The following is a 71868-nucleotide window of genomic DNA, read 5'->3' as shown; positions in this document are numbered from 1 at the left end:
CAGCCAGCCCCTCCAGAAGTTCTCTAACCCAGTCCTCCCTGACTTGGTGGAGTTTCTCCTGAGTCCATCCTGAATCTTGGTAGGGAGTTCTGGAACCTGCACAAAAAAATAGAGGCAAAGAAATTGCTAAAGAGGTCTGCTTTCTTCTCTAGTGCAACCACCAGATTGCCAAGCATATCCTGCAGGGGCCCCACATTACCTGGGGCCTTCTTCTTTCTCCCTATGTATTTAAAAAAGGACTTTTTGTTATCCTTGATGCTAGCTTTAGTTCTGTATCTGCCTTAGCTTTCCTAACAGCCCCTCTACATACCCAAGCAGTGGCAGTATACTTTTCTTTGGTGATAGTCCCTCCCTTCCAATGGATGTATGCCTCCTTTTTGGCAATCAGGCATTCTTGAATGCCCTTGGTGAGCCAGGGGGGCTTTTGGATACTCTTGCCCCCCTTGCTTCTTGTTGGGATTGTCACCCCTTGGGCTCTGAGTATCTTCTCCTTAAGGAACAACCATTCATCCTGAGCACCCAGTTCCCCTACTCTCCAGGACCCCAGTGCCTCTCCCACTAGTCTCCTCAACTCATTGAAGGGGCCCTTTTAATGTTTAAGGCTACTGCCTTGCTGCAGGCCCTTGACACCCTACACTGGATGGTGAATTCCAGCAAGTGATGATAGCTATTGCCCAGGTGGTCGAGGACCTGGAGTCCCCTCACCAGGTCATCACCTGTGGCCAGGACCAGGTCCAGCAGGGCATTCCCCAGGTAGGACTGTGCACCTCCCGGGTTAAGTGAAGGTCCTGTATCTCAGCCAGGAACCTCTGTGAGTGGTCAGACCTGGCTGACTGCTCCTCCCAGCAAATATCTGGGTAATTTAAATCACCCATGACAACTACATTCCTTGCCTTAAGTGCCTCCACAAGCTGACCCAAGAATTCATGGTCCAGCTCTTCCCCTTGGTTGGGAGGTCTGTAATAGACTCCCACTGTTAAGTCCCTTTCCCCATGACCCCCCTGTATTCTGACCCAGAGCACTTCAGCCTGCCCCTGCTCTGACCCCAACCTACTGGTTGAGGATGTGTATTGCTCTTTGATGTAGAGCGCCACACCCCCACCTTTCCTCCCTGTTCTATCCTGCCTGTATAGCCTATAGCCCCTAATGTTGACTGCCCAGTCGTGGGATGAATCCCACCAAGTTTCTGTGAGTCCTACTACTTCAGTGGAAAAAAGATGTTTTTACTTTTCACAAAATCAATGTAGTTCTGATTGAATGGGATTTTTTAGATTTTTTTTCCCCCATTTTTATTAACTTTTTTTACAGAAATGTGTTCAATTGGATGAAACTATAATCAGAATAGAATGGCTTATCATGTCCAGGATAGAATTTATGATCAGAAAAAGAGCCATCCTAGAACAGTCAGTAGCTCTGTGTATACGTCCCTCACTTGAGTTGGGGCTTAGACATTTAAGCCTTGCTTGACCTGTCTTGAAGAATAAGTTCTACCTATGTTCCCCTCATTTCACACACATTTGTGAACCAGTGGGCTACAGAATACATCTTGTCCTGTTCTAATACGTAATTATTAATTTACCCAACAGAGAACAAATACAGAAACTGATTGTGACCTGAGCTTACCTTCATGTTGGTCAGTATCTACTTCTTAGCGTCATAAAAGTAGAAAAGTAGAACCATTAATACAATTATGAACTAAAGACATTTCTTATTTTGACAGGTGAATTTCCACTGTACTACAGAATAGCGACCTAAGCAGAACACATGGAGAATATTAACAATGTCACTGAATTCATTCTCTTGGGCCTCTCTCAAAATCAAAAGGTGCAGAAAATATGTTTTGTGCTGTTTTTATTCTTCTATATAATTATTGTGGTGGGAAATATGTTAATTGTTATCACTATAATTAGCAGCTGCCGCCTGACCTCCCCCATGTATTTTTTCCTGAGCTACCTCTCCTTTGTAGATATCTGCTATTCTTCTGTCACAGCCCCTAAAATGATTGTAGATTTCCTCACTGAGAAGAAAACCATCTCCTTTGTAGGCTGCATAGCACAGCTGTTTGGAGTCCATTTCTTTGGTTGCACAGAGATCTTCATCCTCACAGTGATGGCGTATGATCGATGTATAGCAATATGCAAACCTCTCCACTACACAACCATTATGACCAGGCGCCGGTGTGGCCAGATGGTTGTGGCTTCCTGGCTGGGGGGTTTTGCGCATTCCATTGTACAGACTGTCCTGACCACCCAGCTCCCTTTCTGTGGGCCCAACAAGATCGATCACTATTTCTGTGATGTGCACCCTTTGCTGCAGTTAGCCTGCATTGACACCTATGTTGTTGGCATCATTGTTGTTGCAAATAGTGGGATGATTGCTTTGGGAAGCTTCTTCCTTTTGGTTGTATCTTACATTGTTATCTTGGTTTCTCTAAGATCTCACTCCTCTGAAGGGCGTCTCAAAGCCCTCTCCACTTGCGGGTCTCATATCACTGTAGTGATTTTATTCTTTGGACCATGCACATTCACCTACATACGCCCTTCCAGCAATTTGTCTGAGGATAAGAGTGTTGCTGTGTTCTACACCATTATCACCCCAATGCTGAATCCATTAATCTACACACTGAGAAATGAGGAGGTGAAAAGTGCCATGAGAAAACTGTGGAGCAGAAAAGTTGGGGATACAAAGGGTGATATCTAGACTTATGTTAGGTATACAAGCTAGGGAGGAAGCTGTGGTAATATGCAGCCAGGATTTTAGGGGAATAAGTTCTTTTTGCTTTTAATTATTTAATTACATTTTTAGTGGTTTATTCTCAGTGTAGATCCGAAAAAAAATCCAGTTATTGCTACAATTGTATTTTAATACTAATATTGGTAGGACAGATGAGATGACACTGGAGCATATTTTTTAAGTACCAATTAAACATCTTTCACTATTGACTTGATCGCATAAATAATCTTATACTCACTATTTTAGAATTTATCTGATGGATTTAAATAATAAAAAATGTTTTATGAAACCACAGAAATTAATTACAGCATTGTGCCATGATACACATTATCACTTGTTAACATGATATGGAGATACAATCCCATGCCATTATGATGCTGAAGTTAAAACAACCAAAATAAGGTCAGAATTCCAGATTTATGACGCATTATAACTTGCCTAACATCTGACTCTCCAGGTAACCTCTCTACTACTTACCAGCTATATTTATTCCCCTTCCCTCCCTCCCCGCCACCTGTCTCTCACCTTGTAAATCCGACTACCCTGATTTACATTTTCACTGACTGGCTTTCTTCCATGCATACTGGCCTCTGGTTTCTTTATTATTCCATCCAGGAAGAGCCCAGGCCAACTGCAGATGCTTCCTCAGTCTGCTGAAGGGTATTTCCATATGAAAACTTGCAAAGAATTTTTCCAACTATTTGAGTTGGTCTAAGAAAAGATATTGGATTTACCCAAAGAACCTTTTTCTGCCTTTGTCCTTGGATCAACACAGCTACAACCTATACCCATAAACAGCCCATAGATTTTACATTTCAATTTGGAACACTCTACCATCCTAATGATCTCCACCCCAAGGTGCTGAGGGAACTGGCAGGGGTCATTGTGGGACCCCCGGCATGGCTTTATGAGCATTCACAGTGCTCTGGCCAGGTGCCAGAGGACTGGAAAAGGGCCAATGTAGTCCCCATTTTCAAAAAAGGGAAGAAGGAGGACCCAGATAACTATAGGCCAGTTAGTCTTACCTCGGTCCTGGGAAAGGTCTTTTGAGAAAATTATCCAGGAGCACATCTGCAAGGGACCAGCAGGGGACATTATACTTAAGAGTAACCAGCATAGGTTGATTAGGGGCAGGTGCTGTCAGAGGTCACAAAATCCTTGGATACGGGTGTCTCAGTAGATGTAGCCTTTCTGGACTTTAGGAAGGCCTTTGACACTGTCTCTCACCCCATTCTCATTAAGAAATTAGGTGACTGTGGTGTTGATGCCTACACAGTCAGATGGGTCACAAATTGGCTAGAGGGCCGCATCTAGAGAGTGGTGATCAACGGGTCATTTTCGATATGGAGGGATGTTGGCAGTGGAATCCCCCAGGGCATGGTCTTTGGGCCCCCACTGTTCAACATCTTCATTAGTGACTTGGACGAGGGGGTGAAAAGCACTTTGTTCAAATTTGTGGATGACACTAAAATGTGGGGAGAGATGGGCATGCTAGAAGGGAGGGACAGGCTACAACTAGATCTGGACAGGTTACAGGGATGGGCAGATGAGAATAGGATGGGATTCAATACTAATAAGTGAAAGTACTGCACTTAGGGAGGAAGAACCATCAGCATACCTATAGGCTAGGGAACTCCCTTCTGATAAGCAGAGGCAGAAATGTATCTTGGAGTCATTATTGATTCCAAGATGAACATGGGCCACCAATGTGGGGACAGAGCCAGAAAGGCCAACAGCACCTTGTCATGCATCCACAGATGCATCACAAGCAGGTCCAAGGAGGTGATCCTACCACTCTATGCAACATTGGTCAGGCCACAATTGGAGTGCTGCATCCAGTTCTGGGGATGTGGTCAGCATTGAGGGGGTCCAGAGGAGGGCCACTTGCATGATCAGGGGGCAGCAGGGCAAGCTGTATGAAGAGAGGCTATGGGACCAGAACCTGTTCAGCCTCTACAAAAGAAGGCTGGGAAGGGATCTGGTGGCCATCTATAAACTTACCGGGGGGACCTGCAGGGAATGGGAGAGTCCCTGTTCCCCCAGGCACTACCAGGAGTAACTAGGAATAATGGCCACAAATTTATTGAGAGTAGGTTCAAGCTAGATATTAGGCCTGCATGAACAGGCAGCTATTCGATTCAGCTTTGGATCCGGCCACTTCGGATGCCAGTGACCCAATCTGGAGCTCTGGATCGATTTCCCTCTTCGATTAGCCAAAGCAGCTCTGAAGCTTTGGAGCCACTTCAGAGATCTGGCCATAGGGTATAATGGGGAATCAATGAAATATCTGAAGCTTTGTTGTTTTTTGTCTGATTTGGATGCAGAAGTGGTTTGTATTGTACCAGGCCTGAGAGACAGGAGGCAGAGAATCAGGCCTGACAGACAGAAGGGAGAGTGGTTTTTTTGGTGAGGAATGTGCCCTCACAGTTAATTGGGTTTTGTTGTCTTTGATAGATTCTGGTGTGCAGTTTGTGGGGGTACTGGAGATAGTTGGCAGGTTTTGTGTTTTCAGCTGTAGGAAGTTGGCTTCGGTTCTGGTGATGAAGTTAGGTTAGCAAGGTTCTGTACTTGTTTTAATTTACAAACCACTTTTCAGAGCTGGGCCTATGAATTGCACTGTATCAGCCTCCTGGGCAGTAGGTACAGAAACTCATGGACTCAATATATACAGTGGAGTTCTGGCACACTGGGACCTGCAGGACATCTGACATCCTAGGCACCTGTGCACTTTTCCCTTTGCTACTACATCCCCCTCACCCTCTGATGCCTCCATTTCCATTTTCACAGACTGGATTTCTTGCCTGCATTGTGGGCCAGGCCAGCCTCTGGCTTCTTTACTATTACTTCCATCCAGGACCAACTGCAGGTACTTCCTCAGCCTGACAAAGGGGTTTTCAACCCTAAAGATTCCTAAGATATATATTTTTTAAGTACTCCTTTTTTTCATAATGCATCTATAGACATAAAAACACAAGATAAGCCATAATACGCCATGAGTAACATCATATGTCCAACACAACACAACATCTTTAAGTCTTTCTGTCAATTCCTTTATAAAAAGAAAGGCTCTGTGACAGGGCCGTTTGGGTACCTTTGCTGCTGATGCTGATGCTACTGTTGTTGAGCCAGCTAAGTTATTTTACCTGTTGTCATGTAAAGTGGTGGACTATGGGGGGGGAGGAGGCCTCAGTGGGGCACACTGCCATGTTGTGCAGAGGCCCCAGCGCCAGCAAGGGCGCACCTTACACATGCACACAGTTTCACCCACCCACATGATGAGTTTGGCCTGTTAGCAGCCAGAGGTGCAGGGTCCCTGAAGCCAGACTCCCCCAGCAAAATACACACAGCTGGCAGGCTTCATGGCCTGTCAGAGCCCAGCACCCAGGCCTACAAGAGATTTTACCCCCCTGTGCCCCAAGACAGATGCAGTCACACAAGCACCCACCGACATCGCAAGTTTTGCCTGCATGTGTGTTCATACAGAGTGTATTTGTCTGTGTGTCCAAGTGCAGAGAGTGAGCGAGTAGAGTGTGCACCCATCTGCATGTGTGTCCGTGTATGTTTGTGTGCATGTGTGCATGTATCTGTGTTCATGGCAGGGAGAGTATGTTTGTGTCTGTGTGTCCCTGTGCAGAGAGTGAGTGAGAGTAGAGTGCGCGCCCATCTGTGTGCACACCTATATGTGTGTGTATGTTTGGCCATAGGGGGACGGGGGTGAGCAGGAAGCAGGGAGAAGAGTTGGGCATGTGTCCTTTCACCCCCAACCCAGCATGCTCCCGACAGCCTCCTTTACCCACACCAAGAGTGTGCCCCCCAACACACACAGCCCAGCTCCCATAGGGGTAGGGGGCCTCCAATTTTGTTTTTCCCCAGGGCCCCAGTATACATTAATCTGGCTCTGGGCACAGCTCTGGATGCATAGTCAGGGGGAGGGGTTGGTGCAGAGCTGGACATGGAGCAGTGGGTGTGTGGGGTGGTGCATGGGGCCAGATGCAGAGTGGGGGGTGGAGTTGTGCATAGCCGGATGCAGAGTGGCAGCAGCACCAGGCAGTGGGTGGTGGCAGTGGCTGCCACATGCAAGTTCCCTGCCCCCCACCCCTCATGTTCCTGGGAGGCAGTGGTGGCCTGGGGTGATGGGCAGCGATGCTCCATCTCTGCCTGACCATCATTGTTGCTGGGTAATTCACTAGTATCTTAATATATGGCTGACATCTACATATTGTCAAAATGGAAATCATGCACTTTCTATTGTGCATCTGAGCTTTGAAAATGTCACCCATGTTTTGTGAGTCATTGTAATTCACTTTTGGAAGATGCTGTCTAGCCTGAAGAGCACTCAACCATATAAAAATATAACTGTAAGCAGTTGGTGATGTGTCTCCTGGAACCAGACTTTGTTCCCACTGGAATTGTAGTATTCTGTTCTTCCAAAAAAATCACCTGCCACATCTTGGTGTTAATGAGAGAGGTACCAAACTCTTCTGGGGAGACAGAAGGAACAATTAGGGCTCAGGAGGTCTGCTTATCTTCACAGGGCTCCACCATCCCTTTACCCTGTCCTAACCACACCAGATGTTCCAGGTTTGATGTTACCTGCCTATTGGACTAAAGGTCTGGTCCTAATCTTATGGACTCCTTGTTTGAAGAGTCCTCCTATAGGCTGGCTGCTTGCCCCATTCTTCCCTGCATTAGTCCTAAAACAGCCACCTCTTAATTTCACCCTGCCCTTACCTTCAGGGTCGGGACAGACTTATCCTTTCTTGGGGTGTAATCTTCTCTGTGTCTCTCTCTTCCCCTAGGATCCCAGATGAGTTATCTCTGTCCCTCAAGACTGGTCTCACTGGCAGAGTGGTCCCCTCTGTCTCTTTGCCAGTTCTTCCCAGGTAAGTCTGGAAACCAGGACTTCCCTCTGAGCCCCCGGGTTGGTTCCTCCTCATGTCATCTCTGGGTGTCTTCTCTAGTATCATCCTACTCTCCCTCTTCTTGAACCAACCCCAGATGCTTCCTTGGCATCCATTTAAATTCTCCCTCTTCTCAGCTGTGTTCCCTGTGGCAGCGTGTGATTTGCTGCCTCCCTGACTCAGCTGTTCTGTTTTTTCTTTTTCAGTGTGGCTTTTCCCTTTTTCTCCTGCCATGCCGCTTTCCCTGTCCTGGTCTCAAACTCTGGCAGCTGGGCTTGCTGTGGCAGCCTTTGAACTGCTATGGCCCCAGCTGTTTTCCTTAATCAGTTGGGGTGTAGCATTTTCCCCGCCTTGGCTTGGCATGGTTTCTTCATTGTATCCCAGTAAGTCTTTTCTCCTAATCTTCTTCATATTCTTGTGGCAGGGCATTTCAACCACCCTGTCACAATAACACTGTCATTTTTGCTATGCAATCGACTCAGAATAATTTGCTTTTTCCCTTATAAACATATATTCTAATCTTTTTTGGGAAAGTAATTTTCCAAAGAAGGTAGAAAGCCATCGTTATTTGAAACCAGTGGAAGAAAAGGATATTCAAGCTATAGAAGAAACAGGACATTACGGGTGGAATTCTGTTTCCATGAGTGTGCCTAAGTGGCAATTTTTAATTGTGTATGTGGGGGGGTTTGCCCTACCTCTATGCTGTGTATATAGACTGAGCATACCTAGTAAGCTATGCACAGTCTGGATATGTACATGCACGCATGTGCGTATACCTGAGAGTAAGCGCCAAAAAAATAAGGTGTCAGTTCTGAGCTTTCCTTGCCTACAAAGCTTTTGAACCTGTATTTTTCTTACTTGCTGGTATAGTTTTCTAAACACCATAACACCTGCCAGGCTTCATTTTCCAGACCCTGGTATTAGCCAGACCCTTCTCCAGTGTTTCTTTTGAAGCGGAAACACTGTTCTTTGCATTTATCAGTCACTGGGTAAAAAGGATGTAGAGTAACCCAGAATTATCTGTTCTACTAGGAAAAAGGCTTTTGGTTATAGTTCAGAATAGCAGGTAACTCACTAACCAGCCACCCTCCATCTAGTCCTTGTCTTTCTGGTCCTCTTTTGGTAGACCAGGGAGCCATATTAAAGAATGAGTAGCAGCAAGGGGCCTGGATAATACCTAGGTTTCTCTGGGAGCACTGTATTTCAAACCTCTTCTTCATGAAATGCGGCCTACAACCTGGGTCAGTACCCAAGCCACTCATCTGTTGGGGATGAAACATGGGAGGGCATCCCCATCTCTCAAATACCTTCTAATTGTTGGTATATGGACAGTTCTGGTTTTGTGACTTAGGTGCGCATATGTAGCTGTGTATACAGATAGCTAATACTCAGCCTACAATGCCTAGTCATTAACCCTGGGTGAGTCTACACATGACATTAATGCAACACAGTAAAATTGTCCAACTTGCACCACACTGTTACTTTGACCCAATTCTGCAGCATCTGTATAGATTGGGTGCTTCAGCTGCATTTTTTGGCAGTTTTGTTGCCCTGAGGTGTCAGGACAATGCTCAGGATCTCAATATTGTGCTGTTAGACAGGAGGGTGTGGTGTACAATTGCACATGCACACATAAAAATCAGCTAAGCACACATACACTCACTAGGTACATATACCCTTACTAGGCATACACATTCACACTATCAGCTCAGGCACATACACATCCAAATTTATACAGAATCAGTTACCAACACCTGCACATCCACTACACATATGTGGATTACTAATTCATATACCACACACACAATGATATCTATATATGTATATACATATGTGTATATATACATATATGGGTGTGTGCATATATATATATGGGTGTGCGTATATATATATGTATATGTATGTGTGTGTGTGTGTGTGTGTGTATATATATACACACACACACACACACACGTATGTATTCACCAATTTACACACATACCATCCACCTACACATACACACATGTGAGTTCCTAAGTTGTGTATTGTAATATGTATGTATGTGCTTGGTGTACTTGGGATACCTGAGGAAAGGTTAAGGTGAGAAAGTAGAAGTGTAGGGGGTTAAAGTTACCAAGACTGGGATTAGAACTGGTAGACTACAGGGGCCTGGGCTCAAGAACTGAGGCTCGGGGGTAACTTATGGTTAATTGATCTTAATTGATTAAAAGACAGTGCCCAAAGCCTGCAGAACAGGGAAGCAATGCCAGCACAGCTACGGGGGAGCTGAAAAGCTAAGTAGGGATAGGGAAAAATGGGACTAAGGAAAAGTGTGGGTGTTAAAGAGGGGCTCTGGGTGTGGGGAGCCAGAGGATGGCTCCGGGGCAGCTAGTGAAGTTGCAGAGAGTGGCAGTAGATGCTGGAAGCTGGAGAGAACTGCAGGACAGCTAATAGGAGCTGGGAAGCTGTGGGGGGGGAGCCTGAAAACAGGCAGACAGGCAGCAGAAAATCACAGGAAAAGCAGCAGGGACAGCAGGAAAGCAAGAAGAGGATGAGATGTGGCAGAAAAGAGGAGGTGGAATTGGGAGGAGATTGAGAAACTAGCAGAGAGGGTGGGAACTAGAGCTGAGAGAGAGAGAGAATGAGGCTGAAATTTAAGATAGGGAAGGGACTGGGATTCAGTAAACCATGACCCAACTTGGGGTTGCAAATGACAGTGGTTTTATTGAACAGGGGAAATGGTGACACGATGTCTTATTGATTCCCTTGCGTGCGCGCGTGCACACACACACACACACACACAATGGCAGCAGGGGTTAGAGAGGCTTGGTGCAAAGGCTGAAGTCCAGGAGGAGAGAGAGAGACAGAGGGAGAGAGAGTCCAAATTGTAGGAGGAGGTGTGCAGGTAATATCTACCTATCCAGGCTGGAAAGGGGTCCTTGTCCAGTAGGTGTTGTCCAGAAGGGGGTTGCTGGCAGGGCCTCTGGGTGGATAGGTAGTGTTGCATGGTGCTGGTCCAGATGGAGAGGGCGTCCCACTGGGTCTGTCTTCATTGCCCCTTTTTATAGGGGCAGACCTTGTGTGACCCTAGTGACAAGAGGCATGTCCAGGCAAGGGTCAGCCCCTGGCACACTGAGCATGTGTGGCTCCATGAAGGGATGTGTAGTTTTGGATGTCTGTAATGGTGAGGGTTGCTGGTTCTTTAGGGTCTTTTGTTTTTTCAAATGCTGGTCTTGTCTCTGTTCCTGGGTGAGGTCCCTGGTTCCTGGATGAATCAATGTGAGGTGATGTCCCAGCCATTCAGTAAAGGCCTGCTGCCATTGTATTTAAATCATTCCCAATCATTCTCATTCATCAGGGAACCAGTTTACATGGGAGGGGTACAACAAATCATATTGTTGCAACATGGGATGCCCAAGCAGAGGACAGAAGATGGAGGCTTGACATATAAAATGGAAACTTGATATGACTTTGGTTCATTTACAAACACAGGCCTAAACCATACAATATCCGTATGAAACAATACAAATCAATACAAAAATTGATTGCACGGAGGCAGAAAGGGATCTTGGAGTCATTATTGACTCCAAGATGAACATGGGCCGACAATGCGAGGTCACGGTTGGCAGGGCTAACCGGACAGACCTCGTCGTGCATCCACAGGTGCATCTCTAGCAGGGCCAAGGAGGTGATCCTCCCCCTCTATGCGATGCTGGTCAGGCCACAGCTGGAGTACTGTGTCCAGTTCTGTGTGCCCCACTTCAGGAGAGATGTGGACAACATTGAGAGGGTCCAGAGGAGGGCCACCCTACAATGAGAGACTGCAGGACCTGAACCTGTTCAGACTTCACAAGAGAAGGCTGAGGGGGAACCTGGTGACAGTCTATAAACTCACTAGGGGGGACCAGAAGGGTTTGGGAGAGACCTTGTTGCCCCTAGCGCCCTCTGGCATAACAAGGAATAATGGCCACAAGTTGTTGGACAGTAGGTTTAGATTAGACATCCATAAGAACTACTTCACAGTTAGAGCGGCTAGGATCTGGAACCAACTTCCAAGGGAAGTGGTGCTGGCTCCTACCCTGGGGGTCTTTAAGAGGAGGCTTGATGCCTACCTAGCTGGGATCATTTGAGCCCAGTTTTTTCTCCTGCCCTGGCAGGGGGTTGGATTTGAAGATCTATAAGGTCCCTTCCGACCCTACTTCTATGATTCTATGAAAAATGATAATAATACAATATACAACAGTAAACATTAATACAAACCTAATAATTATACAATATAAAATAGTGGATATCCAAAACCAAAAGCTTGCTACCAAAATAAAAATGTTTAAAGCTTATCCTAAGTTTGAGCTCACTTATACTTATCTATAGGGAATAGAGAGGGAGAGAAAAAGTCAGAAATGGTTGAGGAAGGGGAGGGAATGCAATAAATTTAAAAAAAAGAAGAAACTGGGGGTTTTGCTACACTTTTATCTAAAGCGGAGTCAATCAATTATTAAATAAAAGTGTCAAAAATGTCCCATTAAAGTGCCTAATCTATACAGATATCTGGTGAACTGGGTCCATCTAACTGCCTCTTCTGGGCTTGTGCTGGTCTCAGCACAGGAACATGCCAAGTTTAAAATAAAGCACCATTTATTTAAGTGGGAGGGAGGCTGGGGGGGTGGGCTATGTCTGCAAGCAGCCATTGTGTCAGTGGGTGCATCAACATAAGAAACTCACTGTGGAGTTGCCTGATTAGCTCTACAGTAAAGAGTCACTGGTCTACACATGCAGAGCTATTAAGCTGGAGTAAACTTATTAACTCTACTGTATGTTAGTACTGCTAGATACAAGTATTATCTTATGACAGAGTTATTTAGTCCACTGCAATGCATGTGTAGACACTGACAGAGTTCACTGGGGCATATGGGTGCTTCAGTGCAGGGAATGCCTGCCAGCTACTCCCCTCATTGAAACACATTCATGCCACAGCCAGCCCCTTCACAACACACTGAGTGCAGTTGGAGCAGCCCTGGGCTGGCAAGCTGACACCCAGAGCTGATGCCAGCTTTGGTTGCACTGCCCTGGTTCAATGTCCCTCAGTCCCAGAAGCATGTATAAGCACTGCTCCTGGGAGAAATACTTTCTGGCACAAACTGCACTAGAGTTTATCACATCAAATTAATAAGCACATGTATATGTGCCTAGTATGAATAGTTAATACCAGATGAGAGTTAGGAAGTTAGCTGCTTAGGTCAGGATTGTTCTGCACAGAAGCCTACATTAAAGTATCTGGGGATCTTCACAACCCAAATGTGGATATCAGATTAATTTGGATGCCTAATGGTTTGTTCAACCATTTGAGCAGGATTAATCTCAATCAATGTTTTTGAGGTAGGCACTTAACTTCCACCTAAAAGCTGGGTAGATATGTTAGCTTTTTCTTCAGAAAACTTTGTTTTCCTTATTTCTTCATAATCATTCTTCAGGCCATACTATAGCTAAGAATCAAGAAACAGTGAAAAGTTTAATATGTATGTATAATTTTTACTTAAATCATTTAATGAAACTTTATGTTATACCACATCCTTCTTGTACAGAATTTAATCCCTCAGGATATGGTAATGCACAGGACACAAAATCAAAGAATATTATTGAGGAGATCAGCACAGGAGTCCTGTAACCTCTTTTTCTGTAGGAAATTATAGAGTGTGATCTGGTCACTTTTGTTAGCAATGAAAGGTTCAAGCCATATTATTCCATGGAAACCTTACATCTCATTTACAGGGGGCATGCATATGAATTAATGAACATTTGTTACTAGGGTGGTGGTTGTAGCTGTGTTGGTCTAAGGACATAGGCAGACAAGGTTCTTTGGGTAAATGTAATACCTTTTATTAGACCAACTAAATTGTTGGAAAAATTGTTCTTTTGAACATTTTTTCCAACTGTTTAGTTGGTCTAATAAAATATATAACATTTACCCAAAAGACCTTGTCTGCCTTTGTTACTGCACATTAAATTTAATGCCTCTAATATGAGGTACTAGCTAACTGTGCAGTAACTGGTGCTACTGTGCAGTAGCACTGATGCACAGTCTTTTTGCGATGCTTAATATGCCATACAGGCAGTCCTCGACTTATGACATTTTGAGTTCTGATGACTGGCACTTATGACCTTTATAAATAGACACCTGTTTCATGGTTCTGATGCAGGTTTCAACTTTATGTTGCTCAATACAGCTGCATCCAGCTGGAAAGTCTGTTGTGGTGGAAGTGGATGGGGCAGATCAGTGCCCCGAGAGTAAAGGAGGGATTGGGGCTGGGGCAAGTGCTACCCAAATGGGGTGAAGGGGTGCAGGACAAAGGTGCAGCTTGTCTAGGAGAGGTAGGGATGTGGGGCAGCTCCCGCTGCTGTGTGCCACTGGTCTAGGAGGGCACAGGGAGGTGTATGCCCCAGGATCTGCGCCTGGTGAGCAAGGGCAGGGGATGCACCATGCTGAGCTCTGGGCTGGAACAGCAATGCTGGGAGTGGGGGCTATGCCCTGCTGCCACTAGCCCAGTCAGGGCGGGGGTGGGGGTGGGGGAGGGGGCAAAGACATGGCTCATTCCAGGTGGGTGCAGTGGTACTGGGAGCAGGGCCTATGTCCTGCCACCGTTTGCCCATCCAGGGTGGGGCGGGCATGGGATGGAGCCTCTCTGCTGCCTCTGGATGAGCGATGCACAGTGGCAGGAGAGCACAGCCCCCACTCCCAGCACCACCACAACTGCCCAAAGTGAGCCACGCTTTTGCGTTCCCCACCCCCCTCCCTCGCTGGACCAGCAGTGGCAGGCATAGCCCCCACTCCCAGCACTGCTATGCCCACCTGGAGCGCAACACAATGCAGACTCAGCCCCATCCACCCTGCGCAAATCTGGGGGCACATCCCCCCCATGCTCTCCCGGACCAGTGGCAGGAGCCACCCCTCCCTCCCTCCCCATGCCCCCTGGATGAGCCACACCTTTGTCTTGCCCACCCCCCCAACTCCACCCCAACTGGGCAGTGCTTACCCCAACACCAATCCCTCCACAGCTGGGGCGTTGATCTGCCCCCTCTCCTTCCAGCACAACAGACTTGCCCGCTGGATACAGCTGTATCAAGCATCATAAAGGAACTGATCCCCCATTTGTAACGTTGTTCTTATGGGAAAATTGGTTCTGAGTGATGATGTTTTGACTTATGGTGCAGTTTTCAGAAGCCAATTGTATTGTAAATCTGAGGACTGCCTGTAGACTAATTCTACAGTGCATTAGCACAGCTTTTGCCATGATGCACTAATGCACAGTAGAATCTGTCTTGTATAGACACACTCAGGGAATAGCAGGGAAGAGCTAAAGAGACTCATTCTTCAAAGAAGTGAATGTTTTCCTCAGACACATGCCCAAATTGTTTTTTGTTCATTGTATTACATATAGAAGCTTTGAAACGCTTGGGGGGGTCATTAAATGAGGCAATGACATGCTATTGCTATGGGATGTACTTTAAATATGTCTTCAGTAACTACTAGCAGGCAGAGAAGTAATGATCCCTAAGGATTCTGTTGGAGCTTGGATTGTTTGAATTTAGGGGGCGGAGACACAATCTTTAATCATTTTCTGACAATAAAGGTAGAAATTCACTCCCAAACTTTGAGTGAGAAATTAAGTAGTTAGGAAAGTATTAGCCCCTAGTTTCAGGTAAACATCTCTAGTTTCTTAAAACCTCTTAAGAAAGAACAAGGGACACTGAAGATAAGGGCTTGCAAGAACTGGACTATGGGTAATATTTGCAAACCATGCTGAAATTTGTATGCAATGCTGTAAGTAACACTGGAAGAAACTGGCCATTGTGCTTCATACCAAATACACTTGATCTTTGGAGTAGATTACAACTAAGAAGAGTTAACCAAACAGCATCCAGGTAACTACTGAGATCAATGGCTATGGTCAGGATATATATTTTTTCAGTCTCGTTGAAACGAAAATTAAGAAAAAAAAAAAAATATACCAATGAATTTGAACCACAAATTGGTTTGTTAATACAGACTTCAAGAACCCATTTCAGGTTCTGATTTGTGTCTGTAAATCATTATTTATTTATTTAATATGTATACAATACTTGAAAAAAAAAACTATTTAAATGATAGTAAGGCTGTCAACAGTTAGCACATAAGCAAAAGGTTAATTAAGGCTCCCAATCCTCTATTCATGCTTCCTAGAATTGTATCTATTATAGGATATTTTTAGAAACAATAGTATTTTTTTTCTTACAGAAATTTTCAGGGCACAGGGCAGGATATGTCCAATGAATTAATCTGGTTAGGAAAGATACGATGATACAGAACAGGAGAAATGGAGTGGGAGAATAGGAAGACTGGTTTTGTAAGTTACAGCAGCAGAAATCTGAGTTCTGTCCTTGGAGTTTTTCAAAACTGCTATGTGATGTTGGGCAAGTCACTTGAACAAGGGCATTTCAAAGATGGTCGGTGCTCCTAGCATCCCCAGGGCTTGATTTTCAGAATTGTTGCAAACTCACAGTTCCCACCTAATATCCAGACTGTTTCAGTCTGTCCATCTTCTCAAAAAAAAGAAAGTCAAAAGATAACCTTATTATGGTGTCTAAATATCTTCTAGAAAATATATCGTTAAAGTTGGCATTAGTTTAGCAGAGACAGACAGAACAAAATCAATTGCTAGAGATTAAAGCAGACAAATTCAAAGTAGAGACAGTGCCCTATTTTTAGCAATACATAACCCAAGGAATAATCTATCAAGAGAAGGGGAAGTCTTCAAATCTGGACTGGATATCTTTTAGAAAGACATGTATTAGTAAGCCACAAGTTATTGGGCTCCCTACCGAGATACTCATGTGAACTTCTAAGGGATCTGTGTTCTAAGGAGATCAGACTAGATCAGTGATTCCCCAGTCATTGCTGATCTATTGGCCATACCACTGAGTAAATGTGCTGCACAGATGAGATATTGCTCTCCCTGTCAAACTCAGTCTTCACTTCTTAGTTGACTATGGTAGTGAGAAGTGTGGAGAGTCTTTTAGTGCCGCTGAGAAATGAGTTGGCTAACACTAAACTAGAATACCTAATAGCCCCTTAAATCTCTGCATGCCTGTATGTCTGATAGGGATGCAACTTTCTACTAAAAAAGTCACAGTTAAAACCCCCCCAGTATGGACATGGCTATACTGGTATAAAAATTGTCTTAAGCTGTAATATTATCATTTCGCCTTCACCTAGAGGTATAAGCTATTTTTTATTATTATTATATTATGTCACTATACCAGCATTCTCACCTTGGGTTGGATAGCTTTACAATAGACTTGGATAGTTAAAACAGCACAAACTTTGTGTGTGGAGAAGGTTTGGAATGTCTACCCAGAAGGGAGGGTGCCCTCAATTTATGTATGTCTGTAAGTACTTTGCCAGGTTGATGAAGCCTTATTCTGTTTCTCTAATTTCTCTTGCACAGGTTTTAAAAGAGCAAAGGAAAAGGAGAAACATACAAAAAAGAAGAAAGTTGTAAAAATACCAAATATGGCAGGGCACTTGGGAAATCAGTAGAATCAGAACTTACTTGATTTTAGGGGGTTCAATTCAATTTCAAGGTGTCCTGTTGTTTTTTTCATTGAGCTATAAGTTTTCACATATACAACAGAAGGGGTTCATATTAAATAACTAGTGCAGTTATACATATTCTAGGTGCATCTACATAATGTGCATTTACTGCGTAGTAATTGAAATTACCTCCCAGTATAGGTGTGTGTCTACACATGCATGCCCATACAGTGCAGTAAATATGGCAACTTATGCTGGCTTTAGCCTAAATTTAATGCCTGTATCATGTAAGTATCAAATTTACACCTGATTACTTTACTGCACAATTAGTTACTGCACTGACTTTAGTCCCAAGTCAGTCCACACATTTAATGCTTGCTGTGTAGATGCTGGCCTATTGCACTTACTGCCTGGTAACTTACTGCTCAGTAAATTCTCTGGTGTATGCATGTGTAGACATGCCAACTGAGTAGTTTGTCACCTGTGGAAAATGTTGACATTTTCTTGACAGGCAAGGAAGCTCTCCTCCATATCCTCCTCTTCAGTTTTTGCTTAAACTCATAATTCTTTCATTCTAGCCAAAAAACTCAATATTTTCCCTGGAAAGAAGCAGTGTTCAAGTGTGGGGGGGGGATTTCCTTCCAGGGAGGCTGGGGGGAGAGAAAAAAAATCCATGTTAAACCTCAGTTTTCTGTTGAACAACTGTTTAAGCAGAATATTTATTAACTGGCATATTAGGAATATATTATTGTTAACTTTAAAATTATCAACATTACCTCTGATTTCTATTAGTTTTGCAATAGAAAGGTATAATATATGTAAGCAAATAGAAAGAGAAAGGAAATAGAAAAGTTCTGTGAACTTAATATCAACTATAATTTCAGCTTCATCATTATCTACCTTTTGGCTTAATAAATCTTGAAAAATCACCCTTTTGTTAGCCAGTAACCTATTAATTAAATTTCCTTTTTTGACAGGTGAATTACATCCATACTGCATAACTGCCACCTAACCAGAGCATATAAATATAATGGAGAATATTAACAACATAACTGAATTCATCTTTTTGGGCCTCTCCCAGAATCCAGAAGTGCAGAAAATATGTTTTGTGCTGTTTTTAATCTTTTATATAGCTATTGTACTGGGAAATTCTCTTATTGTTGTTACTGTACTTAGCAGCCACCATCTCAACTCCCCCATGTATTTTTTCCTCAGTTACTTATCCTTCATAGATGTCTGCTACTCCTCTGCCACAGCCCCCAAATTGATTGCAGACTTCCTCGTTGAGAAGAAAACCATCTCCTTTGTTGGGTGCATGACTCAGATGTTTTGGGTCCATTTCTTTGGTTGCACAGAGATTTTTGTCCTTGTGGTGATGGCCTTTGATCGTTATGTAGCAATCTGCAAACCCCTCTACTACACAACCATCATGACCAGGCATATGTGTGGTTGGTTGGTGGTGGCTTCATGGCTGGGGGGCTTCCTGCATTCCTTGTTACAGACCCTCCTGACTGTTGGATTGCCCTTCTGTGGGCCAAACAAAATTGACCACTATTTCTGTGATGTGCACCCTGTGCTGAAATTGGCCTGTACTGACACCTATGTTCTTGGCCTCATATTTGTTGTGAATAATGGGATGATTGCTTTGATCTCTTTTCTCTTCTTGATTGTTTCCTACATCATTATCTTAGTCTCTTTGAAAAGTCACTCTTCTGAAGGGCGCATCAAAGCTCTTTCCACTTGTGGTTCCCACATCACAGTAGTGATTTTATTTTTTGGGCCATGCACTTTTACTTACATACGTCCTTCCAGCAACATGGCAGAAGATAAGAGGATTGCTGTGTTTTATACCCTTGTCACCCCCATGTTGAATCCATTGATCTACACACTTCGAAATGAGGAGGTGAAGAGTGCCATGAGAAAATTATGGACCAAAAAGGTGAATTCAGATGGGAAATAAAGTGTGGCCTATAAAATTATGTTAGATATACAATCCAGGTCTAACTTTATGATAAGAATATTTTTTATTGGAGGAAACAACATTCTTCTGGGTACTGTTGTGGTTTTATTTTAACAATGGTGGGTGGCATTTTTAACATTTTGATAGCACTGGTGAGAAGATATAGACTGCTTAAATAATAAAGACTAAACCCTCAAGAAATCATAAAGATCATAGAAATGTATATCTAAAGAAATCAAAATATCATCTACTCCTTGTACTGAAGTAAAATCAATTATGCCTTAACCATTTTTGATTAAAGCTTCTCTAATCACTTCTTAAAATCTCTAGTGACAGGGTTTGGGTAGTCTGCCTAAACATCCTTTTCCATGTTTACTTACGCTTATAATTTGAAGGGGTTTTTTCCCCCTTAATTTCTTACCTAATTCTCTCTTGCTGCATATAATTCTGTGAAGAACATAATGTAGGCATCCAAACATTAAATAAATCGTACTTAAATTATAAATTCATTTGGATAGTTGTTTCATTCTGTGTTTATGTTATATATAGCACAATGGACATTATTTCCATGTTTCTAAGAGCTTCTGGAGCTCTGAGGTACTGCTAAATTAAATCAAATAGATAAATGAAATGGAATCAGAAGAGTGCAGTCCAAATTAAGCATCTAATCAGTAAGAATTTTACCTTGTTTACCGCAATACTTTCTACTGTTTCTAAATATAGTGTATTTATTATATGTTAGAAATATATATTTATTATATGTTATTTATGTATTTCTTTGGGCCACAAACATTCTAAAACACAGTAATTATACCATCAAGTGAAGAATAGAAGTTGAAATGCTCTTTCCTGCTAAGCAAAACATCTACAGCAGTTTTTTTCAACTGACAAATAGAAATGTTTAGTATATTCCAGTTTAGTTTGGAAAACCTGAAACCCTGGAAACAATATGAAGAACATTTTTTTTTTTATTCCTTTAACACCAGCTCAGCACCTGAATTGTAGCAAAGAATATCTGTCAATCCTGACATGAACTCCAGGGGGTGGAAAAAGTGATGGTAATGTCATCCCTGTCTTGATAGATACATCCATTTCAATTTTCTGCAGCACCCAGCAGTCCTCCTCCAAGGCCTCCACTGCCCTGGCGCCCAGGCAGCATGCCACTCCAGGGCCTCCAGGTGCTTCTCTGTGAATGCCAGGAGCCTGTCCCTGAACTCCTGCTCCACCTGGTCCCTCCACCAGGCCCTCTCCTCCTCACAGGTTCCCTCTCCCACTTGTAGGCAATGTTCTACCTGCCAGAACTGTGAGTCCTCCAGGCACTTAATGGCCACTGTAACCAGCCAGTCCAGCAGCCAGATCCAGTCCTGGGTCCTGCACTGCCAGAGCCAGTGCCTACAGAGGGCCCTGGCTGAGATTGGCGGTGACCCTGAAGGTGCATCCAGCTGCCAACTGGTGCCTCTTTCTCCATGCACAGCTGCAGGTCCTACAGAGCCAGAAAAAAAACACTGTTTGTGAGAGTTTGCAATGTTTCTGAAATAACATGTTTTATACCAGAGGGCTGTGCACTGTCTGGCCTCAGATTGGGAGTTATGCATTCATGGGTGCCCAGGGACCTTGGTAAGTTGGCCAGGCTGACCATACCAGAGGCAGCTACTGGCTAAGCCCCCCGTCCCTGCTCACTCTGCAGGAACAGGTGGGCCACTGGGTGCTGGTTGCAGGCAGCCTGCCTCCCCCTCCCCCTCCCCCTTCCCAGGCTGGAACAGCCCTGGCTTCTGGCAGCACCCGCTGCTGTGGCTCCAGAGCCATTCCTCCCCTCCTCCTCCTACAGGTCAGGAAGTCTCCTGTGTTTCTGCCAAGCCCACAGTGCCTAGGCTTGTGGGGCAAGGGGCTACAGGTTGAATAGGATGTGGAGCTGGTAGCATCCCTGCCCCCCACAGTGGGCCTCTCCAGAGTGGCACCTTGGGGCCAGCCCTGCACAATGCCAGCTCTATGCCCTGAGCATGCCCTTGCTGAGAGTTTCCTGGGTGCACTGCAAGAAGTTGTTTGAATGGACTGAGGGGTGCCCATGCTGCTGCTGATAGCTAGGGTACCCCAGGTGTACCTGCTAACCTTGTGTGCAACCCTGAGTTTCAACAGTGCAGAGGGAAAGCCTGTGCTGCCCCATAATGTCTGCCACTACCTGGAGGGCTACCTGTGGCTGTGCTACATGTTCTTGCCCCCCAGCAGCTGGGGAAGACACTGCTCCCAGCATCAGTATGCTCCTCTGCATGTGGGAGGCCCTTGCCTGCCTCGATGAGAATGGCTGGGTGGGGTGGGAAGGGGGGACAAGGCCAAGTAATGGGTGTAGGCAGGGGCAGGAAAGGCCCTCCCTCCAGTTCAGGGCTCATGAACTGTGTGTGGAAGGCATGCCTAGTGGCCCAAGTTTTTGCCCACTGGTGGCAAGGATATGGAGCTCCCAGCAGTGTTCCGGGGCACAGGGGCATGGCGCCTGGTAGCCTAAGTAGAGGCCCCTTCTGGGAAGAAGCTAGAGCAACTGAAGGCTGGTGGTGCTATGACCAGCCTCAGTGGGGGTGCACAACCAGAGCTGATGGGGCAGGTGCTGGCCCAGGCTCCCAGAGCTGCTTGAAAAGGCCAGATGGGGGGAGCATGGCAGGAGGCATCCTGAAGGGCCCTCCCCCAGTGACACATGACTGCAATTGCCAGGCCACAGTGGAGGCTTCAGCAGTCTGCTCGTCCTCAAGTAAATGACACGGCAGCAGCCAGAGTCCGAGGGTGCAAAAATGTCATCCATCTGCCGCATAAAGGACATGGACTTTCAGGCAGCCCCCAACTGGTGGGTCAGTGAAAGCGGCTCACTGTGCCCACAAGGCCTGAACCATTATGTGGCACTGGCACACCGACCAGTCATGCCCATGCTCCTACATGTGGCCTGACAGGCCCTCATCGATGTGCCTGTTAGAGCACCCACTCTCAGCAAACTGGCTGACGACCTTGGCCTCACCCCACAGCACCACTAGATCTGTGGTCTCCTCCTGGGACCAGTTGCGTCCCTAGCAGGTGGCATATGGCATCAGGAAGGATGCCAGCATGACTTCCTTGATGGCTCGCTGGGCCTCCATGTGGCAGTTCTGGTGCTGCTGAGCCTGGGCAGGTAAGTGGAGTGTCCAGCCCAGGGGCTCAGTGTAGAACAAAGAGCCATGTGGCAATTATGTGCCAGGCATTAGTGGCAGCGTCTTGGTAGGCTGCTGCAGCTGGCCTGGGGCCTCTGCTGTGACATGCAGTGGCCAAAGACTGGTTACAGGTGGCCCAGTGTCCTGGCATCCCCACAGGCTTTTAAAGGCCTGGGGCTGGAGCAGGCAAAGCGCCCAGAGAAGCTCCCAGTCCCATGGCCCTGGGGCTAGACTGAGGGCATCCCCATGGTGTTGGGGCTTACCAGGAGCAAATTTGCTCCTGGTCAGCATCTACATGTGCATTACTACACAGTAACTACTTGGGAATTAATTTTCTATTTGAATCTGAAGGTAGCAAATTAACTCCCAAGTAGAGCAAAGTACTGACTAGTGTCTGCAACTGTAGACTGACATTTACTGTGCAGTAATATGCTCTACTGTACAGTAAAGCATCTTGTGTAGACACAGCCACTGAGAACACTCTACCTCCATCCTCTTTGGAGCCACCCTTTAAGTAGTTGAAGGCTGTTATTAAATCCCCTCAGTCTTCTATTAATCATCCATTCAATCTAATGGCAGCACTCCTACTAATGCAGCCCAGTAGCCTCCAGCTTTTAGCCTTCTTCACAACATGGGAACACTTTTGGCTTATATTCCACTGTAACCCCCAGGTCCCTTGCTACAAAGCTGCTGCTTAGCCAGTTAGACCCCAGTCTTTATCTGTGCATGGAATCATTCTGTACTAAGTGCAGGACTTTGCACTTCTCCTTATTGACCTTCATGAGATTTCTTCTTACTGTCCTTTCACATTTTTCAGATTGTTGATGAAAATACTTAACAAAATTGGCCCCAGGACTGGCCCCTGGGGTACTCCACTAGTTGCCGACTAGACATCAAGCCATTGATTACTACCCCTTGAGCCCAATAAACCAGCCAGCTTTCTATCCACCTTACAGTCCATTCACCCAACTTGTACTTCCTTAGCTTGCCTGCAAGAATGTTCTGGGACAGTGTATCAAAAGCCTTGCTAAAGTGAAGTATATCATATCCACTGCTCTCCCCACATTCACAAAGCCAATTATCTCATCATAGAAGGCAATCAGTTGAATACTTCAGCCTTTTCTACATCATCTGTAATTACTCTCCCCCAGTCGGTAAGAGAACCACACTTTCCTTGATTTCATCTTGTTGCTAACATACTTGTAGAAATGCTCCTTGTTACCTTTCATGTTCCTTACTAGCTGCAAGTCCAGTTGTGCTTTGGTCCTACCAATTTCAACCCTGAATGCCCAAAGTTATACTTTTATACTCATCCTTAGTTGTTTCTCCAAGCTTCCAGTTCTTGTAAGCTTCCTTTTTATATTTTAGCACATTGAAGAGTTCCCTGCTATGCCAAGGTGGTCTTCTGCAATTCTTGCTAGTCATCCTGCATGTTGGGATAGTTCATTCCTGTGCTCTTCATAAGGTTTCTTTCAAGCACAATCATCTCTCCTGGACTCCTTTCCCCTCCAAGTGGGCCTTCCAGGGGATCCTGCCCGTCAGTTCCCTGAGGAATCAGTCAGCTTTTCTGAAGTCCAAGGTCTTTAATGCTCTACTTCTTTCCTTTCTTCAAGATCCCAAACTCAATCATCTCATGGTTGCCATTGCCCAAGTTGCCATCCACTTCTACATTACCCACAAATTCTTCCCTGTTTCTAAGCAGCAGATGAAAAAGAGAAGGGCCCTTAGTTGGCCTCTCCAACCCATGCACCAGGAAGTTGTCCCTAACACTATACAAAAACTTATTGGATTTCCTGCGTACTGCTGTATTGCCTTCTCAGTAGTTGTCAGATGCCAGGGTATTTGAAGATCACAGCCGTGAGAACTGGAGTTTTCCACCAGCTGTTTCAAGAAAGCCTCATGCACCTCACCCTCCTGGTCTGGTAAGCTACAGCTGGCACCCACCACAACATAACTGTTTTTGCTCTCCTTGCTGACCCTTACCCAAAAACTTTCAACAGGCCTTTTTCTAGTTTGATACTGGAGCTCTGAGCAGCCATACAGCTCTTTTACATGAAATCCAGGTCTTCAGGCAAGGGTTGAGGCAATGTTGCAGTCAGGGTGGAAGGTAGATCAGAGCAAAGGGGCCCAAGAAGAGTCAAGGCAGGAACTGTGGTGAGGCTGGCATCAGGCAGGAGCAAAGAGAACAAGACAGAAGCAAAGCCAGAGCAAGGCTGAGGTCCAAGTAGCACACATATAAGCAATGTTGCTGGGAGTTGCAGGGGCCTGAAGTTCCTATAGGTTCCCTCTGGTCACCTGACTCCTCATTAATATTCTTATGGGAGGAACCAAACTGGACCGGGGGTAGTGTTTGACAAGCTGCCTGCTGGATCCAGTGCCAATTGCTGACCCACTGACCCTGGGTTTGAATCTCTGTGGTCCTAATAAGGTCTCCCTGAAGTTGACAGCATGTCCTAGAGTCCCACTGTCTTATAACTTTTGGATTTTCACTCTTATAGGCCAATAAACAGTGTTAGATCAGCTGTGTAGCAACCACCAAACATTTTGAGCAAGGATGAAATCCCTTTGCTTTCCTCTGCAAACAGCACATACACATACAATTTGCATGCAGTACCAGGCCTCATCCCTTCCTACAAAAAATATATTCTTATTCTTTCTTCTCTGTCTTTCCTATCATTCTTTTTCATTGGTACCCAGAATCTCCCAGCCCCTTTCTTCAATAGCCTGTCCCATTTCACTTTCCCTGATCCTAACCCTTCCCCTCCAAACTTTTGACTCTCCTTACCCTCAGACTTCTGTGCCTTCCCTCTCATCTATCTACCACCCCATATTGTCCTTCCCTTGTGTCCTTATATGCACTGATGTACTGCCCACTCCTTATTATGAATCCTACCTCACAGGACATTTTTTTGAGATTCAGTTCCTGTCCTCACCTCCGCTGTTTTCTACTTAGCATTTCAAGCTCATATCTCTATTTCCCACTGATAGATAAAGGCAATTCAAGGGACTAGGCTTAACTTCACATGGGGCCTTATCTGATACAGTAATCCCTCTACCATGAGCCTTGTTTGGATGTCAGGGGTCATCCACAGAACAGGCATTTGATATCCTGGAAGTCTTCTCTCTGCAGGCTATAGCTACCTCATTACCAGGTCCAGGGTTGTTACGTCAGCCTCACAAACTGCTTCCACCAACTCAAATTCATCAAAGCCATGTCTTCACATGGCACAGAATCTCATGGGAAAATCCAAGGGGGTACAGTCTGTGCAAGGCTTGGAAATAAATCCATGTCTCCCAAGCCCTATTCCAGTACTTGATCTGAAAAATAAAACTATCTTCTAAATGTGCATTAAAAAAAACCCAAACATTCTGTACAAATGGTGGAGAATTGTGGTATGTTAATAGGGCTTGATAAGCTTTATGGTGGATTTCATCTCTCTGAAACCAGCCACATTATTACATTAAAGGATGGAAGTGTTTCCATAGCTATCTTCATTGGCTAACTGAAACCTGCATCATGTTTAATCTCTTGCGTCTGTCTTCTTTTTAATAATGGACATTAAATTCTCAAGTGCCTACCATGTTATGTTACTGGAGAAGATGTTCCCATCTTGTGCTAGTGAACATCATAGCATGTACTGCTAATATATACAGATGAATAGAAAGTATCTGAGAGAGATCCAGCCACTTCATACTAATGGCTGACATTGCCCTCCAGCTTTTTGTTCAGTTATTTCTCACTGGGTAGGTCTACACATGATTTTTAATGTGCAGTAGTTTATTTTACTGCACCTTAAAACATCATGTAAAAACTTGCAATTATGCTAGCATACAGTAAAATAGCCTGCTGAGCATTAAATATTGCTTAAATCTGTGCACATTCATTAATGAACATTATGGCATCCCAATGCACATTTTTTTTAATACCTTACATTAGAAAAAGTTCCTTAATGCACATGTAGATGCACGTAGTGAGTTCCTGCTGATTAATACTAATCCTTCAGAGAGTTGTTCTCTTATCAGGACTGCTACACAAACAAGAGTTGAGGCCCATGACCTTTTTTAGCTAATCACAGATTAACCTTGTATTTAACATTTGATATTTTTCTACTTCCAGGGACTGTAAAGATGACCATGCTTGCTTCAGAAAACTCAGCTTAGGGAGACAGTGGGAAGTTGCTGCTCACTTACTTTCCTTTCTTTCTTTGCCTTCGCTGAGACATACCTACGTCATATCTTTTCCCCTTCACATAGGAAACATAATATGAAGGAAACACATGGGAAAATTTTGGTCCCAATAACTGTGTTTCATAGATTTCATAGACATTAGAGCTGGAAGTGACCTCAGAAGAACACTGAGTCCAGCCGCATGCCCAAAGGGCAGGATCCCAGCTTGGGTCCCATGATCCCAGGTCAACTGGGGTCATAGGATCCCAGAAAGATAAGCGTCCAATTTTCTCTTGAAGGTGTTCAATGAAGGTGCTTGAACCACCTCCGATGGCAGGCTATTCCAGACCTTGGGTGCTTGGATAGTAAAGAAATTCTTCTTTATGTTCAGCCTGAAACAGTCTTGCAGTAGTTTATGACCGTTCAACCTCGTCATCCCTTGGGGCACTCTGATGAACAAACGTTCCCCCAGATACTGGTGGTCACCCCTGATAAACTTATAGGTGACCATCAGATCACCCCTGAGCCTGCACTTTTCCAGGCTGAAGAGCCCCATGGCCGTCGTAAGGTCTGTTTTCCTGACATCTGATCATGCGCGTGGCTCTTCTCTGGACTCTCTCAAGCTTCTCCACATCCTTTTTGAATTGTGGAGCCCAAAACTGGACTCAGTACTCCAGCTGTGGCCTCACCAAGTCTTTGTACAAAGGGAGAATGACGTCCCAGGATTTGCTTGAGAAGCACCTATGGATGCAAGCCAGCATTTTGGTCATTTTACTAGCCACAGCATCACACTGCAGGCTCATGTTCATCTTGTGGTCAATGATGACCCCCAAGTCTCTGTGGCAGAGCACTGTGTGTGCCTTCCACTTTAAGGCCCTGGAGCTGGCAGCCGCTGGGTGCCTAATGAGGACAGCCATTTTAGGTTCAGGGCTGCCTATATAAACAAGGCAGTTTGGCTGCTGGAGGTCAGACAACAGCACTGCCTGGCCATAGGGCTGCTTAGTTTCATCTGGTGGTAAGGGAGGAGCTGTAGAGGATGGTAGGAGGCTCCTGGTCCTGGGCAGAACCTAAAACTGCACCCTGCTGGGAATGGGTGGCCTGGTGCGGTCATGCGGGAGCCCCCAGGAAATGCCAAGTCAGTTACCACCCCGGTGAAAGGTGGGTCGGGGCACCTTAAGCCCTAGCCCCCACCACTGGGTGGGTTACCCCTTTATGTGTAGGGCCCAGGGGGCGGACCCCTAGAAAGAGTGAGGGGCTAGAGACTCAATACTGATCAAAAGAGTACCCTCAACTGGCCAATGCTGGGGCCAGGACCAGACTGGTCAAAAGAACCAGGGGCCCACCGTGAGGGACACCCAAGAGCCAAGGGCCAGGGGTTCTGACTTGCCTGGAGGTGGGCAAGGGCTGGTAGCCAAAGGTCCTGGGGGGACCACACCTGAGAGGGGAAAATGGCTTCAGGGAGCTACATAGCCTCTATGAAGGTGGATGAGGCTGCCTGAGGAGGGGGATCTAGTTTTGGGTTCAATCAGAAGGATTCTGGGACCCAGTGTGGGGCCGGTATAATAAGAACACCTAGATGCCATCAGTGAGGCTTGGGGTGTTGTGTAGGGGAGGAATGGAGCTGCAGATAGCTCCCCCTGGCATCGGGGCAGAAAAATGGGCAGCCTCCTGATTAATTACATCTATCAATTAATTATTAAGATCAAGTTGTGGTGGGCAAGAAAGCGGGTGGTTGGCCCAAGAACAGGTGAGCGGGCCATGTGGAGATTGGCCCCAATCAGGCCCCCTTGTTACAGCCTTTTTCTTCCGTAGTGCTAGCCAGCATAGCACTGCCGAACCTATAAGGATGCTGCAGGTTTTTCCTCCCAAGGTGGAGAACCTTGCATTTTTCAGTGTTATATACCATCAGGTTCTCGTTCGCCCACTTGCTGAGCCTTTCCAGGTCAGCCTGGATCACCCGCCTGTCTTTTGGTGTGGATGCTTTGCCCCAAAGTTTGGTGTCACCGGTGAACTTGGCCAGTCCGCTTCTGACTCCAATGTCCACATCATTAATGAAGATGTTGAATAATATGGGTCCAAGGACAGAGCCTTGGGGGACCCCACTGCTCACAGGGCACCATGATGATTGACTTCCATCAATTACCACCCTCTGGGTCCGACCCTGGAGCCAATTTCCCAGCCAGCGGATTGTGGTGGACCCAAGGCCACAATTGGCCAGTTTTGCTAAGAGGTGATCATGGGATACCAGATCGAAGGCTTTTTTGAAGTCAAGATATATGACATCAATCTCTTCTCCCTTGTCCAGGTGATAGGTGACCTAGTCATAGAAGGTAATGAGATTGGTCAAGCAAGACCTACCTGCAACAAACCCATGCTAGCTATCCCTCAGGATGTTGACATTGGCCAGTCCATTAAGGATGGCCTCTTTAATAAACTTTTCTAAGACCTTCCTGGGTTTTCTAAGATCTTCCCAGGGTTAATAAGCTATATGTAACATCAAAGGCCTATCCAGATTCCCAATACTGTTTAAAATTTACATATGCTTAAGGAAGGCCTCAGCTCTACCCACCTGCTCATATGGTGAGTTTAGTTTACACAGTCCCTGACATGTAGCTGTTCCACTGTTTTGTTTTGTTTTTCCTTAAACTTCTACTCTGTCTACTAGGTTCCCTATCCCTCTATTTCAACACACTATCTTTCCTTTTCAGCTCTTTCTTTCAAGTTGTTTTGTAACCAGTTATGCATCCCACTTGATGTTGGCATGGAAAGCGGTCAGCATGATTATTATGGTTGATGGCTATTAGTCATTATGGTTGACAGTTATGCAGAGATTATGGGAATAAGGCCACCTGAAAACTCAAGGAAGTTCAGGAAGGTGCACATGTTTCTCTGCCTTTGGTGCTACAAGAACCCTTTGATGGGATTATGGACAAGTGAGATACCCAAGAAGGGCCAGATGTCTCAAGTCCAACCTTTTTATGCCTGGGTATGTCTGCAAAAAATACTGTCTATATACATTATTTCTTTATTGGCTGTTTTGGATATTCATAAGCTCATTTGTGCTTTGTACAGCCTTGCAGAAGTATAACAATATCGTATGGAGCACTTCTGGAAACTATAGATCAAATAAATTGACCCAGTCAAGAGCAGCTGGATTCAGGAATTCCCAGAATATAGCATTACAAAGGATAGGTTCTCCATGCTTTATTTGTTCATGTTACAATACCTTCAAAGCCCTTGGGGCTGCATGTACGATTAATGAGCTCCTCTGATTATAGTTAACTGCGTAATGGTTAAAGTAGAACTTTGAATCTAACAATGTCATTTCCTTTGTTATTGTTCTTATTCCTAATAAATATCAAAATAAATACTAGTGTTCAGAAATATTTAAAATGATTTCCAGTGGGCATAATTAAAACTTACTTGAGAGAGAATTTCAGTAAGGGATGCAAGCTGTAAATTACGTTTTGGCTTTGCATACAGTTAATTACTCAGCTACAAATGGAGAATATGACACTTATAATAATAAGAGAAGGAGCTACCCAAAAAAAACTTGGAAAAGCAACATTACAAAATATTATTTTATACACATAGGTTCTTAATCTTCAGAAAGCATATACTAAGTCATTAACTGTGATTTTACTAAGTCATTAACTGTGATTTTACTAAGTTGGTTTTTCTCTTATTTGGGATATTTGCTTTCTCCTTTCATCTTAGCTCAGCTCAGAGGCCTGGTATAATTCTTTGGGGAAAAAATACAAATATAAGAAATACCATATGGGCCAGACCAGTGGCCCATCTAGACCAGTATCCTGTCCCCAACAGTGGCAGTTGTGGATGATTTACAGAGACAGCATATGAGCATGGTATAGCTAAAGTTATCTATCTTCTGTCATACACTCCCTTGCTTTCAACATCTTTGGTTTAGAGGTGCTAAATGATCTATCTCTGAATGTTCTGTTTATTAGCAACTAGTGGATGTTGCCTATGGATTTAGGAACCAGATTCCTTGTTTAAGCCACCCTCAGACTCACCAAGGACCTTTCCATTTGATAGTAGGCAAATTTATTGATACACAGTGATAACAGAATGGAAGTAATACAAACAATCAAGCAATTCAATATGTCTACCAATCCTAGGGATGCTATCAGAGTCAAAGTACATCTGGCCAGGACACAGTCTTCAATCTGAGGCTCCCTCTTAGGTGTCAGATGTCAGCATGTCAACAGCCTGGAGGTAGGATGATGAGGCCCACCCCTCCCCACAGTGGGGTGGATAAGATGAGCTGGTGGTGTGCCCTGGTGTCCTTGGGGTCCCTCCCAGGGGATGGGGACCCCTCTCAGGGAGGAGGAGAAGGACCTGGGTGGGAAAAGGAGGGATGAGGAGGGGGAGAGGGAGGGATAGGGAGGAGGGACCCTTTGTTATTCTCAAGTCTCTGTTTTTGTATTCTCCTTCCCTCCTGATGACTCACTCTTGATATATGACTGTTGCTGGTTGGTCTCTCTCTGTGTTCATCAAACTGGCAACGTAGCTGATCACATGCACCCATACTAATTTGATCTTTTTGGACCTTCTCCTAATTTGGTCTGTTCCCCCAAAACCAGGACTCAGCCCCCACTACTCTGGGGCCTTGTTAGCTGGTGCCACCCTTATCTCATGTTATGGAACAGTATGCTACATACTCCCAGTTTCTCAGGCTGTGTGCATATCTGTTGGCCTTCTTGTGCTATATATGCCAATTCCTAAAAAGCAAATCTTTAAATGCTGTTCTTAGCCAACAGTGGATCTATCATTCATGAATATGTCTAGTCCCTTTTTAAACTTGTTTATACTATTTAACCTACAATCTCCTGTGATACTGAGTTCCACAAGTCAACTACACACTGCATAAAAAAGTATTTTTTCTTGTTAGTTCTAAACCTATCTCCTTATAATTGTAGTGGATGGCACCTAGTTCTAGTATTCTAGGATTTGGTAAAAAACAGTTCCCTATTCATTTTGTGCACACCCTTTATAAATTTATAGAAGACGGGAAAAAACATTGGAGAACATTTTTTGCACGTGAAAGCACCAAGTTTAGTTCACTATGATACACAGATTTACAGTTATAGTATACATTTTTGTGCAGTATCACTGTGGTATTTGTGGAAAATGTTTGCCAATCCCAAACTTTTTACAAATTGTACCCCCAGGTCTTCTAAAGTTGGGCATTCTAACTTTTCATTGTTATTCTATTTAAAAAGTCAGATAATGGGAGCTAGGGCAGTGCAAAGTTTTGTGTGCTAATTCAATTCAGTGGCGATACCGGCCCAATTTTGTAGCTGAATCTCCAAATCTAATTTGAATCAGGAGATCCTTTAAATTCTCTGAATCGAATCAGAACCCTCCAAATCAATTTAATGTTTTTTCTACATACCGCAAGGTACCAGGCAGCTCATGAATCCTGTGATGCTGGGGCAGATGGAGTGTCCCACAGGAGTGCAGAGCGCTCCCCAGCGTGCTTCACAGCAGACCCGGAAGTGGACCAGAAGCACTTCCAGTCCACTTCTGGGTTCAGCAGGGAGTGTTCAGGCCCCCTCCACACCCCTTCAGCTGGGCAACTTGTGCCTCCTGGGTCGGGGGGGCACCCAGGGTCTCTTCCCGTGGCTGATTGTCAAGCTGGAGGGGGTATGGGGGGAGTGGGGGGGCAGCGTGCTCCCTGGTAGACCCAGAAATAGACCGGAAGTACTTCCAGTCCACTTCTGGTTTCAATGCCGAACATGCAGGAGGGGAGTGTGCTCCTTTGTGTACTTCATCAACCCCCAGCATTGCAGTAGTCACAAGCCATGACTGGTACCTCGAGGTACGTAAAAAATTCATTTAAAGCTGTGTCTATGGCCAAATTGCTGATTCTCTGAATCAGCAGCAAATCTTCAGATCTGGATTTGGCTGAAACGAATCATGGACAGTGATTCGAATCAATGAATCAAATCACTATCCCCAATTCTGGCCAAATCCAAATCGAATAGGGACCATTTTGTACACCCCTAATGAGAACTATACTGCATGATTTTGTGTCCTGTCCCACAAAAAATTAAGAGCAAAATGTGACTCTGTTTATATATCAGAAGCCAATACAGAACATACTTTCACAGAGCTCTAGCTGATATAATGTTTCTAAGATCTGAAATGATAGAGAAGCCCCACAACTCTCCTCTTTCCCTGGTCTTTAGCATGCTACTGTTGAGGCCTGTAACTTCATTCTATGAGCATCTACCACAGGAAAACAGAGGTGTGTACAGAAGTTCAGGCATCCTACTGGGGAGTTAGAACTCAAGGTGCTTTACACAAGGCCTCTTGGATGGGGAGGCTTGGACCATGCCTGTGCTGGCCCAAGCCAGCAAGTGGGGGTGCTTCAGCAGCCTCCCATGGGGCTGCCAGGCTCATCCCCCTCTCTCTAGCCCCAACCTCTGCATCAGTTAGTGACTGTCAGCAGTGGCTGGGAAGGAAACAAGAGCACAGAGACTCCCCCCAGTGGGTACCCCACCAAATACTACTGTTGTTTTGGGGGGAGCCAGGCTGGGCCCACACAGTGGGGGGCTCCCTTCCCCCTGCCCTTCATTTGACCATCTTGACAGCAGCAAAGGCTGCCACAACCTCCCCTGCCCCCAACTCATGGTCCTAACCCAGCTGCCTCAGCAGGGGTAGCCAGACCAGGCCCATTAGGTGGAGGAAAGTTTCATTTCTCACCCCACCCCAGCTTTAAGTGCTGCAGGTACAAGGTTGCTGTGGTCAAGACAGTTGCATGGTGGCAGGGGGAAGGAAGCACCCCCTGTTATGTGCTCCTGGCCCAGCTCCCCTCAAGACCCCAGCAGGGGTAGCTGGTGGGGAGCATGCAAGGCAAGAGAGGTGGAAATCCCTTTCCCCCTGCCCAGCTGCTCAGGGTGGAAATAGAGCTTTTCTGTCTCCTGTCTGTGACAGCTCTGAGGGCTGGGCTGGTATTCACCAGTGCAAGCACCAGCCTGACCCCACAGAGCTGCATGGAATGTAGGTAGAATCATTTGAGATTAATCCTTGCTGGTGGTGGCCCTGTTGACAACTTTTCACATAATAATCTAAGAGTCAGAACATACACCAAGAAACCATCCTTAGCCTAAGTGAATTAAAAACCTCATGGGTAGAAATGGGCTAAACGCCAGACTATAAAATAATCAGCGCCTATTGCCCATCCAACTCCAGCTGTGAAGCCAAGAATCCAAAATTCTTGGGTGGTTGGACTAAATGACTCTTGAAGTACCTCCCATTCTGATAAATCTATTCTCCCATCTGTAAACATCTAAATAATTCAGGGAGAGACAACACTCAAAGAGAACTTAATTCTGTAGACCAAGGAGTAGAGCATTCCTTTGGGAGAGGGAGTCCAAGCCATCATGGACTAACAACAGTCTAACGCATAAATCCAGAGAGCAGGGGTCAGAACCCAGAACAGCACTTGGAATAGAGTCAGGATCTTTCTCACTGGGTCCCTTTCTAGCCCCATTAATCTTGTACAGGCAGTCCTCAACTTATGACTTTTTGAGTTATGACAAATGGCATTTATGACATTTGTAAATTGACACCCTATTTCAAGGTTCCCATGCTGGTTTTGCCTTTACAATGGTTGACGCAGATGCATCCAGCTGGTAAGTCTGTTGTGGTGAGGGAGAGGGAAGGGGTGTTAAGGGGCAGATCAATGCCCCCACAGCAAAAGAGGGATTGGGGCTAGGGTTGGGACCTGGGTTGGGGCAAGCATTGCCCAGGGAGGGGGTGGGTTGGCTTGTGGTGCTGCATGCTGCCAGTCTGGGAGCTGCTCATGTGGCACCTTGTCCGGCGGCTCTCGCTGCTGCTCCCACCACTGATCCAGGAAGGCATGGGGCAGGGACACATGCTGTAGGATCTGAGTGGGGCAGATGGGGCCAAAGCTGCACTGGGCTGAGCTCTGGGCAGAATTTGGAGGGCAGAAGGCACTGGGAGTGGGGACTATGACCCCACTCCACCACCACCACTCACCCAGCCAGAATGGGGCCGGTGTGAGACTGAGCCACTGTACTGCCTCTGAACAAGCAGCGTGCAGTGGCAGGAGCCAACCCAGCCTCCCTGCGCATCCCAGATTAGCAGCAGCTTCGCCCCGGCTAGACAAGCAGCAACAAGGCACGGGAGGTCACGTGCCACCCAAAAAATTGCTGCAAACCCCCTATAGGCCCCGCTTCACCACCCACCCAACCTCAATTCAGAGGCATGTACCCCACCCCTCCATACCTTGCCACTGCTCACCCAGCCAGGGAGGTGCAGGGATGCTGGGCCAGCTCCTGTCACTGCACACCTTTTGTCCAGAGGCAGCACAGTGGCTCAGTCTTGTGCCGGCTGGGCAAGCAGTGTGGGGCATAGCCCCTGCTCCCAGAATGTTCCACCTTCTGCCCAGTGCAGCCCCAGCCCTGCCCAGCCTGCTCAGATCCTGGGACACATACCCCTGGCCCATTCCCTCCTGGACTGGTTGTGGGAGCAGCAGTGAGAGCAGCCAAATGAGTCTCCACACAAGCAGCTTGTGGACCAGTGGCGCACAGTGGTGCGAGCCACCCCACATCCTCCCTGGGCAGTGCTTGCCCCAGTCTGGGTCCCAGCCCCAACCCCAGCCCCAATCCTTCCCTCACTGCAGAGGCATTGATCTTCCCCTCCCCACCGCAATATTCTTCCCTTCCCCCACCTTTACAGCTGTGTTGACCGTGGTGAAGAAACCAATCCTCCACTTATAACAGTGTGGGGAGGCAGTCAAGAAGGCCAACCGTACCCTGTCATGCATCCACAGATGCATCTCGAGCAGGTCCAGGGAGGTGATCCTCCCCCACTATGTGGCACTGGTCAGGCCGCAGCTGGAGTACTGCATCCAGTTCTGGGCGCCACATTTCAAGAGGGACGTGGACGATATGGAAAGAGTTCAGAGGAGGGCCACTCATATGATCAGGGGTCAGCAGGGCAGGCCTTATGAGGAGAGGCTATGGGACCTGAACCTGTTTAGCCTCCACAAGAGAAGGTTAAGGGGGGACCTTGTAGCCTGCTACAAACTGGTCAGGGGGGATCAGCAGGTATTGGGGGAGTCCCTGTTCCCCCGTGCGCTCCCAGGAGTGACCAGGAATAACGGTCACAAGCTGGCGGAGGGTAGGTTTAGATTAGATATTAGGAGGCGCTACTTCACAGTCAGGGCGGCTAGGGCCTGGAACCGGCTTCAAGGGGAAGTGGTGCAGGCTCCTAGCCTGGGGATTTTTAAAAGGAAGTTAGATGAGCACCTTGCCGGGGTCATCTGACCCCGGTGCTCTTTCCTGCCAAGGTAGGGGGTCGGACTAGATGATCTACCTAGGTCCCTTCCGACTCTAGCTACTATGAAACTATGAAACATTGTTCCTATGGGAAAATTGCTTCTGAGTTATGGCATTTCAACTTAAGACACAGTTTTCAGGAACCAGTTGTGTTGTAAGACTTAGGACTGCCTGTATTCTTAATGGCCCAGGGGCTTACCTTCAACAGCAGGTTTGGATGGTGCCCTCTGATCCAGCCAGGCTGCCTTATAGCATGGAGGTTAGGGTACTCTAGCAAAAGGGCAAAGATGTAAATTTTAATTCTCTCAATCTAAGGAGTATCTTAGCTCAGAAAAGGTCATTGAAGAGGTGATCCTAATTGCTTTTGAAAAAAGATACTTAGGTTCCCAAGGCAGTTAGGTGTTGTGATGCTCAACAGAATCACACTAAGCTACTCTAAAAAGTCTGGGTAATCCTGAGTCCAAGAACAGGTAAAAAATTATTTGGACAGCCTGGACCTGGAAACACTATATTCAAGGATTGCCTCATATATGTATACAAAATGATACGGTTCAGCTGTGTTTTCACCCATGTCTCATGCCAATGACCCATTAAATGCCTCTGGGGACTCATTAGCCAGAGCAGTGATGGCTTTAAATATGTTTGCTATAACTTTGCTGTCAGAAGGAAGGCATTTTTTTGCCAAGGATCCTGTTGCAACCTGCATTTTCTCTGAATGAAGGGTCCAGTTTTGTATCAGTTCCTGCCCATTAAGGCAGAAGGTGACTTTCTGAACTGGAAGAAACGTGGATAAGAATCATTCTGAAGTCAGAGCAAAAAATTATCTTCCTGTTTGTCTGAACTGTCCATCACTTATCTTTATAGACAGCATATGACAGAAGGCAAAATCATCTTCATCATTAGTAAAAGCTGGGGAATGAAACACCAACCAAGAACACCATCCAGGAAACAACTGTAATCTGTATATACAATCAATGTAAGTTTTCCAGTGCTACTCAATATTTTATAGTGACCCATTAAAAAACGTGTATCCATGTAGTATATAAGAAAGGAAGCATTTCTTGGGATTAAAATGTCCAATCCAAACCATTAATTTTTCAGAGATGATTATGAAATTATGCAACCTAACTTCCTCCTTTGCAAATGTGAACTAATTATTGCACTGCTTTGGAAGACTTGGGGCCACAATAATTTGTTTGTTTGTTTACTTATTTATATAAATGGATTAAGCATCTTGGTGTGATTCTATTTTTTGAGCTCCTTGTGTTCTTAGTAATTACTTTCTCATTACACTTATTGGTACTACATGAAATCAAGTCTTGCATTTACTGCACTGATATGGCCTCTCTGGGTGCGTCCAGATGAGCATGGTTGTGTGGTATGTGGTATCATAAACACGTTTGTAGCGCCACATACCACGCAGGCTGGTGTTCTCTGTACTGAAAGGGCATGCTACCCAAGCATGCACTGCTCTGTTTTTTTCCTGTGGTGGTTTTTTTTTTTTTTTGGCCCCTGGATATCCAGGGGTCAAGAAAAACTGTGGGGAAAAATAAAAGCAGAACTGGGCCACCTGGAGCCATGCTGCAGCTGCTAGCCAGGCTGTCCAGCAGGATTGTCACAGCTGCAGCCCCAAGAGACCCCCAGGACCCCAGGTAAAGCTGCTGGGACGAGTCCAGAGCTCACCCCAGCCTCCCCTACCGCTCCCACAGTAACTTGCCACAGATGAAAGTGCTCATGGCACAGGCATTCCCCAGGAAAAAGTAGCTGTGGCACAAGGTGCACTACTGCTGCTTGTCTCCAGGGAACCAAAAATCCATGCATATCTGGACACACCCTCTGCATCAGTGCAGAATCCAGGTGAAAAAAACTGGAGCAAGGATGCAGAACTAGGAACTCAGAAATAGATCCTGAATGTGGAATCTTCAGTAGGGCTGCTTCCATATGTGAGTGGATGGTGCTATCTGTTTGCAGGGGGGCAGAAAGGGAGCCGTTATGGCATATATATTTTAAATTTACATCACAAATATTGCTACTGGAAAGTAATAAAATTAATAAGATTTTGCCTGAATCCTAAAATCCTTCCTTATTTTTGCACCTATTATTAGTCAATTCTTATTTGTCATAGATGTGTAAAACAGAATACTATCATACAGTTCTTTTCTAAAACCGTAGAAGAAAATTACAGCATGTCATAGTAAAGAGTATTGCTGCATCCAGGTGAAATATGACCATACACTGTTTTTTGTTTGCTCCCCCGCCCTGAATTATACAGTAAAATACCATGGACAAAATGTTTATGCTAATTGTCTAGAATATCCAGAACATTATGGTGAGAAACATGTTACATATATCAGCATTGTAAAAAATATTGACTATGGTTCAGTTAGCATGTGGGTTGATAATCTCCATCAAGAGTATATATTGTCTAAGATGAAGTCTCTGTTGTGAATAGTTTATGTTCTTTTTAGACAATAGATATGGTATACATTTTAGGAAAAAATAGTATTGGTAATGTTTGTTCATGAGGAAACTCCTGGATCATGACTGCTGGAAAAAAAATCACTTGACAAATTTCCATCAGGTACCTCTTCAGCATTTGTGAACATTGAGTTCTGGAAGAATGGTACCTGTATAAAATCATGGAAGTTAGTCTCTGGACCCAACCCACACACACCACCACCACGGATTTAAAGTGAACTTCTGTTAAAGTTATTAGAGGTTAATTTTAAAAGGCAGTTCTCTCTTATATTCCTAAAAAAAATATTAATATAATCGTTTTCATGACCACAGTGGATAGATTCATGGATAGATTCATGATATTTTCGCTAGAAATATGTAGATCCCCATTTGCAAATAGGAATGAAATCTCCTATTTATCTATGTTTAAAAAAAATCTTAATAGTTATATGCCTAAAATAGACACTTAAGAACCCAAGGGACAATGCAAGGAGTCCCCTACTCCCAGGCAGCCATCAAAGGGAGGTATGAGTGGCAGAAGAAGGGCTAAACCTATGGAGTTCAATCTTAGTTTGTTGGACACTGGTTTGGCTCAAAAAGCCTGTAAGTTCTAATCTGTACTCATTCTCTCAATTAGGTAGAAACCTCCACCAACAGACTGCTCTCCATCCATTTTAGTCAACAAATCTTAAAAGTAAGGTGTAGAGGCTCAAGATCAACATAGAATATTGATTTAGTCTCTTGTTCTTTTTTCACTGATGGTCTCCTTTTTTATGTCATGGCAGGTGACTTTGCTGTGAAGCTCGAGGTCATTACCTATCCTGAATACATGGAGCATATACGTAATGTTTCTGAATTCATTCTTTTGGGACTCACCCAGAACCAGGAATTGGAAAAAGTGTGTTTTGGCTTGTTTTTATTATTTTATATTGCTACTGTATTAGGAAATCTCACCATCATTGTCACAATTCAAAGAAGCCAAAGTCTGAACTCCCCCATGTATTTCTTCTTAAGTTACCTCTCCTTTGTAGATATCGTCTACGCTTCTGTTACAGCCCCCAAACTAATGGCAGACTTACTCACTGAGAGGAAAACTATCTCCTTCCCTGGCTGCATTGCACAGCTGTTCCTTGTCCATCTTCTTGGTTGCACTGAGATCTTCCTCCTCACAATGATGGCCTATGATCGTTACATAGCAATCTGCAAACCTCTCCATTATACTACCATTATGAACAAACATGTGTGTAGCTGGATGGTAGTGGCCTCATGGACAGGGGGCTTTCTGCATTCCATAGTACAGACTCTTCTGACCACCACGCTCCCCTTCTGTGGACCAAATGTAATAGATCACTTTTTCTGTGATGTGCACCCTTTGCTGCAACTAGCTTGCACTGATACTTACATCATTGGTATCATAGTGGTTGCCAATAGTGGAATGCTCTCCCTGCTCTGTTTTGTTGTTCTGATGATATCTTATATTGTAATATTAGTCTCCTTGAGAACTCATACCTCTGAAGGGCGCCTCAAAGCTCTGTCCACCTGTGCCTCCCACATTACAGTAGTGCTTATATTTTTTGGACCTTGTATCTTCTTCTATTTAAGACCTTCCACTACCTTCTCAGAAGATAAGACAGTTGCTGTTTTCTATACCATCTTCACCCCTATGCTAAACCCATTGATATATACACTGAGAAATGAGGATGTGAAGAATGCCATGAGAAAATTATGGAGCAGTAAAGTAAATTATAGAGAGAAATGAAAAAAATGTGTAGATCTATGTTAGTTGATCATGACAATGAATGAGAGGAATAGTGTTCAGCAGAGATTTTAGGAAAATCTTCATTACCTTATGTCAATTCTTCAGTGCAAATTCTGAGTATCTTTGTCTAAATTCAGGGTTGTCTAGTTCCATCTTACGGTTACTTATGAAAATGGAACCATTTCAGATTATATTTTAGAAACATTGAAAATTGATTATGCACTTTTTAAGTACATTCTTTTTTGGGAATAGTCATGATTGCACATGAAACAGCCAGTCACAAAGTGCTAAGGGGATTTTGCTTCCTACTGTAATTTATTTCATAATTATCCAACAGATTACTCATTTCATCTTTCTCGAAAGCCGAGATTAATGGCGACTGCAAGATATGGCTTCTGTGGTAGACAGGACACATAAGACATATGTTAGTTGCATTGCCTTATATTGATAAAGGTGCTTAGATGTCAGCCATGTAAAAGAATCTGAATATAATAGAATCTTCATCTGTTAAAAGAATTTATATTTATTAAGTACATTTAACAATCGCTTTTAAATAAAGTTCCACAGTACTGTAACAGGGCAAAATTGGATTCCAAAATAGAAAATGTGTTTATGTTAAAAAAAAAAAAAATTACTGGAAGGATCACAATTAGGCATAAGAAGGCATTTTTCCATCCCAAGGAAATGTGGGAGCTGGAATTCCTCTGGATTTTAGAAAACTGATGAGTTATGATTAAAAAATATAAATTTGAGGTCTTACTTTAAGTATTCAGGGTTCTTTTTATTTATTTATTTCAGAGACTGAGATTTTTTTAAGGAAGTAACTGTGAAAAACTTGCAATCCCCTTTGACATTTGAACTCTTATTACCATGCCAAGAATACTATCCATTACAGCGTTATTCAACTGTCCATGTTCCTACCTGCACAACTTCATTACATAATTACCACCAAAAACTCTTCACTCTAGACTAAACCTAAGATTAGTGGTTATGGTTATGCAAATATATTCTTCAGGCCCCCACACCCCTTTAGATCCACATTGTTACAAATCTTTGTTTATTAAATTAATGGGGGTGGGGTTCTTCACCTTCTTAATTATTTCAACTGTGGATTGGTTCAACAGTAAAGCCATGCTTACTTGTACAGGAGAAACCCTAGTGTCATAAAGTAGCAAAATAACCTACACTTTTGGGGGTATTTTGGGTTTGGTGGTCTATGTTGATCACATCATCACAAGCATTAGGGCTTACTGCCACACCTTCCAGATTTCCTCCTAAACATTAGAGGTTTATTGAGAGAGGCATCCAGATCTCGCCATGCTCATTCAAAAAACTAACATAATTAACCAGATACTAAAAGACATTTCCTTGCTTTGTAGTCTTCTAAACTTACAGCACCATGATTTGAAAGATTCGTTACTCAAGAGGATTTATCTAAGTCTTGGGCCATTGATCAAGAACCCAAGTCTTCATTCTGCATTTTTTTTTATATTGGCCTGGGGAGATTAGTCATATTTCCACATAGCAACCTCATTAGGTTATCGCAAGGCTGCTATTTTCCTATTGCCTATCTCAAAAGGCTTAGCTCTGTTGAGAAGAAAGGAATGCGTTATACATTTTTTTCAGGGTGAGTTTTTGCCTTTTATTTGCAACTTAAGAACATAGAAAACATAACTCCCTGGTCCTTCTTTACATTTCACTCCTATTCTCCATTCCATGACCTTTGGTCTGGCTATTCTCTAACAGCACTTTTATACATGACTATATTGCCATGTAAACATAATAAAAATCCCCCTTCGTGTAGCTTAATAGAATCACACTTTATACATACGTGAGGTTTGGGTGTCTTAAATTAGCTCTTATCATAACAAACTAAACAGCATCCTGATGTAATTCAGTTTGACACGCAACAAATTGCAATGATGCCGCCATAAATCTGTCACGTGTACATGGTAATTCACTGAATTGCGTGTACTGAGCCCCTTTGTCCACTGTGTTGCTACAATTTTTGTGTAGTGAGCCCTCTTGTCCACCAGTTGTTGCTACCATTTGCAGGTATTTGAAGGTAATTTACTGGTATTTGTATGTAATGAATGTTTTAACACACCGGGTGTAACTGCAGGACCCAACATGGATCAATCTTTGGCTGACCTCTTTTTTTCTTAGTTCATTAAATAAATAGTGCAAAGAAACCATTTTGCATTAGTAATCTCCAGTTTCACTGTACTGACAGCTAGGGTGTGTTGTGGGTGTTGATGCTTGAGGTGGTTGAACTATGCCAGGCATCCAGAAGCACAGTAGCATCCAGTTAAATTGCATTACCAATTTCCCTAAGTCTATAACCACCCCGTTTTACATGAGACTCATTCATTGGCAAAAAACAGGACTCTCAGCAGAACACTAAAATGGCCAAACCCTGAATTCAGGGTCAGTTGCCTAATGTGGGTGTCAGGTCCCCATTACAATTTTCTCAGTAGGTCCCATTATCACATCCACTAGGTCCCATTTCTCAATAGGTCTCATTACCACATCTAGGTGCTAGAAGTAACCAGTAAAATTGCACTCCCAATTTCCCCAAGTCTACAAGAACCCCCTTTTTACATGAGATGCATTCATCGGCAAAAAATGGGGCACTCAACAGAACACTGAAGTAACCAAACCCTGAATTCAGGCTCAGTTGCCTAATGTGGATGTCAGGTTCCCACACCCTTTTTTTCAATAGGTCCGGTTAGCACATCCAAAGCTATGCCAGGCATTGAGGAATCTTTGCAACAACAGAGGAGGACATCTCTGGCCCCATTGGAGGTTTGAACATTTAACACCTCATAGGGCTTTAATTGCCTCCTAACCCCCAAAGTTTGCTAACTGCTATCCTTTGAGAAACTCAGAACCACAGGTTTGAGTCAAACAGCCTAGAAGCACTGACCCAGAGGACATCCAGCTACCCTCCCCAGCCATGGAGTCCAGGCAACCAAGGAGGTCAGGTCCAGCAAAGAGGCCTGAATACCACCACCCCTCCCTTCTCCACCACCATCTCTCTCCCCCCACCCCATTCTTTTCCTCCTTTCCCCTACACCCTTCACCACTTCTGTACTCATTATCATGGTGGTAGATGCTACCACCACCTACTATGTTTCAGCTTCTGCCACCCACTGTGGTCATACTCTCCCCCCTACCCCTCCCTGCTTCCCTCCATCACACCCTCCCCAGCCCCTCCATCCTCAGCCACAATGTTGGAAAGAGGAGCCAGAGGCAGAGGTGCTGCCAGTGGTAAGTCTGCCAATGTGGGGATGGGGTTGGGCATATGGTAAGAGGGGAAAGCATGAAACTATAGGTTAGGGTAAATTGTAACATTTCAGGCTATCTGCTGTCTCTCTCTTCCAACTGCCTTCAAACTGTGCCGCTCTTGCAGATGGCCAACACATTGGGCCAGACTCCTGTATGAGGATATTTAGCCATATGAGTGCATAGGTGAAGAGGGTCACCTCTGCTGTATGGAAGAGGGTTGCCCCTACTCTGCTGGGACTCTAGTTTTTGAAAAAAAGAAGACTTGGGCAGAGTTATTTTAAATCATTCATTGTATTTATTGCTTTCCAGTTGTGGGGTAAGGGAGTGGGTATTCAGCAGTGTTTCAGTTTCACCATTTGTTGGTTTTATTATTTATTTATATTTAAATTAAAGTTTTATTTTTGTAAGTTTGTTTTTTAATCAATCTATGCAGTGCTTTAGCGATCTGTGGGGCATCATTTTTGTGGGCGGCAACTGCTGTTGGTGGTGGGAGGTCTCCCTCAAGTGGGGCCCTGATGTGATTTTAGTGTGGGGGATGTTTTCAGCCATGGGGGGTGTCCCATGGCATCCATAACCAGCATGCCAGAAGATGCACAGAGTGGCTGCAGGTTCAGACAGAGTCTCCCACCCTGGCTTGACTCAGCCTGGCCCCAAAATGACCCAGGTGAACCGCTCGGTCTGGCACCAAAAGTTGTATGACTGGTGGAACAAGTCTATGTCAACTGTCAGCACTTTTCCCAGGCACTATGGGGTCAGGGGAGCTGGTGAGCTTACCTTGGCCAGGTCACCCCAAAACCTTTTTGGCTGTTTGCAGCTTGACTGCTCCCCCTTAATGCCATAAAATCTCTGTCCAACTTTATGTAAAATAGCAAGTGGGGTTCTGTGAAGCTGATCACAAACCTAAAAGGAGAACCACTTTACAAATAGTGGGTACCCACTGTCCTATGTGGCCCCTTCACTAGCTTGACTTATCTGGCCCCAAAATGACCCAGGGGTACCCCTTGGTCTGGTGTCAAAAGTTACAACAGTTGTAGAACCTGTCTGCTGTTCAAACTTTTCCCATACATTACAGGGTTGGGGAAGGGGGGTGAACTTTTCTTATCCAGGTCACCTCAAGACCTATAAATTGAGTGCACATCTCCCTAGGGTACCCCTTCTTGATCTGAGATGTCTGACATTCATGGCAGAACTGAGCAACCAGCAGCACTTAGGTCTAGGTCCACTTGGACCTTCACCAAAAATAAGAGCCTGGTAGGGGTGGTAGCCCCTGTTGGGGTAGGGCTGTAGCCCCTGTGGGGGGTCTGTGTCCCCTGTGGGGGGGGCAGCAAAACATATAGATATTTAGAATTCACTTTATTATGATGCTAGAGATGCTGGTAGGTTTCCAAATTGCTTTAACACTGTACATGTATCAATAAACCATTGCCCAACTGATCACTGTCTCTCTCTCACTCTCTCTCTATATATAGTGGTCTTTTATTTTAATTGCGAAGGAACATGTATTTTGGGGTATTTTACAGAGTGACCTTGGGATTTTTTTATCAGACATTTTTCAGTGTTCAAATAGGGAACACCAGAATTCCTGCTAGGGAGGCCAGTGGCAGGCCCCTGCCTGCTCAGAGCTGGCACCTTGGACCCAGCTGGAGATGGCTGACCTCCTGGCCAATTGGGGCCAGGAGGACATGCTTTGACAGTTTAATGCAGGCCACCACACCTGGAACATCTTCCGGGTGATAGCTGCTAAGATGGCCAGCCAGGGGGCACACAAGGCAGTAGCGCTGCACAAAAGCCAGCTCTGCAGCCACAGTTCACTGGCAGCTGGCCCAGAGGGACAGATACCTCATCTGGGTCTGGCAGGTGTGCAGCAGGTCACAGCCAAGCAGAAGCCCCCACTGCCAGACTGCTGCAGTGGGTAAACGGTGCAGGGAACTCTCAGGGCTGCTTCAGGCTAGTATCCATAGGTACCAATTGGCTAGGCCCCAGAAGCTCCTGAGAGTGAGTAGCCCTAAGCTACTTGCCAGGGCAGCTTTTTATACTGCACAGGTGCTGGCCGCAGGCTCTAGCTCCTCCTGGCTGCAAATCCAAGTGGCACAATTTGCTCTACAACAAAGTGTATGTCCAAGCACATGCACTGAGGCAAAAAGCCCTAGCTCAAATTTGCACTGCTTCTATTTGAGCTGCTGCAAGTGCATGTGCTTGCGTGTGTGGACGCAACCCATAAAGTGAAGCAGGACGTGGTTGCCCTGTGCTTCATCAGTGTATATATTTTTTTTTGAAGCATCCCAGGACTTGTAATAATAAAACCTAGTTCTAGCCATGAGCGGGAGATAATTAGCAGCTTGACTGCTCCCCCTTAATTGGGATATCCAATTGGATCCTTAATTGGGGATGTCCAGAGTATAGAAACATACTGATCAGTCCTAAATGGTGGGGTCACCATGGTTTGAAATGCAATTGACTCTGCTTGGGCCCGGTCCAATGAACAATATGGTAAACCATGAGCTATTTGGCTTTGGACTAATGTCATGCATAATTTTTATTATATACAAATAGTTACACAAGTGTTACTTAAAATCATGTTCATGGAGTACTGTGCTAAAACTTGCAGCAGTTTCAAGAGAGGTAAAAAAGAAAAAAAATGTCTATTCTAAATGAACAATGTCTATGGGTACCTGTAGTAACTTACCCATGTGGTAAAATGTGCGTGCTTATTTCACATTCAGAGTTTTCAAATTTGCCCCTCATTTCCATGTGCTCAGAGACAGCAGGGTTTGACAATAAGGTTGGGAGGTGAGGGCTGCAGGGGGAAAGAAGTTATGGAGCAGGGTGAAAGGGCAAGAGGGCTCTCTGAACTTCCAGATTTATTTTCCTTACCTGAGCAGTGAAAGGGAGACAAATTTAAAGTGAACCTCAAATAATTGGATTTTAAGTTGGAAAATTATGACAAATTGATAAATTTTCCATATGTATTGGGGGGGTCATCATATATTCAAGCAAACATGATAAAAAGTATTTTATTCACATGTTTCATAGTTTCATAGTTTCATAGTAGCTAGAGTCGGAAGGGACCTAGGTAGATCATCTAGTCCGACCCCCTGCCTTGGCAGGAAAGAGCACCGGGGTCAGATGACCCCGGCAAGGTGCTCATCTAACTTCCTTTTAAAAATCCCCAGGCTAGGAGCCTGCACCACTTCCCCTGGAAGCCGGTTCCAGGCCCTAGCCGCCCTGACTGTGAAGTAGCGCCTCCTAATATCTAATCTAAACCTACCCTCCGCCAGCTTGTGACCGTTATTCCTGGTCACTCCTGGCAGCGCACGGGAGAACAGGGACTCCCCCAATACCTGCTGATCCCCCCTGACCAGTTTGTAGCAGGCCACAAGGTCCCCCCTTAACCTTCTCTTGTGGAGGCTAAACAGGTTCAGGTCCCGTAGCCTCTTCTCATAAGGCCTGCCCTGCTGACCCCTGATCATACGAGTGGCCCTCCTCTGAACTCTTTCCATATCATCCACGTCCCTCTTGAAGTGTGGCGCCCAGAACTGGACGCAGTACTCCAGCTGCGGCCTGACCAGTGCCGCATAGAGGGGGAGGATCACCTCCCTGGACCTGCTCGAGATGCATCTGTGGATGCATGACAGGGTACGGTTGGCCTTCTTGACTGCCTCCCCACACTGCCGGCCCATGTTCATCATGGAGTCAATGACGACTCCAAGATCCTTTTCCGTCTCTGTGCTGGCAAGAGGGGAGTTTCCCAACCTGTAAGTGTGGTGCCAGTTCTTCCACACCATGTGCAACACCTTGCACTTATCAGTGTTAAACCCCATCCTATTCTCATCCGCCCACCGTTGCAACCTGTCAAGGTCAGCTTGTAGCCTATTGCACCCTTCTAGTGCACCCACATCCCCCCACATCTTAGTGTCATCAGCAAACTTGAACAGGGTGCTTTCTACCCCCTCATCCAAGTCACTGATGAAGATGTTGAACAGTGCGGGCCCGAGGACCGAGCCCTGCGGAACCCCACTGCCCACGTCCTTCCAGGTCGAGAAGAACCCATCCACTACCACCCTCTGGGTGCGGCCCTCCAACCAGTTGGCGACCCATTTGACTGTGTGGGCATCGACACCACAGTCTCCCAGCTTTTTGATGAGGACAGGGTGAGAGACAGTGTCGAAAGCCTTCCGGAAGTCCAGAAAGACTACATCCACAGCAACCCCTGCGTCTAATGATTTGGTGACCTAATCGTAAAAGGCCACCAGGTTGGTCTGACAAGACCTGCCACTGATGAACCCATGTTGGTTGCCCCTGAGCATGCATTCCCCCGCAAGGCCCTCCTGGATGTGTGCCAGGATAATTTTTTCAAAGAGCTTACCCGGGATTGAGGTAAGACTAACTGGCCTGTAATTTCCCGGGTCCTCTTTTTTTCCCTTTTTGAAGATAGGGACCACATTGGCCCTCTTCCAGTCCTCCGGCACCTCACCAGAGCACCACGAGTGCTCATAGAGCAGCGCCAGGGGTCCCGCAATGACCTCGGCCAGTTCCTGTAGAACCCTAGGGTGAAGATCGTCCGGACCAGCAGACTTGAACACGTCCAGCCTCTCCAGAAGTACCCTAACTAACTCCTCGCTAACCCCTGGCTCAGGCGTGTCTCTCCCGGGGCCCGAGGGGGGCCCAGCAGGGAGGTGGCTGAACTGGTCCCTACTTGTCTAAGTAGCATGTTTTAATTCTCTAAGGCCCCTGCTGCATGTTCACTTAAAGAAACCAGGGGATCTAATCTCTGGTCCCAAAAATTGTTCCTCCTACTATGACACATGATCACTGCAGGAGGCACAATATTGGCATAAGAGATCAGATTTCAATTGTACCCTTTCTACTTGCTGATACAAGGGGAGCCTGGGATCATGATCATGATCATGATCCTAAGCTTGCCCTGCATCAGCATTTTGAAAGCTTCATGTCCACAACACAGCATAACCTATGGCTGCCCGAGGGTTCAGACTGACAATTGTCTCCCACCCTGGAAAAGCTCGTGAGCTGTCCTGAGGCTGGGGCTGAAAATCAGCTAATTTTAAGACCTTGAGCTGTCTCAGAGCCAGGGCCATGGCTGTTTAAAGGCTTTCCACCAGGGATTTAAACCCCATCTTTGACAGCTTTGACAGGAATGGCAAGCACAGGGGATTAGGGAGCTGAAGGGACTTCCTCACTGGGAACTTTAAACTGCATATGTGGGTTTTAAAGTTGAAAAGTTGGGAAGCCCTTTGGCTCCCCACAGCAGGAGCCTCTGATCCTTCACAACTGTCAGCCAAGTAGCTGCAAGCACTGGACTTAAAGTTACCAGTGAGGGAAGCTTTTTGACTCCCACATCTGGGACATCATCCCCTAGGTGTGGTATTTTGGGTGCAGGTATTAAACACGTTGGCAGGGGAAACTCTTAGTTTTGCAAGCCAAAAAGACCTTGGGGCAGCCCCAGGCCTAGTTGCAGAAACAGGGCTCCCATGTGGGCTAGTACTAACAATCAGCTGATTGTTGGCACTGACCCTGGAGTGGTTCTAGAGGGCATATGTTCATTTTAAGACACTGTACAAACCAGCCATAATAATGCTGTACATTATATGTGAACCATTTTTATGGCTGGTTTGCCGGGCCAACTCAATTAAAAAACTTGTTAGAGGCCTTCCTAAGTGCTAGGAATAAACTGAAGAACCTGTCACAGGATTTCCTGTAAACTCTTGTAAGGCTAAAAGGCATCTGTAGAATGAGCCACATACAAACATTGCACTGTATAGACTGTATAAACCTTTAGCACCATTACTTCAGCAAAGCTGTGGGAAGCTGAGGGCATTAACAACTAATGGAAAGTGTGGAGATGAAAGAAGATTAAAAAAATAACAAAACAAACAAACAAGGAAAAACCAATTTCTGATCTTAGCTTTGAAAGTTTTCCACAAAGGGGTGGAGACAGCAAGATAGTTTTATGAACTTTTTCCAATAGGGAAACCGTTAATACTTCTGGGAACTCATTACCTAGCAGTGAAGTGGTACAATTACTAAAAATTCTTTGAATATTTCTGCTGTCATTTGAGAGCTAGGAGAGGAATGACTTCTCCTAATGATCCTATTAAAGTTTAGATTTTGTACAAAGATGAGTGGATTGAAGAGTTTTAGATCTGTCAGTTTTGGAGGAAGAATGGCCTAGGATTCTTTCTGGCCTTGAAAAGGAATCTATTTGGAAAGATCTTTGAGTGCTAACTGGAAAAAAAAAATCACATTTGTAGTTTACTAAAATGGTAGTTGCCCATCTTGACAGGACACGAAGGTCATCTAGAACCTCAGCCTGCAAAGACTGGCGTTTGAAGTAAATGTAACAACTACAGCACCTGTATTGGCCTGAATACTGAAACCTTAGGTAAGCTGCCCTGGAAGTGCTTAATTCAGTACAGGCCTGGACACCTTCATCTATGGAGCAGACTGCAACAGAGTGGCCATAGAGAGGCTTCATCTGTGGAGCAGGTGGATAAAGCCCATCACATTCAGGTGAGTAATGAGGCTGTGGCTGTAGCTCATGTACATGTTCCGCTATGACTATGTACTTTACATTATAATTATGTTCACGTGTAAAAACAAAAAAACAAAAAAAGAAACTGTTTAAACAGTTCATTTCAGCTTGTTTCTATACTTCAACCCATTAATTTTAAGTTAATGTATGCTTGGATGCTAATCTTGCTGGGGTGATCTGACCCCTGCTGACTTCCTGCCTCTTGGGCAAGGGGCTGTACCTGATGATCTCGCAAGGTCCCTTCCAGCCCTAACGTCTATGAATTGAACAAGAGCCTGGTGGATGACTATGAAATTCTAGTAATTAGTTTGTTGATCTAATTCATATAACAAAATATTTTTTTTTATTGGTCACTGTTACCTTAAGTTTAGTCTTAAAAAAATAAAGTATGAGTGCTTAATTATTACCTTTTGGTCACTAGACTGTTTGAATAATCTCTATACATTTACTAAATGCAACTGCAATTTTCAGCATAGTGTTTCAGCCATAGCCCAAGTGCAATAAGTAATAGACTAACAAATTTAAACATCAATATAGCTTGACAAAATTTATACCAGTTTGTAAAATGTGAAAGAAATAATAACAAATGATCGGTCCTACTTAGGAACCTTTGTGGATTTTAAATTTTTTTTACCAAAAATCCTTTCCAAGAGCCAAGGATGTATATGTATTTGGGTTGCTTTTGAAATCAACTGGGAAAGGTAGTAATAATCTGTGTAAAAAATAATTTTGCTTCATTGTGGGCATTCTAGATTTTGTGTTGATAGGTCAAATGCATCTTAAGCACAAATAGGAACAACTATGTATGCTTTTGATGAAAACGCAGGTTACAAGAGATTTGACAACTATTGAGAAGCTCAGTGGAATAGAATTGTAAATGCGCATACTGCTCAGATCCTGTCCTAAGTAAAACAGCTGAAATACAGTGAGGAGGACCAAGTCTTCTATTTGTTAAATCATTTGGCATATGCACTAGTGCATTAAAAACCTTCAAATCCCACATTTCCAAATGCTGTGATACTGGGTACAGGTCTTAGTCCTTTGAGCAATTAAGTTGCCCTTGGACACCAGAGAAAGGAAGAACTATTTGCCTTAAACTTATGGTTTTCTTCATATCTTCTTCTATATGTTTATGCCATATGTCAGTACAAATTACTGAAATAGGACCAAACTACAAGATGTTCTGTATCATGCTCAACAATTACTTATTTATGCAGCCTGAATCTGCAAGTGAAAGACATTTACTTTATAGTTTTATTATTTGTTAAAAGGCATTCCTACTGGTACAAAGAGCTGAAATCCTTTAACATGTGCTTCAAGCCCCTAAGACTTTGGGACAATAAAATTGTAACACCTCCGTAAAGTCTGTCATACCCTTTTAAACAAGGAATATAAATAGAAGGGGGCCAGGTGTAATGGACACTCACTGTGGTGCATATAACCTCATCTTTCTATCCTATCCTAACACTGGACTTAGCAGTGTAGTGTAGGAAACTCAAATAATCAAATAATATAGAACTGAGACCTGCCCTTACAAGTTTCTATTAGAGTGGCCTCTCCCAGTTTCAAATCAATGAAGACCACAGAGTATAATTCCCTTTTCCTCCATTGTAGAAACAGTATTTAGAAATCTTATGAGAGAAGACAAAAGAGTCATCATTAGATGAGGAGAAATCCCTAAAAACTGTGCTGTTCCTCTGCAGAAAAATTAAATCTCTCCCTCAGTTGTATTTGTATCAGTTTAAAAAGCAAATCGGAGGATAAGCTGATAATTGTACCAGGGTCATTGTTATCTTCTTTTCAAAAAATGGAACTACATTTCTTCAAAATTAGTATTAGCTCATGATTCGTATTTTTAAAGGAAAAGAAATATAATTAAATCATTTCAAGTTTACAAGTTAATACCTGTGGAGTAAAATGTACCAATAGGTTTCCATGCTTTCCATTGCTCTGGTAGTAATTTAACAGGTCATGCAGAAAGAATGATGGCTGCTTGTGCAAATGGAGTAGCACAAAATACCCAAAGTGTATTAATGAATCTGGTTCAAACTATTGAGTCAGTCAAGTGGTCAGTAAAGTATGTCAAAACTTTTAAACAAATCTTTTTTATCAAATGAATGGCTTCAGGTGTAATAGTTTTAAATAATATATGTAAGAAATTATAAGGGGGAGCAGAGCAGGAAAAAAAAACAAATATTGTAGTGTGCTTTTTTTCTGAATTTGAATGAAAATTTAAAACAAAATAGACATTTGGGCTGGAAGAGACCCCGGAATCATCGAGTCCAGCCCCCTGCCCCAGGGGCAGGAAGTCATCAGGGATCATAGAATCCCAGCAAGATAAGCATCCAGATGTGTTTTGAAGGTGTTCAAAGTGGGTGCTTGAACCACTTCAAGGGCAGTCTGTTCCAGACCTTGGGGGCTTGGACAGTGATGAAGTTCTTTCTTATGTCCAGCCTGAACTGACTGGAGAACATTTGACTTACTTTATACTTACATTGAAGCTAGCCAATGGAGTGACCCTGAATCTGAGAGATAAGAAACCATTCCTAAGGTGTGTTCAGAAGGGAATCACAAAGCTAACATAGAATGGCACATGAAAATAAATCTAAAATTCCTGTTAATTTTCAAAATGACACTGTTCTAGCTATGTAAATAGCATTTAGGCACATAAAGTTGAAATATTTAGATTTGGTGCCAGTTTTCCATGCTCATGATAGACTATCACAAAGAGGACTACCACAAAGGACAGGGAACAAAGTAGGGGACTGGATCAGGATCCCATGAGCTGGAGCTTCCTTCCTGGGGCTGGGCAGTAGTTCTCCCAAAAGTTCCTTCTTTCACTACTCCCACCTCCCAGGCACCCCAAGAAGCACATCCAGCACCCCCACACTTCAATCCCAAATCCCAAGTTATGAAACCAGCTTCATGTTACCACCTGCCCTTCCACCACAACTCACCACTCACACAGTTCCACCTAGACCAAAGACAGAAGACTGTCCTGGCTCACCAGCCCTATAGTGGCACCTCACAGCGATGCAGGTAGGTGATAGTCAGAGAAAGTCTTTAGTCTTCAGATGTGATTGCTTCAAATTTGAGCTAGCACTAACACTGATCAATACTGGAGCTATTCAAAGTGCAGTGTGCAAAAAGGCCCTTAGACCAGGACATATCACATACTCGCATTACCCTGATAGGCTGCTCAGTGGTTTGTTTATTGATTTAACACTTTCTCCCCCTTTTTTATAATTCTAATCTCATTTTCTTCACAGAAAACTAATTTTAAAGCTGGTCTTGATTTATTACATTCATGACATCACAGAAAGAGTTCTGAAGTATCCTATGTGCACACTTAGAAAATTTGTGGATGACACTAAGTTGGATGGAATTATAGACTCTCTGAAGGGTACAACTAATATTAAACATGATAGTGATATGGGAAATTATTAGAGGTCTAATAAATATGAATTATGAAGAGAGGCTGAAAGAAGTAAGATTATTTAGATTATGAAGAGATTATGATTTAGATTATGAAGAGAAAACTGAGGGGGGCAGGATTTGATAACAGTCTTGAAATACGAGAAGGATGGTTATAAAGAGGAGGGAAATAGACTATTTTTTGTTGTTTTAGGGTACTGGACTAAGAGCATCCATCTCAAATTGCAGCAGATAAAATTACAGTTGGATATTAAGAAGAAGTGTCTCACTATGAGGGCTGGAGAGATTAATACCTTTCAAAGATTCTGACAAAGTTGTGTGGAGTTCATGAATGACGCATGCGCCCAGCAGCTGGATGGGGAGGGCACGGTGGCGGTGGGAGTGCAGTGATGGTGGGAGCATGGTGGCGATAAGTGGGAGCTCCCACAGGTGTCACCAGCACTGTCAGCAGCAGAAGGTGGCGAGCACTGACCAGTAGTCAGCAATCACCAGCAGATGTTGCCAGCAGCGGCAACAGTTGCCAGCAGGATCACGAACCACCCACAGATGCCACCAGCGGCCTTTTTGTATGGGGTGATCCACGATGCTCAGGGGGTATAGTGCACCCCCTACACGTTGCCCCCGGGTGGAGTTGCACATAGTTTGGAGGGAGGGTTAGGATCCAGAATGACCTAGATAGACTGGAGAAATAGTCTGTTATCAACCAGATGAGAGTCACAAGAATACAAGGGCAAGTGCAAAGTCCTTCACTTGGGGCAGAACAATTACATGTACAAATACAGATATGCTAGGCTGCACTACCTGAGAGAAGGACTTGGGTGTTACAGTACATCATAGGCTGAATATGAGCCAACAGTGTGCTCTTACTGCAAAAAAGCCAACAGCATCCTGGGTTGTTTTAACAGGTGTGTCACTTGCAAATCATAGGAAGATTTTTTTTCTGCCCTATTCAGCACTGGTAAGACCTCACCTGGAGCACTATGTCTAGTTTTGCTTCACAAAAGATGTGGGCAGATTACAGAATCTAGCTAAGAGCAACAAAAATTATTAGAGGCCTGAGAAGCAAGATTGGTGAGAAAAGGCTGACAGAGCTAGGGTTATTTAGTCTTGAGAAGAAAAGACTGAGGCGGTAGGGTTTGAGAACAGTCTTCAAACCCTGAAGGGCAAGTATGGAAAGGATAGAGAAGGGCTTTCCTTTAAGGCCATAGGGAACAGGATTAGGAGCAGTCTTTCAAGCTGCAGCAGAGAATATTTAGGCTGGAGGTTGGAGGAACTTTTTGATGATAAGGATGATCAACTACTGGAATAACTGAGTAGTGCCAAGCACAGATGAGGTGGACATTTCTGCTAAAATTCAATATTTTTATGATTTGGCCTTCTTTTTGAGTGTTAAGAATATAGCAAATCCTGAAAAATCTAACCTGATTGATTTCCTTAGTGGGTAATATTTATGTACATTTTCAATTTAAGCTGAACATTAAACTTTGTTGTTCCTATTGCATTTACCTTGCTAGTATTATCACTATTCACCAGTATTATTATTATTGAGCACTTATGTTCTTATTTTGTTTTTGGCAGGTGAATATTCTTTGTGCTGCCTGTCTTCGCCTATTGTGGATTTATGGAGCATGTACATAATGTGTCTGAATTCATTCTTTTGGGACTCTCTCAGGATCAGGAGTTAGAGAAAGTCTTTTTTGTCTTATTTCTGTTCTTCTATATACTCATTGTGTTTGGAAATCTCCTTATTATTGTCACTATAAAGAACAGTCAGAATCTGAACTCTCCCATGTATTTCTTTCTGGTTTACTTGTCCTTTTTAGACCTCTCCTACTCTTCTGTAACAGCCCCAAAGCTGATTGCAGACATGCTTGTAAAGAAGAAAGTCATCTCCTTCAGAGGCTGCATGGCACAACTCTTCTTAATGCATTTCCTGAGCTGCACTGAGGTATTCATACTCACAGTGATGGCCTATGATCGTTACATTGCAATCTGTAAACCTCTCCATTACACTACCATTATGAGCAAGCATGTGTGCAACCGGATGGTGGTGGCATCATGGGTGGGGGGATTTATTCATTCTATCACACAAACTCTTCTTACATTCCAGCTCCCTTTCTGTGGGCCTAATGTGATTGACCATTATTTCTGTGACGTTTACCCTTTGCTGAAGCTGGCTTGCACTGACGTTCACATTGTTGGCATCTTAGTAGTTGCAAATAGTGGGATGATTTCTATTGTCTGTTTCCTTGTCCTATTTGTATCTTATGTTGTCATTTTAGTTTCCCTGAGAACTCACTCTTCAGAAGGGCGTATCAAAGCCCTTTCCACCTGTGCCTCACATATTGTTGTAGTTGTTCTATTTTTTGGGCCATGTATGTTCATCTACTTACGCCCTTCCATCACCTTCTCAGAAGATAAGATGGTCTCTGTTTTCTATACAATTATTGTTCCCATGCTGAATCCATTGATCTACACCCTGAGAAATGAGGAGGTGAAAAGTTCCATGAAAAAATTATGGAGCAGAAAACTGAGTTTGGATAGGAAACAAAAAATATCATGGGTAGAATGATGGTTCTACAAACTGGTACAGAACCAATAACAATACTTTGCAGAGGTTTCTAGAGACATAATACCTCCTTATAGAATTTATGGAGACATTCTAAATGGTTTCCTTGCATTCTGCTTTTACTTCTCTATTTTCATATGTATGCTTACAGTATTCAATGCCAAATGTTGGATGTATTTTTTTTAATTCTCCTTTAGATTTTAGAGTTAACATCTATGCAATGGTGAAGTCAATGTTAATGATAAATGTAGCCCTTGTTGCAATGTTGTATTGTTATCTAATAAATATAGCCAGACAACCAGGTTAACAGTTTGGCTCTGCCACTGGCTGCAGTGGGAGTGTGGGTAAGTCACTTCTGTTCTGTGAACCTATATTCAACTTTCGCCAATATCATTTGCCAGGTCTTTAGAGAAGGCAGTATTTTATACTATGGCTTTAAATAGCCCCTATCATACTAGGGCCTACTCTCAGGAAGATCCATAGGCAATGCATGATAATAACTATTGTACCTATTATTATTTTTTATGTTTTTGTCATATACATTTAGGCATGTGCATACCATAACACTGTAAAAACAAAATTGTGCAACTTTTTGTAAGTTTGCATGCAGCGTTTTTGTTACGTTTCTTTTCCAAAACTTAAAAGTAGAAGTGAGGAGGAAGCCAGGCTTACTGCAAATTATGTGCAAGAGGTAGAGTACCATATGACCCAGGTTTTCATTTATGTACAGAATAGTGTATGCTATATCAGTGCAGCACATTTTAGACAAGCTACCCACAAATGATTTTTTAACACTAGGTGTTGTTGCAAAACAAGTGGTATACAGTGGATGATGACGTGACTCTACTGAACTGGAAAGACTTGAATAGTAATGACAGAAGGTTAAGGCACCCAGTACATGACCTGTAACAAGCAATTCCATCCAAGTTTGAAACACCAAAAAACTTCTTTCAATTACAGAAAATTGTGTGTCTTCAGCTTCCCATCCAGGTAATGAAATGGTGTTCCTTATCATCACGTAAAAGCTGAATTAAATATGGCACACCTCTAAACCAACAACCTACTGCATTTTTTCACCCTGTAAATGAGCATAAGTATTTTGAAGTCCCGGAATTTCCCATAATAGACCCTATTCATAGACATGAGAAACCAAAGCCCACCTAAAATGTATTTTCCATAAGGTATCTACCAGGACGATTTCCTAAAATGAGAAACCCCATCCCAAATCCATATAATATTCTCTCTCACACATTGGTATATTATCCCCCTCTAATGGGAGAAATAGAAGCCATCCAGAATTAGGGGTCTGTGAGTAATTGGTTAGTAATACCTTACATTTCATAGTTTCTAGCGTTAGAAGGGACCTGAGTAGATCATCTAGTCCGACCCCCTGCCATGGCTCACTTGAGCTCACTTGACCTTACAATGGTATTTTATTTTTATTACAGCACATAATAACATAATTTCTTGTTAACATAAAATATAAAATACATCTAATTATTTAAGTATACTGCTTTTAAAGACACCCAGAATAAGCATATGATTCTTTCATTAAACCTAACATTCATCACAAAGGGCCACAATAAACAAAAACAATCCTTTCTTTTAAAAAAGGCTGTGGGATCAGGTGGCTAAATAACCTTCATCTAGTGGTGGGAAAAGAGATCACTAATAAGAGAAATATAAGTAAAGAAGTAGTAAAGTATTTGCAAACCACCTGAAAAGTGAAAGGAATGTACTTTTTCAAATATTTTAAAGAATGCTTAAAAATGAAAAGTGTGTTCTTAGAATATTTACATAATTTTCATGCATGATTCTTCAAAAACCAAAAGGCAGCACAGAATTTTTTCTAAAATACAATTTTAGAGGAAAAAGATTCTCCATCTTGACAGGTTTCCATGTCTGATTTATCACATACTATTGTTTTCACAAGCATATAGTGCCAGATTTTATACCATCTGTCAGATGGTAAGGTGAACTTAATTTACTCAGTCTAATTTTATTCAGCCTCTCTCAAGTCCCTGACACACTGGCCATGTCTACATGTAATGCTAAGCCAACATAACAATGCGCTACAGCAGGGGCAGGCAAAATACGGCCCAAGGGCTGCATCCAAACCATCAGGCACTTTTACCGGGCCTGCGGTGTCCACCAAAGAATTCTACCCTACCCAGCCCTTTTGCCCATGAAGGGAGTGAGGCAGCTTTCCCGCCCACAACATAGCCTATTATGCCTCACTCCCACTCTTGTAGGCAGAAAGAACCAGGCACACTAGCACCAGATGGGGCTGCTGCTGCAGGCTTCAAGAGTGTCCTGTTCCTTCTGAGCAGTAGGTAAGGAAGTGGGATGTTGGAGCGGGGGTGAGGATTCATCTGGGCAGGTGCATGGAACATGGGGCTGGGGCTGGCAGCTGCAGGAAACACACACCCAGGCAGGCGGCAGCAGCATGGAGCTTTGTTGGGCAGAATGTGGGTGTGAGGGAGGGTGGAAAGGGTATGAGGACCCCTCCCACACTCCCACCATGGCACAAAAGCCTGGCAGACAGCAGGGAGAGTAGCAGCAGCAGGGGAGGGCTCTGGTGGCCAGCAGAGCCAGTGCAGCACATCATGGCAAGGGGCACAGCCACCACAAAGCCATCTGTATTGCTGGCACTCCTTGCACTCACACAGCATGGGAGGGAAGCCTCAGGCACAGGAGGGAAGCCCCAGGTGCTGGACCTGGCTGGGGTGGGGAAGGCAGCCAGCTCCAGCACCTGGGGCTTCCCTCCTGTGCCTGGGGCATCAGCGATACAGACAGCCTGGCAGGGGTACTGCTCTGATGTGCAGCACTGGCCCTGCCAGGCACCAGCAATCTGAGAGCCCCTGCCTGCTGATGCACCATGGGAGGAGGGTGGGGAGTCCCTACACCCCTCCCACCCTCCTTCAAACCCCACAAACACCACACACCAACACTACAGTGTTGCCTGCACTGACTGCAGGAGAGGAAAGTATGTTCCAGAGCCACACACCCACACCCCACAAATGCCACACAACTCCCCAACAAACCCTATCCCACACACATGGCGACACCCTCTCAAAAACTCCCCCCACACCCTGCATACACCCACACACATCCCCCACCATACACACACATCCCTACACCCCACCATGCACCCCCCACCATACATGCATGCAAACACACCACTAAATACATACACACATACACACTCCCAAACACCTCCTCACACACACACACAATATAAGAGACTATGTGGTGCGGGGCACTAAGGTATGCCTGCTCCTTTAAGAGCAGAAGCAGCCGAGCTAGAAAGCCCTGAGAGCTAGGCAGTGCTTCATAGCTGCAGGTAGCCTGGGCATCAGTATAGTGAGAGAACTAGCTAACACCTGCTCCTGCTCAGCTGACTGGAAGGAGACAGGGCCCTGGGCACATATAAGTCCCAGTGCTGGGGCTGGCAGGGGTTAATTCTCTGGCAACAGTTAAGGGGAAGGAGCTCTTGAAAAAACAGCTCTTGTTTGCTTGTTCTACTGCTGGTGAGACTGGGCTGTAGGAGTTCCTAAAGTACCTGGAACTAGGAGGCATACATTGCTGAGGGAGAAGCTTGCCTTCTTAATGGGGAAGAGTGTGGTCTCCAGTGTCATTTTTATGGGTACAGCCTAGGGGCTTGTGCTGTTGTTATCTTGTGGACTGGGATGAGGATAACTGGGGTGGAGGAGGCCTCACTGGGGCACACTACCATGTACAGCTCTAGAGGAAATCTCCACCTGCCTCTGGATGATACTTGTGAGTAAGTTACCTGAGATCCAACTAGATATATCGCTTGCAGTAACTCAGATGCATGATCAAAGGCTACCCAGCCATTCCAGTCTGTTCTATGGGATTTCTCTGATATTGCTCTATCATGTACCCTATTCCAACCCTACCCCTTGTAACCAATAAAGTTCTCCTTTGTACTTAGCGTGGGAGACTTATTGGGAGTGGGTCTAGATTATGCCTTGGGGTCCCCTTGGTTCAGCTGACTAAGGGAGACCACTACTTGTGCTTCTGACTGAGGGAAGTATCCCAAGTTCTTCAAGTGAATCAAATACCCTGGAGAACTACCAGGCCTGCATTTCCCAGGGTGTGCAGAGCCAGAATGAAGCCCATCTCTGGATGGTGGCTGTGTTACCCCCAGGCTAGCTGGTGTGCTCCAGAAAGGGGGTTGGCCATACATGAGGTGCCCCCAGGGAGGCACTCAGAGCCTGGAAGGTGGTTGGGCACCATGAGGTGGGTGGCTCAATGCAGGAGCACCCCCTACTGGCCTACCACAGGCTGCAAGTGAGGTTTTCCTGGGAGGGGGAGGGAAGAGACCCACCAGGTACTGGGGTGGCTCTGGCATCTGCCTCAGGGTCCTGAGATGGGGGACCTCCTTCCTCAGAACTCACCGGGGTGAGCCCCAGGGCTATTGTATCCCCTAGATCAGAGGGAGGAGGCTCTGCCACAAGGCCTTCCTTTGGGCAGGCCTCAGCCTCTGCACCCGTGTTTTCAAGGGATAGGCTTTGATCAGCAGAATGAAGGACTTCTCTCGTGGGCTCCTGTTCAGGACCATCCAACATCCCCGAAACCTCCTCCATGGGGATCACTCATTTGATCTTTCCCAAGGATGGAGTGTCAGGCACAGCTGGGGAGGCCCCTGGAGGCTGGACCACTTCTTCCTCCTCATGTGATGGTCTTGGAAGGAGGAGAGGAGTCCTCTGTCAGAGGGCTCCAGCTGTACCCAGGCCTTCCTCTTATCTTTACGCCCAGAGGGGACCTGCACCCACTCATCCATGGGGTGGTCCTCAGGTGGACAGGCTCCAGCAAGAGAAGATGAGGGTTGGGGTGGTGGGGCATCCATGATGGGGGTATGATTAAGGGGCAGGTGGGCCCAGCTCCCGCTCTCCCCCCTGGTTGCTGGTGACCTCCCTGGGATTTCACTAGACTTGTTTGGGGGGCGGGGTCCCATGAGCTCACAGGTGGGCTTGTAGTTGTGGCTGGGGTGCCATGGGGGCCTGAGGGGGGTGGGGCACTGGTGGTAGGGGCACCCCTTTTTCCAGTGGGATCCACGGATTCCCTCCCTGCCTCACCCATGGGACACTCATGATGCTAGTGCCCCAGGGCACAGCACCGGAAGCACCTCAAGTCCTCCAGTCTATAGAAAATCCTCACAACAGCCCCCTGATAAGGAATTACCAGGCACCCCTCAGCCTTCAGCTGTGCTTCTGCCACCAGCTGGATCATGACCTGGTGATGGAAAGAGCGCACAAACTGGAGGCCAGGGTTTCAGCACCCCAGTGAGAGGGCCACCACTGGGGAAATAACTCTCCCCAGGGTTTGGATTTGGGGGAGCAGGCCCAATTGAGCATATAGGGAGGGAGGGATCTGAAAAGAGCGCGCAAACAGGTGAGGGCTAGGGAGGTTGTCCCCCAAGCCAGGCAGTGCTCCCCGGGACTAACCTAGGGGAGCAGGCTCCAGTCTCCAGTCTAACCGGATCCCCCCAGTGGGGGTGCACAGGGGGCGGGATCATCGACAGGCACTTCCGGTGACACCGGAGCGCCTGATTGGTGGGTAAAGCAGCGGCGGGTAATTCAAACCGCCTCCTTTATAAATGGCGGTTTGACGTAGCTTCCGGCACTTGAAGGTCAGAAGCAGTGGGGAGAGGAGGGACACAGGCACACGTGTGCCCTTCCCACACATGTGCCTCCTTTCTGGACCCGGAGCGGAGGAGAGCGGAGGAGACTGCAGCAGCAGCAGCGGCGAGCGGAGCAGCTGAGGGGGCAGCAGCAGCTGATCCCCCTAAGGTAAGTGGGGCTGAGGGACTGAGGGGCCGGCGCAGCTGAGCCGGATCCGGAGGAGAAGTCCCCCGGGTCCCTCTTAGCCGAGCCGGTAGGGAGCCGCGCTCCCGAGCCTCGCGAACAGAGCGCACAAACAGGCGTGGTCTGTAAGAGCGCGCCGGCGTTTGCGGCGGCGTTCGCGCCGGCGGGTGAGCAGGCGGGGCCCAGAGGCTGACCCCTGCTCTGCTAGTAAGGGCAGTAACTCCTGCGATGGTGTCAACACGGAGTTCTGCCAGGGCCCCTGCCCGGGGGGCGCAGCCTTCCCGGGGCTTGTCCGAGGCCTCCACCCAGATGGAGCCCTCGGGGGGGCTGCCGTCCTCCAACCCCCTGGCCTGCGGGAACTGCCCAGCAAGGTCTGGGGGGGCAGGGACTGGGGACTCCTGCACCTGTCCTGTAGGTATCTGCCTTAGGACCCTGGAGGAACGGGTGCGGGGGCTCCTGGAGGAGGTTAGCAGGCTGAGGGGAATCCGTGAGGCAGAGGAGGAAATTGATAGGTATTTTCTTTCTCTGCAGGGCGGTATGACTGAGGAGAGGGCAGCCCGGGATAAGCCCTCCACTGCTGAGTGGCAGACGGTCTCCCGTGCCAGGGCTATTAACCATGTTGCGGCACCAGTTCCTCCTGTCCATCTGGAGAACAGGTACGAGGCCCCGACAGCCCTGGAGGAGGAGGGAGCAGTGGAAGATACCAGGGAGGAGACTCTGCGCACACAATGTCCTGTGCGGGCAGCGGGAGTCAAGAGGCCTAAGAGGAGGAAGTGACACGTCATTGTGATTGGTGACTCCATCCTGAGAGGTACGGAGGGCCCCATCTGTCGCCAGGATTCCTCAGCACGTGAGGTCTACTGCCTGCCCGGAGCGAAGATTCAGGATGTGAAGGGGATGCTCCAGTCCATCATCCAGCCCACCGATTATTAGCCCATGGTCCTTGTCCATGTGGGTACTAACAATGCGGCCAGGAGAGCCCCTGATCGCCTGACGGAGGACTACCATGCTCTGGGAGGCGTGCTGAGGGAGATGGGCGCACAGGCGGTCTTCTCTTCCATCCTGCCAGTGAGCGGTCAAGGCAGACGCCACGAGATGTGCATAGCGGAGACCAACTGGAGGCTACAGGAATGGTGCTTCGAGGCGGGCTTTGGCTTCCTCAGCCATGACCGGCACATCGTGATGAGGGACATGCTGGGATGGGATGGGCTCCACCTTTCCCCTAAAGGTAAGCATGTGTTCTCTTCCAGGTTGGTGAACCTCCTTCGGCGGGCTTTAAACTAGGCTCGTCGGGGGAGGGGGAAGATGAGGGCGGAGGAGACGATGAACTACCAGGCCCAGCAACAGCCAGTGAGCCCAGACAAATGGTCAAAAGGGAGAAACAGGTAAGTGATGGGGGACGGGGCATTGCTGAGACTAGGGGGTCAGTGGGCACAACCGTTGGAGGCCTCAAATGCCTCTACACGAATGCTCGAAGTATGGGGAAGAAGCAGGAGGAACTCGCCCTCCTCCTAGCTGTCACCAGCCCTGACATAGTGGGGATCACAGAAACGTGGTGGGACTCATCGCATGACTGGGCGGTGAGTGTCAAGGGCTATAGGCTATACAGAAGGGACAGGATAGGAAGGAAAGGTGGAGGAGTAGCACTCTACATCAAGGAGGAATATACTTCCTCGTCAATTAGCAAGGGGGTAGAGGGGGGACACTCTGAGGTGCTCTGGGTTAGAGTAAAAGGCAGTCCAGGGGATAGAGACTTAACGGTGGGAGTCTACTATAGACCTCCCAACCAGGGAGAAGAGCTCGACCAGGAATTCTTAGGTCAGCTCACAGAGGCAGTGAGGGCTAAGGATGTGGTCATCATGGGGGACCTGAACTTCCCAGACATCTGCTGGGAAGAGCAGTCAGCCAAGTCTGACCGCTCACGTCGGTTCTTAGCCAGAGTGCAGGACCTCCATCTAACCCAGGAGGTGCACAGGCCCACCAGGGGAGACACCTTGTTGGACCTGGTGCTGGCCACGGGTGACGACCTGGTGAGGGGGCTGCGGGTGATGGGCCACCTGGGAGACAGTGATCATCACTTGCTGGAATTCACCATCCAGCGTAAGGTGGCAAAGGGCTGCAGCAAGGCAACAGCCCTAGACTTTAGGAGGGCTGACTTCAACAAGCTAAGGAGGATCGTTGGGGAAGCGCTGAGGACCCAGAGGGGAAGGGAGCCAGATGTCCAAGGTGAGTGGTTGCTCCTTAAGGAGACGATCCTCCATGCCCAAAGGGAGGTAATCCCAACAAGGGTCAAAGGGAGCAGGAGGGCACATAAACCCCCATGGCTCACTAGGAGCATCCGGGAATGTCTCCTTGCTAAAAGGGAGGCATACACCCAATGGAGGGATGGGGTCAACACCAAGAAGGACTATGTTTCAGTCACCTGAGGATGTAGGGGGGCAGTCAGGAAGGCCAAGGCAGAGATGGAGATAGGACTAGCTTCCCGGATTAAGGACAATAAGAAGTCCTTCTTCAAATACATAGTGGGTAAAAAGAGGGTCCCGGGTAATGTGGGGCCCCTGCAGGACACGATGGGCAACTTAGTCGTCATGCCAGATGACAAAGCTAACATATTTAATGATTTCTTTGCCTCTGTCTTCCTAAGTAGGGACCAGTTCAGCCACCTCCCTGCTGGGCCCCCCTCGGGCCCCGGGAGAGACACGCCTGGGCCAGGGGTTAGCGAGGAGTTAGTTAGGGTACTTCTGGAGAGGCTGGACGTGTTCAAGTCCGCTGGTCCGGACGATCTTCACCCTAGGGTTCTACAGGAACTGGCCGAGGTCATTGCGGGACCCCTGGTGCGGCTCTATGAGCACTCGTGGTGCTCTGATGAGGTGCCGGAGGACTGGAAGAGGGCCAATGTGGTCCCTATCTTCAAAAAGGGAAAAAAAAGAGGACCCGGGAAATTACAGGCCAGTTAGTCTTACCTCAATCCCGGGTAAGCTCTTTGAAAAAATTATCCTGGCACACATCCAGGAGGGCCTTGCGGGGGAATGCATGCTCAGGGGCAACCAACATGGGTTCATCAGTGGCAGGTCTTGTCAGACCAACCTGGTGGCCTTTTACGATCAGGTCACCAAATCATTAGATGCAGGGGTTGCTGTGGATGTAGTCTTTCTGGACTTCCGGAAGGCTTTCGACACTGTCTCTCACCCTGTCCTCATCAAAAAGCTGGGAGACTGTGGTGTCGATGCCCACACAGTCAAATGGGTCGCCAACTGGTTGGAGGGCCGCACCCAGAGGGTGGTAGTGGATGGGTTCTTCTCGACCTGGAAGGACGTGGGCAGTGGGGTTCCGCAGGGCTCGGTCCTCGGGCCCGCACTGTTCAACATCTTCATCAGTGACTTGGATGAGGGGGTAGAAAGCACCCTGTTCAAGTTTGCTGATGACACTAAGATGTGGGGGGATGTGGGTGCACTAGAAGGGTGCAATAGGCTACAAGCTGACCTTGACAGGTTGCAACGGTGGGCAGATGAGAATAGGATAGGGTTTAACACTGATAAGTGCAAGGTGTTGCATATGGGGAGGAAGAACCGGCACCACACTTACAGGTTGGGGAACTCCCCTCTTGCCAGCACGGAGACGGAAAAGGATCTTGGAGTCGTCATTGACTCCACGATAAACATGGGCCAGCAGTGTGGGGAGGCAGTCAAGAAGGCCAACCGTACCCTGTCATGCATCCACAGATGCATCTCGAGCAGGTCCAGGGAGGTGATCCTCCCCCTCTATGCGGCACTGGTCAGGCCGCAGCTGGAGTACTGCGTCCAGTTCTGGGCGCCACACTTCAAGAGGGACGTGGACGATATGGAAAGAGTCCAGAGGAGGGCCACTCGTATGATCAGGGGTCAGCAGGGCAGGCCTTATGAGGAGAGGCTACGGGACCTGAACCTGTTTAGCCTCCACAAGAGAAGGTTAAGGGGGGACCTTGTGGCCTGCTACAAACTGGTCAGGGGGGATCAGCAGGTATTGGGGGAGTCCCTGTTCCCCCGTGTGCTGCCAGGAGTGACCAGGAATAACGGTCACAAGCTGGCAGAGGGTAAGTTTAGATTAGATATTAGGAGGCGCTACTTCACAGTCAGGGTGGCTAGGGTCTGGAACCGGCTTCCAGGGGAAGTGGTGCAGGCTCCTAGCCTGGGGATTTTTAAAAGGAAGTTAGATGAGCACCTTGCCAGGGTCATCTGACCCCGGTGCTCTTTCCTGCCAAGGCAGGGGGTCAGACTAGATGATCTACCTAGGTCCCTTCCGACTCTAGCTACTATGAAACTATGAAACTATGACAGCCCTGGTTCCCAGCTCTTCTAGGGGCTTGAGGGGGGATGTAGTTGCCCTCCACCATGAGCCCCCTCTACACCACCTTTTGTGCAGCAGCCTCCAAGGCAACAAAAAAGACCCCCTTGCCATGAAAGAAGGAAACCACCATGATCTTGGGGGCCTCTACTACCTGAGCCAGGGCCTGAATCCTGCTCTCAACGTGCAGGTTCTCCCACTTGGGCAGTTGGCACTTCACCGCATGCCTATGGGTGAGTGGCGGAAAGGGAGCCCTGCTGTCTGAGCTGAAAGAGCTGGCAGTGGAGAGTCCAGGCCCCCCACCTTTGGGTCTCTACACAGCTGCCTGTGCATAGCTGCGGTTCTCTCCCTGGAGGGCCATGTTGATGGGGCCTGACCTAGGACCAGGGACAGACTGAGTGGGTGTGCTGGCTGGTGTAGTGCACCTGGTCCCCTCAGGCACTGGTGGTCTTGGCTTGGGGGCAGAGCCCTTGCCATTCCCATCCCCAGCTGTGGAGGAGGCTGAAGAGCAGCCCTTCCCACTGCCCTTGCCCTTGGTCCCTGATGATGGGAGAAGGGGCTTAGGAACCCCTCCCAGGGAGGGCGGGGCTGACCAGGGTCAACCTCCTGGCCCTGTTGGCACCCTACCAGAATCCCACCTGCCCCTGAGGTGGAGGTTGCAGGATTCTCCACCCCTGAAAGAAGTTGGTTGGACTCTGCCTCCTGGGTGAAGGCTGCAGGGGTATGCATCCCATTGGGGGATTGCCTGGAATCCACCCCCATAGTTCGGGCTGCAGGAAGCTCTGTGGGGCATCTGACCCTCAAAAGGTTCCTGTCCCGCCATTGTTTCACATGAGGGCAGGGAAGACAATAAAGAAAAACAAAATATCCCACGGGGCTGGGGCTCACTGATCCACAGCCCCACAGGAAAAATCTGGGAGGCCTATGCTTTGAGAATGTGGTGGGGAGCGGGGAACACACACACACACACACACACACAAACGAGGGCTGGGGAAACTCAAGCTGGCTTACTCAGCCATACAACAAATACCAGGTCAAAGGAAGTGGATCACAGGACAACACAAGGGCAATAAACACACACGAAGCTCGTGGTGGGAAGGGGTTAACTCCTCACTCCCTGGGGGGAGGCCACTGCCTGGTGCCGGGCCCGGTCAAGACCCGCCCAGGCCCCTACTTGGCCCAGCCCCCCAGGGAGTGACAAGAGAAAGAGTGGGGTACTCACCAGTCCCCCTCCTGTAGGGCAGGGCCCCCCAAATCCCGGGCAGGGCCCCCCTGGCCTGAGAAACCAGCGTTCCCCTATGGCAGGCCCACTGCGCACGCACACAGTTTAAAAGGGCCCGCCAAACAGGGAAAAAAAAAAGCTCAGTTAGGCTCCAGAGCGGTGAGAGACACGCGGGTGAAGCCCACTGTGCCCCTGCTCCCCCGAAGCCCCCCAGACATCCCCTCAGCAGCTGCAGGGCCCCCTACCGACCCCCAGCAGAGCCAGAGGTCAGCGGGCTTGTGGTGGGAAGGGGTTAACTCCTCGCTCCCTGGGAGGAGGCCGCTGCCTGGTTCTGGGCCTGGTCAAGCCCCCGCCCAGGCCCCTACTTGGCCCAGCCCCCCAGGGAGCCACGGGACTGGAGCCGCGTGAACAGGCTGCATAAAGAGGCACTCGAGTTAGCGCGGAGTTCGCGTGGGAGAGGGCACGGGAGGGCACAGGACACTGCCTGCGACCCCCCCCCAGAGTACTCAGCCCCAGCCGTAGCCAGCCTACCAGAGGCATGACATGGATAGGCACGCGCCACACCCCGAGGGTCCCCTCGGGCTCTGTGGCACCCCCATTGGGCACCTCAGAGACGGCCACCCAGATGGAGCCCATGCTCCCGGGCTCCACGCAGACAGAGCCCCTGGCTCTTGGCTGCGGGGGCTGCCTGTCCCTTTTTCAGGCTCTGGGGCCCGGGAGCATGGTCACCTCCCCTTGCAGGGTCTGCTCCCTACTGGGGTCTCTGGCACGCCAGCTGGAGGAGCTCCAGGCCACAGTCCAGAGACTGCGTACCATCAGGGACTGCGAGCAGGAGATAGACTCCTACTGCCAGGCCCTTCTTCCCCGGGAGCCGCAGGGTAGAGAACTGTCTCCCTTCACGACTAAGGAGGACTCTGGGACCTCCCGCTCTGCCCAGTCAGGGGCATGGACCAAGGTGGTCCACCGCACCAAGGCCCCTTCCTCGCCGGAGCTTAGCAACAGGTTCACACCTCTTGCAGCCCCAGAAGAGCCCATGCAGTTGCCAGCTCCCGCAGGCAACCCAGGCTCAACCACAGCTCCTGGCCCCGCTCTCCCCAAGTCAAAGCGAAAGGTGTTTGTTGTGGGAGACTCCATCCTGTGGGGCACTGAGGGGGCAATCTGCCACCCCAACCCCTTAGCCCGGGAAGTCTGCTGCTTCCCGGGGGCCCGCATCCTAGACATTGCGGAGAGGATCCCGCAGCTCCTCCGGCCCACAGACCACTACCCCATGCTCCTTATTCACATGGGCACCAATGACACGGCTCGGAGCACCCCCAGCCAGGTCATGAGGCGCTACAGGGAGTTGGGAGCGGGGCTTAGGGGTCTGGAAGCTCAGGTGGTGTTTTGGTCGATCCTCCGAGTCTTGGGCTATGGGCTGAGGAAGGAGAGGAGGATCCACGCAGTGAACCAAAGACTGCGGAGCTGGTGTCATCGGGAAGGCTTTGGCTTCCATGACCACAGCCCACTCTTTGGCAAGACAGGCAGCGAGCTGCTGGGAAGAGATGGCCTCCACCTCTCCCCCCTGGGGAGGAGGCTCTTCTCAGCCAGGCTGGCTGACCTGCTCCACCAGGCTTTAAACTAAGCCCACTGGGGGATGGGGGGACTACTGACACTGCTGGCCTGCTGAGCGACCCTTGCAAAGCCAGCAGACCAAGGCACTTAAGGGAGCCCACCCCTGCCCCAGCCCTGGCACAATCTGTGGGCAAGGCAAGGGCAAGGCAAGAGCCCCTAAGGGCACACTTGCCTGCCTGTACACTAATGCCAGGAGCCTGGGTAACAAGCAGGAGGAGCTTGTCCTCCTGCTCAGTGCAAAGAATTATGACGTCATTGGGATAACGGAGACCTGGTGGGACTCCACCCATGACTGGACCACGGGTATAGAGGGCTATACCCTGTACAGGAGGGATTGTGTTGACAAAAGGGGCGGGGATGTAGCTCTCTATGTGAAGGAAAGCTACATGTCCCTGCAAGCTGATGTTGGCGACCGGCATGGAAAGCTAGAGACCCTCTGGGTAAAAATTCATGGGAAAAACAGCACAGGGGATACAACGGTGGGAGTCTACTACAGACCTCCCACTCAAAGTCCTGAGCTTGACCAGGAGTTCGCCCGGGAACTGACTGAGGCCACTTGCTCCAGGACCTTGGTTGTCATGGGTGACTTCAATTACCCGGACATCTCGTGGGAAGATCACTCAGCAAAATCCGAGTGGTCACAAAGCTTTCTCTCGTGCGTGGATGACCTCTACCTGACTCAAGAAGTCTATGGGCCAACGAGAGGCAAAGCGCTGCTCGACCTGGTACTGGCTACGGGGGATGACCTAATCAGCGACCTAGTGATCGATGGGAAGCTGGGTGACAGCGACCACGAGCTGATCACCTTCACCATCCGCCGTAAAGCTGGCAAGTCAGTCAGCAACACAGAAGTCCTTGACTTCAGAAAAGCCGACTTTGACAAGCTCAAGAGGCTTGTCGGTCAGGCCCTTAGGGACCATGACCACAGGGAGATGGGAGTTCAAGAAGAGTGGTTGCTTCTTAAGGAAGTGATCCTCAATGCACAAGCTAAATCTATTCCAACATGGAGGAAAGGCAGCAAGAAGGCACAGCAGCCCTCCTGGCTCTCCAGGGACCTATCGGACCTCCTGCGGCTAAAAAGGAAAGCCTACAAAGGATGGAGGACGGGATTCACCTCCAAGGAGAATTATTCTGCACTGATCCGGTCCTGCAGGGAGCAAACCAGGAAAGCCAAGGCTGCAACTGAACTCCTACTAGCTTCAAGCATCAAGGACAACAAAAAGTCCTTTTTCAGATATGTGGGGAGCTGGAGGAAAAGCAAGGGCAACGTTGGACCCCTGCTAAACCAGATGGGGCAACTGACAACTGATGCCCAGGAAAAAGCCAACCTATTAAATAGGTACTTTGCGTCAGTCTTTCATCAGTCCCATGGGACGCCCATGCCTGCTATGGGACAGGGAGATCCGGGTGATGGGGATCCCCTACCCTTCATAAACGTTGACCTCGTGAAGGAACATCTTGAGAAGCTGGATACCTTCAAGTCAGCCGGCCCTGACAATCTGCACCCCAGGGTATTCAAGGAGCTGGCGAACATCACAGCCCAGCCCCTGGCACGGATCTTTGAAAACTCCTGGCACTCTGGTGTAGTGCCCGAAGACTGGAAGAAGGCCAATGTGGTGCCGATCTTCAAGAAAGGGAGGAGAGTGGATCCGGCTAACTACAGGCCCATTAGCCTGACGTCTATCCTGGGGAAGATCTTAGAAAAGTTTATTAAGGAGGCCATCCTTGAGGGACTGGCCCAGGCTAACATTCTAAGGGATAGCCAGCACGGGTTTGTTGTGGGTAGGTCTTGTTTGACCAATCTCATTTCCTTCTGTGACCAGGTGACCTATCACCTGGACAAGGGAGAAGAGATTGATGTTATATATCTTGACTTCAAAAAAGCTTTTGATCTGGTATCCCATGATCACCTCTTGGCCAAACTGCCCAGTTGTGGCCTTGCACGATCCACTGGTTGGGAAACTGGCTCTGAGATCAGACCCAGAGGGTTGTAATTGATGGCAGTCACTCATCGTGGTGCCCTGTGACCAATGGGGTCCCTCAAGGCTCTGTCCTGGGACCCATACTGTTCAACATCTTCATTAATGATGTGGACATTGGAGGCAGAAGTGGACTGGCCAAGTTCACCGATGACACCAAACTTTGGGGCAAAGCATCCATGCCAGAAGATAGGTGGGTGATCCAGGCTGACCTGGACAAGCTCAGCAAATGGGTGGACAAGAACCTGATGGTGTTTAACACCGATAAATGCAAGGTTCTCCACCTTGGGAGGAAAAACCTGCAGCACCCTTATAGGCTTGGCAGTGCTACGTTGGATAGCACTACAGAAGAAAGAGACTTGGGGGTCATCATTGACCACAAGATGAACATGAGCCTGCAATGTGATGCTGGGGCTAGTAAAGTGACCAAAATGCTGGTGTGCATCCATAGATGCTTCTCGAGCAAATCCTGGGACGTCATTCTCCCCTTGTACTCGGCCTTGGTGAGGCCGCAGCTGGAGTACTGCGTCCAGTTTTGGGCTCCACAATTCAAAAAGGATGTGGAGAAGCTTGAGAGAGTCCAGAGGAGAGCCACGCGCATGATCAGAGGTCAGGAAAACAGATCTTACGATGACAGGCTGAGAGCCATGGGACTCTTTAGTCTGGAAAAGCGCAGGCTCAGGGGTGATCTGACGACCACCTAGAAGTTTATCAGGGGTGACCACCAGTATCTGGGGGAACGTCTGTTCACCAGAGCGCCCCAAGGGATGACGAGGTCGAATGGTCACAAACTCCTGCAAGACCGTTTCAGGCTGGACATAAGGAAGAATTTCTTTACTGTCCGAGCCCCCAAGGTCTGGAACAGTCTGCCAGCAGAGGTGGTTCAAGCACCTACACTGAACACCTTCAAGAGTAAATTGGATGCTTATCTTGCTGGGATCCTATGACCCCAGCTGACTTCCTGCCCTTTGGGCAGGGGGCTGGACTCGATGATCCCCTGACGTCCCTTCCAGCCCTAATGTCTATGAAATCTG

The 71868-nt window shown here is 46.7% G+C and overlaps 4 protein-coding genes across 4 annotated transcripts; all 4 read left to right on the top strand.

Annotated features, from left to right (window-relative positions):
* The first annotated feature begins 1764 nt into the window (after nt 1–1764).
* LOC149871204 (olfactory receptor 4S2-like) lies at nt 1765–2700 on the top strand. Its single transcript, XM_090034879.1, has one exon. It carries the CDS (start codon nt 1765–1767, stop codon nt 2698–2700), a length of 936 nt encoding a protein of 311 aa, XP_089891005.1.
* Nucleotides 2701–18211: 15511 nt separating this feature from the next.
* On the top strand, nt 18212–19141 carry LOC149871203 (olfactory receptor 4S2-like). Its single transcript, XM_090034878.1, has one exon. The coding sequence runs from the start codon at nt 18212–18214 to the stop codon at nt 19139–19141; it is 930 nt and encodes a 309-aa protein (XP_089891004.1).
* Nucleotides 19142–39096: 19955 nt separating this feature from the next.
* Nucleotides 39097–40026, top strand: LOC149871202 (olfactory receptor 4S2-like). The gene has a single exon (XM_090034876.1). The coding sequence runs from the start codon at nt 39097–39099 to the stop codon at nt 40024–40026; it is 930 nt and encodes a 309-aa protein (XP_089891002.1).
* A 14894-nt stretch (nt 40027–54920) lies between these two features.
* LOC149871201 (olfactory receptor 4S2-like) lies at nt 54921–55871 on the top strand. Its single transcript, XM_090034595.1, has one exon. It carries the CDS (start codon nt 54921–54923, stop codon nt 55869–55871), a length of 951 nt encoding a protein of 316 aa, XP_089890721.1.
* The last annotated feature ends 15997 nt before the right edge of the window (nt 55872–71868 follow it).

Source organism: Crocodylus siamensis, chromosome 2 (genome assembly GCF_052110815.1).
Source record: "Crocodylus siamensis isolate JL-2025a chromosome 2, ASM5211081v1, whole genome shotgun sequence".
Lineage (NCBI taxonomy): Eukaryota > Metazoa > Chordata > Crocodylia > Crocodylidae > Crocodylus > Crocodylus siamensis.
Note: the sequence above shows the minus strand (reverse complement) of the source record. Positions and strands in the feature narration are given on the sequence as shown.

Excerpts from the sequence above, each read along its gene's own strand:
- LOC149871204 (XM_090034879.1), top strand. The coding sequence starts at position 1,765 with ATGGAGAATATTAACAATGTCACTGAATTCATTCTCTTGGGCCTCTCT.
- LOC149871203 (XM_090034878.1), top strand. The coding sequence starts at position 18,212 with ATGGAGAATATTAACAACATAACTGAATTCATCTTTTTGGGCCTCTCC.
- LOC149871202 (XM_090034876.1), top strand. The coding sequence starts at position 39,097 with ATGGAGCATATACGTAATGTTTCTGAATTCATTCTTTTGGGACTCACC.
- LOC149871201 (XM_090034595.1), top strand. The coding sequence starts at position 54,921 with ATGGAGCATGTACATAATGTGTCTGAATTCATTCTTTTGGGACTCTCT.